Source organism: Chenopodium album, chromosome 11, assembly GCF_948465745.1.
Source record: "Chenopodium album chromosome 11, dcCheAlbu1.1, whole genome shotgun sequence".
In the NCBI taxonomy this organism is placed as follows: domain Eukaryota; kingdom Viridiplantae; phylum Streptophyta; class Magnoliopsida; order Caryophyllales; family Amaranthaceae; genus Chenopodium; species Chenopodium album.
The window spans coordinates 16,417,977-16,490,065 of record NC_137844.1 but is presented as its reverse complement, the minus strand read 5'-3'; the positions used below and the strand labels follow the sequence as shown (position 1 = coordinate 16,490,065).

General features: G+C 33.7%; 2 protein-coding genes and 1 non-coding gene across 3 annotated transcripts; all 3 read right to left on the bottom strand.

The window, feature by feature from the left end:
• Window positions 1-3,637: 3,637 nt before the first annotated feature.
• LOC145567452 (adenylate kinase 4) lies at window positions 3,638-9,390 on the bottom strand. The gene is made up of 6 exons (XM_081626727.1): window positions 9,173-9,390; window positions 7,575-7,720; window positions 7,335-7,454; window positions 7,050-7,217; window positions 6,648-6,737; window positions 3,638-3,966 (listed from the first exon to the last, which is right to left on the bottom strand). Exons 1-6 carry the CDS (start codon window positions 9,273-9,275, stop codon window positions 3,865-3,867), a joined length of 729 nt encoding a protein of 242 aa, XP_081482853.1. The 5' UTR covers window positions 9,276-9,390; the 3' UTR covers window positions 3,638-3,864.
• A 3,405-nt stretch (window positions 9,391-12,795) lies between these two features.
• Window positions 12,796-16,303, bottom strand: LOC145567451 (nucleolar protein 56-like). Its single transcript, XM_081626726.1, has 8 exons — window positions 15,965-16,303; window positions 15,030-15,235; window positions 14,738-14,895; window positions 14,457-14,644; window positions 14,105-14,357; window positions 13,754-13,902; window positions 13,506-13,637; window positions 12,796-13,343 (listed from the first exon to the last, which is right to left on the bottom strand). The coding sequence occupies exons 1-8, from the start codon at window positions 16,167-16,169 to the stop codon at window positions 12,994-12,996; spliced, it is 1,641 nt and encodes a 546-aa protein (XP_081482852.1). The 5' UTR covers window positions 16,170-16,303; the 3' UTR covers window positions 12,796-12,993.
• An 8,536-nt stretch (window positions 16,304-24,839) lies between these two features.
• LOC145569747 (small nucleolar RNA R71) lies at window positions 24,840-24,946 on the bottom strand. Its single transcript, XR_014096282.1, has one exon. It is a non-coding gene; the product is annotated as a small nucleolar RNA R71 (small nucleolar RNA).
• Window positions 24,947-72,089: the final 47,143 nt, after the last annotated feature.

Here is a 72,089-nt window from a genome sequence, read left to right as displayed (position 1 = left end):
CAGGTATCGGCGTATAAAGAGTGATTTAGGATCGCAGAACGTCTTAAATCATTCTCCGCCGCTATCGACTACTTTGACTATCATTTTCGAAACTGACGTTTCTACAAACTCAGTCAAAGTGGGGGCTTCTGTAAACACCTAAAAATGTCTCCCCGAAACCAAACTCGATGATGAACAACCTTTCACCGTCGTTATTGGTCGGGTTGAGTATTTAATGTTTGGAGTGCTTAAATCCATATTCAATCCCAATACATTTCATAAACCAACCCAATTCCTAGCCCATTTTGCTAAACTATAACCTACTTTCCTTGTCCCTAATAATATATGTCAATTCACACTTCCTATGCGTGCCAAGCATATTCACCACACGCTTAACGTAGGCACGCTTCGAACGACACCTACAACACTTACATATAATTCCTAAGAAATCAAGAATTTCAACGCAAGTACATATCTTAAAACTAAATATGTCGTAGATTTGATTAACAATCGCTTTAATAAAAAAATGTCATCTGAAATAATGCAATCTCTAAGTTCGCACTGATTCGGCTTGAAATCCACTGATGCGTAATCGTTTAAGTGGAAATACTCGTATGGTCCCCCCTTTTTTTTTTTACCTTGTTCTTTGTAAAGTAAACTAAAATTTAATTGCCAATTTTTTCTTCATTTTGATTTTACAATGGATTTGTCAGTTTATTATGGATTATTATTGTGTTATTCCTCATATATATATATATATATATATATATATATATATATATATATATATATATATATATATATATATATATATATATATTTAACTTCGTAGTCTTTTTATATTAGAAAATTTTATTTTAATAATCCAACATTGGGGAAGAAGAATTTTACTGGAAGAATTTTTCATTTTCCCTTTCCTCTATAACTTCCGGCCAACACTAGAGCAGCCACCCCCCTCAAACCACCACTAGCGATCCCCACCCTCAACACACCACCAACACGATCCACTACTAGTCCATAACCCACAATCGGCCACCCCTCCGCTGCCCTCGCCCCTTCCCCGCACCCCCTGCTCCGTCCTCGCCCTTTCTCCCCCATTCCCTCATCGTCAAATCTCCACCTGCCCCACGACCCTCATTTATCAAAAGTCGAAATTAATGGTCAGTAATTTCGAAAAATCCAATAAATCTCCGTCATAATCCATCCACCTCCGTCGAAAAACCCCCACTGACCCTACCCACCTTTGTCGAAACTTAGAAAACCCCCATCCATCCTCCCTCAAAAAGAACATAGAAATATTCAAGGTGGGTTAGTGTTTAGGAGTTCGTGATGAATAAAGTGGTGGCTGAAGGGATGAGCGTTTTGGGGTGAGTTACAAAGTGGTGGAAAGGATGAGGGTTTCGGTTTTTTTTTTTTTTTTTTGGAATTGCCATAATTTGATGGACTTAGTTTTAATTGGAAAATAATAAAGGAAGGGACTCGGTTTTTTGGCAAATAATAAATGAAGGGACTCCGTTTTTCTTTCAGATGAGTTAAAGATGGGTTAACATGCTGGATAGTTAACTAGAGGTCCCAAAAGGTGAAAAAAGAAATTATGAGATCCCAAAAGGTGAAAAATTAAAAAGATAGACCTTATTGTTATATTTAACTCTTTTTAATATCAATATTTTTTTTTAGTTGGTAAGGAGAGAGCACACTTTGAAAGTGAGGAAAAGGGAAAGGGTAAGGGAATCTCCATCTTAAAGTGCTTTTAGTGCGTGAGGGATAGTTGGTGAGATGCAAACTTTTCGTTCATAATTATCAATATATATAAATTAAATATAAATGATAAAAAGTTATATAGGGTATTTAATGACTATAATTATACATTATATACCAACAAGACTTGGCTTAAGTGGTAAGCAGCTTGATGTCGCTAAAGGGAGGTATTGAGTTCGAGCCTCACTGAATGTCCAAAACTCTTGTTGGGAGACTTATCCGGATATAGTCGAAGCTAAACTCCGGTAAATCGGGTGGGGCAAACTTAAAAAATAAAATAAAATTAGTAAAAACTATACATTACATTTTTTAAAATAAAAATTCAAGAGAAGACAAAGCCAAAAGGACATATTGTACATTGAGACAATTCAAATGACCACACCCATATTGTAATGTATGTGAATAATGAAACATTTTAATTGGGACATTAATAATATTTGATTTTTGAAATGGATGGAGTATTCAACTTTTTTTTGTCAATTTATAATCATTTCGCATGATTTTGTTAATGTTTAATTAATGTTGAATGTTTAATCATTACGCATATCAAATTAATTATATTAGAAAAAATCTCAACGTAACTACATGTTTTGGACACCTTGATTTGATAAGCCCTTTGTTTCACAATTCATAAAATGACCCTAATTATGATTATCCTCATGTATAGCATTAACGGCTCCTTACGAGTCCCTCTCGTCATCAAATCTCTAGCTCCTCATCACTTTACAACTTCTATGAGATCCCTTCAGCGTTTAGTTCGTCGGAGCATAACCCATGCTCGTTGGAGAAACTCTATGAATAACATCTTAGGGAGAACCCAGTATCCCTTGATCACCCTCTCTCATTGTCCCTCCTATTTCTATTACCCTGCTTCTCCCTCCTATTGACATGCAGCGACATTGCTAACAACCACCACCAGTAGCACCACCTGCTGCAGCCAATCCTTACCACTTGACAACTCTTCCCACTCTTCCCTTCGCCATTGTTGCTCCAACCAACCCCCACCACCATTGAACAACAACCTCCCTTGGCTGCCAAATACCACACCACCCCACCCATTGCCCATAAGTCCATAACCCAAACACCACCCCACACATTGCCCAAAACCTGAATAACCTCCCTTTACCTTGTACTTTTCAAATCCAATGCTAAAATCATTCAATTTAAAAGTGAATCCCTTTCCTCTTTAAGGGAGGCAATATTATTGCTTCTTCCGACCATAGGTTTTCTCAAGCAATCTGCTCAACATCACTGTTATCTTCTTACAAATAATCTAAATGATCCGATAAATGGAAAGTAGACTTCATTCATCCCATATCCTCTAACTGAACCATACTGAGTAAAACATAAACATTTGGAACTCTAACAAAGACCAGCAAACTGCTTGCTATCAGCATATATAGGCATATAGCACTATAATACTTAGAATTCTAACACAACAGAGTACTGGGAGACAGATTTTAGATGGCTGATATAAATGGCAATTTAAAGCTTACAATTTGTCCACTTTGTAGGCTGATATGCTTCAGGAAGCTGGTAAGATAGGTTCACCAGCAACCAGAGGGGCTGAAACAGCCGTCAATAAGCTACTTTCCCTCAAGGGGCTTAGATCACAAGAAAAGATTGGGGATGGGGATCTCAAGAGCTTTCTGGGCTGGAATTGATTTCCATGGGTGGTTTTATATTCAATTAGCAGTTAATGCTCTTCTTGTCTATCTTCCATGTGAACAAGACAAGTATTTCAGAGCCATTTATTTATATTCAAGTTTTGCAATCAGATCACAAATTGAGTGCACAACAAAGACTCAAAACTCTCTCCCTTCACAGGAGAGGATCCATTAATTTGAGTTAACCCATTATTAATCCTCAGCTGAAAATGATAAATCTGACAGCTGTTCAGTGTTCACAAAATTCATTAGCAAATAATCTCTATAATAAGCATTATTTTCCGCAATAGAAAAACTTGACCTCATAGCAAACAGAAAAAGGCGGTGCTTTCAGCATCAAAATGTATGCAAGGTACTGACGGGGAATAGAGTAGCCCAAACCCCATAAATGTGAGATAGAGTACACGTCAAAATCTCAGAGGTAAAAAATTTCTAATCTGATATAGTGGAGTTCAGTTCATTATGATGACAATGCCTGCTGCACTGCTTCACTAACTTCCTTTGGTGGTTTCTCAGCATGTATGTTTGTCACAACATTTTTCCGGGAATAGTAATCAATAACCTGCAATGAAGTACAATTTAAATCAAAAACAAGTGAAGTAACCTTCTAATTAGACAAGCACAAATCCACCCACAAACAAATATTGGGAATCTTCAATACACAACCAACTATAATCACAACTTCACAAGGTTTATAGTTTTATACTAGCAGCCTGAAACAGTATGCCAGTAGTGAAGTTGAGTAGCAAGGAGCTATACAGCAATGTAATGGTGAAATGACAGGACAAGTAATTTACTCAAACATCTATCTATCCATAGCATTTCGGACTGATTCACTTTTTAATTCTACGTAAAGTGCAGAAAACTGTCTACGAATCTGTAAGAATCCTTTTAAACTAGTAACCTTTTTTTTTTTTGAAACCTTTTAACTAGCAACAATTGTATCAGCGGGGTTAGCAGCCTTATTCTTGTGGAGAGAAGTACAAGAGGGAATTTATTAGACAGTGGTAAATTAAGACTCATTTATCTAAAGTTTCAGCTCATGCACCCACATGGATTGATAACACATGCATGCCATGCAGAAGATAGAAGAAAGAACAAAAACTGATACTTCTGCACGCATTAAGCTACATCTTTTAATGATATTGATCTAGTTCAATTAAATTAGAAAGTAGACTTCGACAACTTTCCAACAATATATTCAGAATTTTGGATATAAAGTTATGGCCAAAAAAACTCACTGAGGATCCTAATATCTATGTGAAAAAAAGACACATACATGTTCTTTTCCATATTCCAATAAATAAGACTATAGGGGGTGAAACAATCCTGTCATTAAGAACTCTTCACTTTCTTCAAATAATGGTTTGAGTTCTCTTAAAAAACTCAAAGGTGCCTCCTATTAGCATTGATCCTGTTCTGTTTGGGCCCAAAAAAATTATCTTTCCACACTCAAACAAAGCCAAAGACCATTTTTATAACCCATAACTTTTATCTTCAATCGGACATTTGGAAAGCTATGGAAATCTACTTTCCAATACAATGGAATTTACATCAATATCATATATATATTTAAAGATACGCTTAAAGAGTAGAGGGCATCAATGATCAATCCTTGCACAATTTTAGTACATAATTTAAATATCATTCATCTTAAAACATACTTCCTCCTTTTACATATCAATCACCTTAAAATATACGTCTTCTATCAACACTAGCAACATTTTGACTATTTCACTATTTATGAATAACTTTGACTTGTTGGATTATTCTTAATGTATATCTTCATAATACCAATTTTATATTATTTTAACTAGTACAATTTAGATATAAATGGTCAACATAATTAGCAAAGGTAAAATCAAACAGTTGCAAGTAAAAAGAAAAAGAGGAAGTAATTAGGCTTATTACCTGTCTTTGGATAGCTAGATCCAAGGGATTACAATTAGACAAGCACAATGTTGTTTAAATATTTGAGAGGAATTCCTAGTATTCTACAAAAAACACTATTCCCACTGGTTTTTTTAATTGTCCTTGAAATGGAGGTTTGTTAATTATATCAATGTAAACTTTTAAGGCAGAGCAAATGTTAACAAATACACACTTGTCTAGCTATCACATCTGCACCCTCTCATGTTATCACATTATATTAATAAGATACAAAAACTTAAAGCCGAAGGATTTATTATTATACAAGCTGTATTTAGAAAAGATTTTATGAAATGATTCCTAACAAAAAAGATTATTGGATCTATTGAAAAAAATAGTAAAGTCAATAAAAAGCCATGAATCACATCAACTCAAAGTTTTGGAAAGGATCTATTATTAGTGAACTTGTGGTTGGCTGCAACAATGAAACATCCAAGCCTAACATGCAGCCCCTTACTACTTACGAAGTTTACGTGTATGCCCAATGCATGTAGTTGTGTTTAGCTACCAGTAATGAAACAGCAAAGCCCACCATGCACCCCCTAGCTGCTTTAAAAATCAAGAAATGGCATGTAATACAACTCCTTATTGTCGCTCATATATACCATTGACCAAAAAGATTTACTCCAGGCCCTGGAAATATCTCCTTTAAAACATGGTCATTAGTAATCTTGCACCCAACTCTCACCTTGTAGCTCCTACCTTTCAAATTCTCTTAGCTCCACTTCCTCTTATAATTTTCTATATTCTTCACCACTCCTTTATCAGCACAACAAGGCAAGGTTTATGCAGTTCATACAATAATCATGCCATAAACATTGCTATTTTTCATTGAAAGGAAGTTTATTCTCTCTCTTCTTTCACCCTCTTCATTCTTGCTAATTCTATTGTTGTCCTTTGTTTTTGGTCTAGTTGTCAAAAGTATTATAGGTAACTAATACATCATTAGTCAGTTAGGTTCAGTTTGTTTCACAATATTAATAATCTACACTGCTATACAAGTTCTCTCTTCGAAATGCTTATAGCAATATCAATATGGGATCTAGATGCTTTGGTCCAACTGTTGCACAAATTTGATACGAAATATTGATTTATTTTTCAAGTAAAATAAACTACATAAACATGAAAAAGGCCTCTAACACCTCATCTGAAGATCAGAAGATGTAGCCGCATACAGAAATATCGGTAAAACCTCAGATTCATCCACCAGAAAACATGTATATGAGCCTTCTAGGCTCCCACTTTATATCTTATTAATTAAATATTAGCTTTGGGGTTGTGGGAAGGGGATTGATAAAAGGAAGATAGGCTTACTGGTTCAGTTTGTCGGTGGAAAGACTCTAGCCTAGACTTCAGAACTGCAGCAGTGTCATCTTTGCGCTGGATCAGAGGTTCCCCAGTAACCTACAGCAAACACAAAGAAAATGTCATACAAAGAACAGTAATTCTTAGTGGAACTGCGGAAAATTATAACACACAGATATCATTCACAGAATATGCTACGCTTGAGCTAGTTCACAAAATCAGGAGACAAACATTCAGATAGCAAGTTTAGATTCTTAAAAGATAATGTAAATAAGATAATTTCATATAGTATGCACAAGGAGGAATAATCTGTTGTGCATCATCAAACATCAAAAGTCCAAAACCATTAAGCATAGGCGATGCATGTGATCATCAATCAAAAAGTGAATAAAATTTAATCCAACGTCTCACATCATCCACTCCTTGTACTTTTGGAGGAGCAAATTTGGTGTGGTAGGTACGACCACTTGACGGATGGATCCAACGTCCAGTGATTCTTTCCTCCAAAATGGTATCATCAATAGCAAAGTTCAACACTTTGTCAATCTTAGTTCCTCGCTTTTCAAGCATCTCATCAAGCTGCATCAGTAGAGAAAGGAGAATAATTAAATTTCCCTTTTGTTGAGCAAATCAAGTCAATGACAAGAACGGAAAGATTTGATTCAAGCCACTACACTAAAGAAAAATTGGGCCTACCTTTTCTGCTTGGACCACTGTCCTTGGAAATCCATCAAGAATAAATCCTTTTTGACATGAAGGCTTCTTTATTGCTTCATCAATGATCCCAACAACCAAATCATCAGAAACGAGTTCACCCTGCGCATTGTAAACCGTGATATAAGTTTCTTTATATGGTTTCTCCCAATCAGCAGCACATATAAGTTACATGACAAAGCATGAAAACAGCAACACAACAAACATCGTCTAATATACTACCTTGTCCATGGCTTCTTTGGCCTTAACCCCAAGAGGAGTTTTGGCGGCCACTGCAGCTCTCAGCATGTCGCCAGTAGCCAGATGACACAAGCAGTATTCATCCTTAATGATTGGTGACTGAGTACCCTTACCCGATCCAGGGGGTCCTGAAAAAAGTACAACATGATTCTAGAAAAGAATGTTTCAAACTCCAGCCATTAAAAAAAACAGCTATTTTTTAAAAAAATTATAATAATGATATTCTCCATATTGTAACAGACTAGGAAAGATGGGAACTTTCGCGAATTTTTGGGCTCAGTCAAACCAGCTCAAATCAAAAACTAGATGGTTTCCACACACTGAGAAGCACAGCTAAGTGGGCAGCCCATACAGATGTGTGAAGCCACTAACACCAGTCAGCAGAGAATTGTAGCGCGGAATTTCTTTAGCAAGGAATTCTATGAGGAGAGACCAACCAGTGGCAAGTCACTTTCATATACCAAAATTCAGCAACGCAAAATCAAAAGCATCAAGAAAAAACACTATCAAAGTGCAGTGAACGGCAATGTATTTGTTGTTCTTATCTTCTTTATTAGGAAAAAAAATCAAACATAACATGAAAGCAGGACTGAAGGGGGCAGTTCTTCCATTTGTTCTATTCATCAAACATAATCAGCTTGTTTAGTATATACTATAATCACTTTCATCTTCTACCATTTTATTTATATTTATAATTACTTTTTAAACTTTCCTGGCGGAAACAGGGAATGCCTTAGAGTGTGATCAAGAACATGGACATTGTACAGAAAATTTAGAAGTTTTGTTTAAATTTAACATCAAATATGATGACAAACAAACCCAATGAAGTTCTCAATTGACATTACGTCCCATGCTTTCCAAACCAAACATAAACCTAAGGGAAACAGAAATGTCCCATTCCTGCAAAACTCACCCCTTTACCTAACCGAACGAACTTGATGCAATCTAGGTGCAATTATAACAACACACAATAACTTTAATCCTCGTATAATGGAGAAAATTCTTAGAAACCAAGGACTCTGATCCCTTTTAGATTGAATTAGAGGAAATTCACATCCAAGAGATGAATCTAAATTGAAAGAAAATATCATAAAAGAAAACAAAAGGCGACCGCCTAAATTCCAGAGGGATAAATACGAGTCGTAATGTTGAATAATCCAATGCATCTACTTATAGCAAGCAACATTTGATATACATTGTCTCAAACCCAAATTCATCCCCCTAAGAAACAAATCTATTTGCTAAATTACATGTCTAATAATAACTGAGTAATTTTGGTGACCAAATTGCAAAAACAAATTGAACTCCAAAGCCCTAAAATACCACACTAATTAAAAATCCAGTGTAAACTTTAATCATACAAAGAAAGCTCCAAAATTTGACCAAATCTCACCCAAAAAAAATGTAATTAAACAATATCCAAATCACCAAACAGGCGAAATTCAACTCAAAATCAAAATTACACCCATAACATAAAAACCCAGAAACAGATCTTTAAACAATGAATTAAAAACCAAGTAAAAATGTAATAGATAGAAGAAATTAGATCTGGGAATATAGAAACAGGAAAAAAGGAGTACCAACGAGAATGAGGCGTTTGTCAGGCTTAGAAGAGCATTTCATACGGCGAAGAAGCTCAGACATGAGATCAAGAGAAGGGACATCTTCCAAATTAGCCGCCATTTTTGAGCGTGTAATTTTTCTTCAAAAACTCAACAAACAAGAAGAAGAAGAAGAAGAAGAAGAAGAAGGTGAGGAAGAGAAGAAGTTGTCTGGTGGAGAAGAAGTTGGAATAAGGGGGTTTGGTAAAAATACAAGTGCAAAAAATGGAGGAGAGAGAAAATGAGGTGAGTTTAGTGATTTTTCGGACCTACCAAAGGTTTTTGAGATTGCGGCCTCTTTGGGGTTTTTCACGTCAAATTACGATTCTACCCTTTGTAATTTTTATTTTTTTATTTTTTTTTTTTTTTTTGGTATTGTATATTTGTATCCGGTTAATCTTTTGGACTAATCCGAATTCGGGACTCTGTTTTAGATGGTTAAACTAGATTAGCTCCGTGCAATGCACGTTTAAAATAAAAAAAATAAATTATAGACTCTTTAGCACATGTTGAAAGAAAACAACTACTTTCTCTATAATCATTTCTAATTAAATATGAAAATACAATTTCCAAAAATCCATTTTTTTCATATTTTTTTTTTAGATTTCGTTAAACTATATTATTAAATATTTTTAACAACTACATGTAAATAATAAAATAGCGTAATATGCGTAGAAACCTTAAATTTTAAAATTCAATTTGAATTTAATTTTCAAAACAATGTTAAATGGGGTAGCTCAAAAGGGGGGGGAACAATATGACATAATCCTTGCATTTTGGCAGGAAAAAATTAAATAAGAGAATGACACGTAAGCAATGATGACGTCAGCGGTTGTTACTTTAGTAATATTTACTTGATTAATCCCGTGCGATGCACGGTTTTATAATAAAAATTGAATTATAGACTATTAACACATATTGAAAGAAAATAACTACTTCCTCCGTTTTTCTAATTAATTTTTGATTAAATATGAATATACAATTCCCAAAAGTGCATAATTTTCATATATAATTAGGAAATTTCAATTAAATTATACTATTTTATATTATTAACTATTGTTAACAAATCATAAATAACTAGCTTTTGGACCCGTTCTACGCACGGGTTATGCTTAAGTTATATATTTATTTGAAACTTTACAAATTATCTTTGTCACCAAAAAAAAACCCTTTACAAATTATTTGAATGAATTTATTTTATCGTCTTTTGACATATAATAATATTTTATGAATTAGTGGTAATAGACTAATAGTTGTAGAAAAAATGGCTTAAAATCGTAAAATCATATCTCTATCGCATGATATATTAATCAACAATTTGTATAAAAAATTACTTTGTAAATACCAAACACTTATTATAATTTTACAATTTTTACATCAAATGTGAAGGCATGATATTCTTCTTTAGTCTTTACCAATATATGTCTCTTATATTGCGCTTAATATCTTCAAAATTAAAGCTCCATGACACGCAAACAATGTCATCCTATGGAATTTCCATAGTATTCTTGCCACCTCAATATTTCTTTTTTCAATCATCATCCTCATTGTTGTAGAAATTTCACATAGAATTTTGAGAGATGTTTCTCTAATTTTTTAGTTTTTGAAACTTAATGAGTGTGAAAAAATCTTTGTTGAAAATTTGTATTTATATAAGAAGAGGGGGAAGATAAGGGGTCAAATTAAAGAAATGAATTATGAATGTGAATAAATTGAATTGATAGATGGAATAATGAGAAGAGGAGAAGGTTTAGGAAATTTAATTTGTTATTGAATTAAAATAAAGATTACAAAATATAAAAGTTATTGAGAAATAAAGGGGGAGATGAAGAGAGAATTTCTTTGAAAACATAAGGAGGGAGAATGAATAACGAAAGGTGAGAAAGAATGATGACATGTGTCAATTTTGGTTTGTGTTTTTAAATACTAAGTATAGATATAGATATAGATTAAATAACATAATATCTGTAGAAAACCCAAAATTTAAAAATTCAAATGGAATTTAATTTTCAAAGCAAAATAGGGTAGCTTGTAAAGGAAACATATGACCTCATCCATGCATTTTGGAGGGAAAAAATAAAATAAGAAAAGTCACACGTAGGTAGTGATGACATCAGCGGTTGTTATTTTAGTGTATATATATACGATTTATATATTCTAGTCTCCTCTTAATTGTTGTTGTGCGAGATCGAACACGTAGTTCTTCCTACCAAATACAGCTCTAATCACCATTACACCAACGACCAATGGATCCTTTTCTTTAATTTTAAGCAACCCTCCAACTTTGATCTTATCTTACTATATTGTATTATTTACCTTTGTGGAAATCTCATGTGTTTTGTTTAGTTTGACCAATTCACATGAGATTCAACGATATAAATAATACTACTAATTCACATGAGATACATCTTGGTTGGTTAGGTATACTTTTAAATGAAAATGGGTTTGACTCGATTTGATTCATTTATATTGGTTTTCAATTTTTTTTTTCAAAGCTAGATCATGTTGAATGAAGGGGCGTAAGTGAATTGGAAAATTTTCAAAGTTCTGTTCATTCCTATAAAAAAAAATTGATGAATTAGAATAGTTGAAAAGGTTCCAATTAGATAAAACCCTGACGTTTCCCCTCTCTTTTAAATCTTAGCCTTCATTATAAATTTTTGAAAGGAAAGATGGAAAGTCACAATCTAGTTTTTTTTTTTTTTTTTTATTTTTTTTTTTTTAGTAATGGTTCTTACATTTGAGAGGAATTTGCCTCCCTCGGAAGAAAAACGACAGATCCACTAATAAAGTTGTATGAGACAACGAATTGAGAATGTACCAAATTATTATATCTATGTATTTGAGTTCTTAGGGTCCGTTCACTTCAACGTAATTTCAGTTCAGTTCAGTTCCTAATTTCCTTCTTTCATAAAATATTCATTTCAGCTCAACTCAGTTCAGTTCAGCTTCAATCAGTTCTGTTCAGTAAATGTGAACATACCCTTAGTCATACCCGGTATAACTTTAATCAATGAAAACTAATGCCCTTTTTCTTCAATCAAAAAAAAAAAAAAAAAAAAAAAAAAAAAAAAATCTAGTGTCCTTTGGGACTTCTTTTTTAAAATAGTTTAAAATTTCTTAAATTAGATCTAGTGTTGAGTTTTGAGAAGGAACATACACAATTTTTAAGGAGTCATACAAATCAAGGTGCTTCAAAAGTCAAAACCACACTAGATCTAAGAGAATAGGTCCAATTTTGGAGTTGAAAATTAAATTTTTGGTTCTTTGGTCAAGTCCAGTCCTAAACCTTATAAAACCCATTTCGAACTAGTAGAGCAACTTCTAGTTTAGAATTATGCATAAAAACCTACAAAATCTCTTCCTCTGCTCTAAATTATGCATAAACCATATTTGTAGGGTGTTGAGTCTATATTAATATACATTTTCTAATATTGATTTCCTTTTTATAGAATTTAATAATATTAAAGATATTAATTTTCAGGCTTGGAGTGGAGGTAGTATATTCCTTTTTTCCACCTTTTAGTTGCTTGTTACTTCAGTAACACATTACGTAATATCAAACATCGCATTTAACAATAACCCCCATAGACCCAAAAAAGTAACTGACAATAACCCGTTACGATTATCAAAACTTGTAATAATAATAATCTCATCAGTTCCTACCTTACGATTAAAACAGACAGGGACTAACTACATCCTTAAATGGATCAACCATACATAGATATACGCAATTTCACGCCACAGCCGAATCAGAATCTGCTAAACCCAGGAAACAAAACATAACTTTTATATCCTGTTCATTCTTTTGACTTCTTCTTTTTCTTCTTGCTCTCGCTTACAGCTGATACATCCTCACCATCATCTTTACTCTTTTTCTTCTTCTTGATAGTTCCGTCTTCCTTTTCATCTGCAACAGCTTGTTCTTGTTCTAATTTGCGCTTTTCTTTCTTCTTTTTCTTCTCAGACTTGCCCTCCCCATGATCTTCTTCAATGTCTTGCTCCTCCTGTTGCTCTCCTTTCTTCTTTTCTTTCTTTTTCTTCTTCTCCGACTTTGTTTCTTCCGCAACATCGTCATCCTTAGATTTCTTTTTCTTACTCTTTTTTACAGCAGAGTCAGGTTGATTATCTAAGTCCATATCGTCATCATCTGTGCACATAAACATAACATTGACAGGTAAGTAGCCTTGAAATAAGATCACTCTAAAGTGAATCAAGTCCTCAACTGTGATATATAGATTAGAGGACAATATCCTCTAACCTCAGGAATCTCAAAATTCAGTATCATACAAGAAAACCGTCCAATACTCACCATCCTTTTGGGTTTCAATTGCTGCTTTCATGACATCAATATTTTTCCGAGGTGCAACACCCTTGTCATAAAAGTCAAGTCGCTCCTCTACTTGTTCACGTAGCTTTTCACCAAAAACAGTAGAGCCCTTCTCTGTATCAATACAAACATATTTCAAATTGAAGATTAAATTTGCACCCTCAATGGCTTCCTCTGAATGAAAATCAAACTTGCAAGCGAGCAGATAATAAGTTGTAACCAAAACTAACCTGAGAAACAGTCAATACGAGAGGCAATGGAACACTTGTTTGCAAGATAACGTGCCATCCGGCCCTTGTTCCGAGAAGATGCCCGGCCAATGAAAGAAGAATGGAATATCAGACCATACTTGGGTGTGTTTCCTCGTGTTTTCAGGGCCCTAAACAAAACACAATCAATGAGACACATTTCTGATGCACAATAATTCTTATTACTAGGCAAACAACACGAATATCACACACCCTGTCAAACCTCATATTTTCCCAAAGGAATATCATATCAAACCAGTGTAAAACCAACCAACAAACCTTGTAGCTTCCTACAAAAAATATGCAAAGATATCACCAAGGATGAGAAATTACCTGAAGAGTGCTTTCTCAGCACCAAGAATTTGCAGGGTGGAAGAAGGGCACTTTGCCAGATTTGTGAGACTACCAGCATGGGAGATCAATCTAGCTCCGACCATCTCACCAATCAAAGAAGTCAAGTTTGGTGCTATGTCGTTCATTTTTGTGACCAAGTAATCATAAAGCTTCCTCCTATACTCAGAAAGATCCATTACTCTTTGAGCAAATTGCTGGACATTAATCAAGTCAATGGGAGATAATTCTTGTCCTGCAGGAAAACTAGTGTTATTAGGATGATTTTTCTGCATCTTCTCATTTTCAAATGCACAAGTGAAATAAACTTTGACAGACAATTGAGTGTATTTACCCATAGATGCTTTAGCGGCTTCAATAATCTCCTTTGCTTTATCTTCGTCACCAACAACTTCAGTCAGCTCAGACAGCTTCTCCTCAGACAACTCTGACTTGTTCTCAATATATTTGGCCAATTTAGCATAAAGATAGTTGTCATTGACTATCTTAACTAGTTCGGGGAAATGCCATGAATACCATTCCCTGAATTAGAGAGGGCAAATAGGTTTTAAAAAAGCCTTGAAATTATTTAAAAGAAAAAAGAGCACAACGCAGTGTAGGTAGCATGTGGCTAACCTGACTCTCATTGAGAATGAGTTTACATCTTTGTCAAGGGTGTCAAGAAGAAAGATAGCTTGTATAACCATGTTGTCGACACGGTTCACATTGAACTTGACCTTTGCCCTGCTGTAGCTGTGTCCTAAACCCAATTGAGATTTCACTAAATCCCCAGGCTACAAAAAATGGCAAGTGAAAAAAATATAAGACAACTACATCCATAACCAGCTAATAAAAACAAGTTTATCAAAAACTAGGTGCAAATGTACAAGACAGCCCCAAAAGAAATTTGCAAAGGAAAAATTCACACCTTAAGATTCTTGATGTAATGTTCAAAGTGTAGACGAACACCACGAAGAAGCTCCAACATAAACTCATTACTTCTGCACGAAATGTTAGTCCCTTCAGAAATACTGGCTCCAAGTTTAGAGTCTGCTACTCCAACAATAAATTCCTTGGCCTTGGAATTTTGAAAACTTAGCTCCAAGAAATTTCTCAGTTCATCAGTCATAATACCTGATTAAGCACAATGTATGAATTATATTACCATCAGTCTCCTAAAACAATAAAGCTAACACGCCGATTACAGCGCAAACAAGGTAATTGATGAAAAATAAGCGGAAGATTCAGCCATTAACCATAATTACAGGATCACATCTTCCTAAGCATCAAAATCCAAAAGACAAACTGACAATTACAGTTATATGACAATTTTTACCATTAAAAATTCAAGCCTTCTATGATTGACAATAAAGCACAAAACCCATCTCTCAACAGCTAAGCAGGACACGAAATCATATGTAATATGGGTTAGTAAACAAAAAATTATGACAAATTAAGCTATAAAATTTAAACCGCAGCAGCTTATCACTTTCTTTTCTTATCGGTGGTAAAATTTTGTCGATTAATGTGTCGTTGACCTAGTCTAATATCTTCCTAAGCTGGTGCCAAAGTGGTGTTGCAAGATTTTGGATTCCTCATTCCACTTCTGGCATGTAAATGGACACTTTCATATTACATTTTACACCAAATTCATGGGAAATTTTCACAAAATAGCAGTCGGGCGCTGTTAAACCCATACAATACTTCACCTTAAAATCATAACACATTATAAACATTAAACCAATACAAACAACAAAAACCCAGAAACAAATTCGACAACAAATCCCCAGAAACAAATTCTACAACAAAAACTATCAAAACAAAGTAAAAATTACAGACAGAAAGAAATGAAAGAAAACCCACCTTCAGAAACAGCATTGCATTGATTAAGAGCATCAAGAGCAGACTCAAAGGGCTGAAAAGCAGTAAGCTTGACAACTTGACCAAAGCGATTAAGGTCAGAAACAGAGTTACGAACAGCTTCGGTATTCTGCCCAATTTCATCTAAACCTTCAGCGTTAAACAACCCATACCCAGATGAGGATTCAAATAGCAAATACGTCTTCATTGCTACTTTCTCTCTCCTCTGCTCTTTCACTTTCTCTCTCTTCGCCTCCTATGTTGAAGAAGGAAGAAGAAATAGAGAATGGAGGTGGGGTGTTTTTTTAGGGTTTAGGGTTTTCGCTTGATGACTGAAGTGGGGTATTTTGTGGAATTATGTGTAATTTTATTTAATTTTTTAAATGGAAAATTTGCCAATTACATTTATTTGAGATTCGTATTATGCAAATTGCAGTTATTTAAAAAAAAATTGCAAATTACAACCCAAAGTTCTTATAAATTGTAAATTGCAGCCCATATCAACTTTTTCATTGGTTTATGTGTCGAAAAATATCCGATTAAGGTTTTAGGGGTCATTTCAGCCATTAAAGATCCGAATTGAGCTCGGAATTAGCAAAAAATAAGGTAAGTGTCTCGTTTTACGTAACAAAAATGTATCGATTTGTGGACAACTATTTTTTGCTGTAAAAACGAGGCAATTACGTTATTATTTTGCTAATTCTAAGCTCAATTCGGAATCTTATTAAGGGCTAAAATGACCCCTAAAACCTTAACCGAATATTTTTTTACACGTAAACCGATGAAAAAGTTGAATCGGGCTGCAATTTACAATTTATAAGAACTTTTGGGCTGTAATTTGCAAAATACTAACTTTAAATGGCTGTAATTTGCAAATTTTCCTTTTTAAATTAATAAGTTTATTTTATGAAAAATGAAAATAAACAATCTCACCCGCTCAGTCTTCCCAAAATAATCCCACCTTTTAATTATTCTTAAATAATCATACCTTTTAATTTTTAATATAAATTTTCTTTTAACGATCCTTGATCGATTTGGTAACTGACTTTCTTAGGTTCGTTGCCTCATGTCAACTATAAACAGGTCTATTTCATTTTTAAATTATTAATAAAAAAAAAAGAAAAAATCACAAAAAAGAAAAAAAAAACACCCCCAACTAGCAGCCCCGCCTACCTGAATGGCTGAACGACCACTTCCACCCAGACCCTTGCACCAACAGGCTTAACGACCACCCTTGAACCCCCATCCTCGTCTTCCCCTTCCCCAGGGTGGTGCATAAATGGTGTTGCTTCAGGGATGGGGTTTTTGGGGTGGGGTTTCTGTGGTGGGGTTTTCGAGGATGGGGTGGGGATTACGGCGTGGTTGGGGGTGTCTGTGGGTGGCTGCAAAATTATAGGCAAGGAGGTTTATTTTTCTTTATTTTTGCAATGTAGATCCTAACACTAAAAAAAGCCCTATTATTAGTTCGTTAGTAAGATTTGTTCGGGACCGCTCAAATTAGCCTACAACAAATCATTTGACCGTCTCTTTGAAAAGATTGTATATTTCGGCGATATGTGCAAGAAATGTACCACGGAGCAAGATCTATTCAACGATTGTAGCTTTGATGAAGGAAACTTTATAAGATTCAATTTTATGTATTTGTTAATTTAGATTTTATTTATAGATGTCGTATGACTCTTATTAACGAATTGATTTGTATGTAAAAAAATGTTTTAAGTTAGTTCATATATATTGTTGCTAGAAATTGCATTGTGAGGGAATAGGTATTAATGCATGTTGGTGATTATTGTTATTGATTATAGGATAGTACAAGATAGCGATTTTGTGATCATATTTGAGCTACGTACACGGATAGGGAATATTTCAGTTCATACGTATAGTATCATGTTAGGAATGATTTATTTGGTATCCGTATCAAGTATGTAGTTTCATATACTAGGGCCCTGTTTTTTAGAGCTGCTCTGCTTTGCTGAGTCATGTTTGCTCTGTTCTGCTCTGCTCTACTCTGCTTAAAAATAATACTTAATGTTGAGTTATTATAATAATAATAATAAATAATTAATATTTAATAATAATGAATAATTAATATTTATAATAATAAATAATATTGAATTATTATAATACTAATTAATATTAATAATAATAATAAATATTTAATATTTAATAATTATAATAATAATAATAAATAATTAATATTTAATAAGTATAATAATAATAATTAATATCGAATAATAATAAATATTTAATAATAACAATAATAAATAATTAATATATAATAATTATAATAATGATAATATTAACAATAATTAATATTAAATAATAATAATAATGATAATAGTAATAATAATAATGATAATAATAATAGTAATAATAATAAAAATAATTATTATAATTATTATTATTATTAATTGATTTTTTATAATAAAAGTTAATATTTAAAGATAATAACTAATATTTAAAGATAATAATTATTAATTTTTAATAATAATAATAATAATAACAATAATAATCATTATAATAATAATTAATATTTAATAATAATACTTAATAATTATAATAATAATGTGATAATAATAATAGTGATAATAATAATAATAGTAGTTTTTTTTTTTAAAGGAAAGATACAAGTAGTTAGGCTAGTCTCTCTCAAGACTGTAATCCAACCTATCTGATGCAATAAAAAAAGAAAATTTACTATCTAAAAAAGGATCAATATCCTGGTGCATTTGCATAAAATGACCTAAAGAAGCAACATAAGCTGCTGCTCTATTGCCCTCTCTATAAATGTGCCTGGACTCGACGGAAGAGTTTAGACGAAGGAGCTCCCTAATATTTTCCAATAGTAAATTAATCTTCCACGGACATTGAGCTTTACCTTGCAAAATATTAATTATAAGTAAGTTATCCCCTTCAATAAAAATATGGGAAAAACTGTGGGACCGTGCAAGTAGAAGGCCATTACGAAGGGCAGTAGCCTCAGCAATAAGAGGCGTACTTGTGCCAATATTATAAGACCGACAACAAATATGATTACCCAAGTGGTCTCTGATAACTACACCTGCAGCACCTGAGGCACCACGTACAAAGCCGTCAAAATTTATCTTAACAACACCATGATGAGGAGGAGACCAGGAAATCCGAATGGTCCGAGAATTAACATAAGAAGCAGAAGGAGCTAATTGATTATCCATAGAATCTAAACAAAAGCGCAACTTCCATTCATGAAAGATTCTTTGGGCACGGGATAAGATGGCCATAGAAGAGAAATTCATGTTCTGAAAGACAATTGAGTTTCTAGTTTTCCAAATACTCCACATAGAAGTAATAATCTTAATCACATAAAAAGAAAAATTCCCATGTAAAATTCTGAAAAGATGATAAAAATTATTATGAAGAGGAACATGACCTAGCCAATTAGTAGTTGATGAGCGTCGTTTATGGCGCTCAAAAGAATAAGATTTAGGTTCATTTTCTTTCATCATTTTCATATAATTCTCTTAGTTTTATTTGTTTTTCCATTTTTTATAATTCACTTTGGTTCTCGATTGGTTTTTACGAGTTTTTCATATTTTTAGTTGATAATTCATAGTTTTAGTTTTACTTTGTTATGCTTTCTCTCTTTGTTTTATTTGTGTTTTGTAGGTGAATAATCAAGTCAATTTTCTCATTTTGGGACTGCCTTGTTCGCGGGCATCATCTCGAGTGCGCTGATGATGGGGATGCTCGGGAGCGCGGAGTTTGATCAAGCAAGCGAAGGAGCCAAGGCCTCGTGCACCACACAGGGGTGCGCGAGCGCGGCACAGTGGTGCATGCGCGGCAGACCCAGCTGTGCGCGCGCGCGGCTGGTCTGTGCGTGCGCACGGCCCGTGCGGCCCCCTTCATTCGATTTTCTTATTTATAGCTATTGACTTTCTTTTTTAGGACGACTTAACTTTGTACTAGAGAGAGAATTTTTCCAGAAATAGTAGAGAGAGAAAGTAGAAAGAGAAGCTTAAGATTTACTTGTTTGTACTTGAATTTGATCTTAGATTTCAATTTGATCTTGAAATTCCTTCTTCAATTCAATGAATGTTTGTAAGATTTCTTTCCTTTGATTTACTTTTAATGCAATTCCTTTTAGTTTCTTGAATTTTGATTGAGATTACATTCCTTGCTCTAGAATTTGTTGATTGATTGATTTTCTTTTGATTAAGCTTTAAATGAATATGAATTTGATTGAATTTGTTTTGTTTCTTAATTTCACCATGTTTAGTGAGTAGATTAGTTGCTAGGGAGAAGGGGAAGCATGCTTGATTGATGATTTTTGCTAGTTGATGATGCTAAATTGATTTGAGTGTTGCAATTAAATTGGTTGACATAGATGTGCATGTGATTAATTAGACTAGGAGTGATCAACCTATAAGATTAATCTAGATTGAATTGCAAATTTCAATGACATGAACCCTTGATTTGAGAATTGCTTTAATTGATTGAATTTGATTGTGATTTTCCTAGTTAGCCATTCATAGTGAACCCTAGCTTGGCTTATAGGAGATAGCTCTTGAATTCCTTTGGTTACAACTATTGTTTGTCCTTTGTAATGTTTGAATTGATTGAGTGGTCCTTCAATTAGCATAATCATTGGGTTTGCATGTGGAACCTATATCCCTAGTGTTTAGCATATTGAATTCTTCGATTTGTTAGCTTTTTGACATTTTAGTTACCAACCACTACCATTTATATTCTTCGATTTAGCTTGACATAGGCTATAGCATCGTTCCTACTCAAGCCTTTGGGTTCGACCCTTGACTTACCATATACTTGTATTAGGGTTGGTCGAGTGTTTACAAATTAAGTTTGGCTCTAGGGAGAGGTAGATAACGACCTACATTTTCCTCGTGTCAGTAGTAGGGCTAGCAGTCCAAAAACGTTTCGTAAACAAACATGAAAGGAATAAATGATCTTGTGTGTCAACATGGAAATTGCATAAAGGACATGTACTGGGAATGTTGATATGTCTATTTTATACAGTATTTTACCCCCGTCCCTTGGTCATAATTGGTAGTGTTTTTGGCTCTTTAGAGCCACTTTTATTACTAATTTGTGTTTTCTAGTGTTTTTGTAATTTTTGTTGAGTTTTGTAGGGAATTGCACATTTGGAGCATCTTCCCAGGATTTTATGGAGTGACTACGAGCATTGGAGGAGCACGACCAGTTTTTGTGGCCCAGGGCCGGTTAGAGTAATCAAAACGGTGATTAAGGGCTCGACATATGAGATACCGAGCATTAGACACCGAGTATTCAAGCCCCAAAGTGGAAATCCGAAATGGGCTAAGAAGTGAAGCCCAATCGAAGTCCAAGCAAAGCCGGGCCCGATCGGGCAACCTTTGGCTCGATTGAGCTGCTGCCCAGAATCAGAGGACGAGGAAAAAGGCGGGCCCGATCGAGCGGCCCTTAGCCCGATCGGGCGCGTGTTTTCGGAGGGAGATTAGGAGTCGTTTTACTTTGTTTTAACTTAGGATTTTCTAGCTTAGTATAAGTACGCTTTTGTTAAGCGAGTTGAGGACGACTTCTGACTCTCTCTCTCTCTCTCTCTCTCTCTCTAACTTTTCTCTCTCTCCCCCTTAATTAAACTCTTAGTATTATTTTCTCTTTACAACTTTACACTTTGTTCTTGATTCAACTCATTATTTCCGTTAACTTTGGTAACGATTTCTTCTCTATTAATTTCAGTAATTTTATTTCTTTGATTCATCATGTCTTCTTTAATTGCTTTGTTTAGTTTAGATTTAATTATGTGTGAGTAGTTTTCTTTCTAGGGTTTGTGGGGATCCATAAATAATATGAAGGGGTAATTTATTGTGTTGATTGTCAATGCTTAATTAATTTCCTATTGATTGATTTAATGCTATGCAACTAAATTTGCGCAGATCTTTTATGTATGAGTTTACAAATATTGATTCGAGATTCGAGAGATGAGAATTGATATTTAGGCTTAGTTTCAATAGGCAGGTTGATTTATAAATGGTTAAGTCGAGATTCGAGAGATGAGATTTAATACCGGTAGATTAATTATGTGATTATAATACGTAGCGAAAGCCCTTTATAATCTGATTAATTGATGCATTGATGATTGATTATTATGTTTTACCCTGGAATATAGCTTATCGATGAACCTATATCCTAGGCTTTTATTAATTGATTTCTCCTTACTTTTATCTCCTTTCGTTTAATTTCATCATATCTATAATTTAGTTACTCTCTAATCTAGATTATATTAATTAATTAGGAATAGAAAGACTCGTTTTCCTATGGATTTGACCCTACTTCCCTATCTATTTTAGTTAGTGGTTTTAGGAATTACTTTTGATTAGGTGATACGACTTTAGCCTATCAAAATTTGGCGCCGTTGCCGGGGAAACGGTCTTATTTTTATTTCTAATTGTTTTTGTAGTCTAGATTATATTCCTTCGTCCCAGAGAAAGTGAGTTCTTTGGGACATTTCTCATATTTGTCGTCTAGTTCTTTGTTTATGCCCAGGTGTTCCAGATCAGGTTATATTCCATTCGATCCTGAGATCGAGCGCTCTTTTCATAGACAAAAGAATCTTTACAGGCAAATCCTGGCGGGTTCTGAGGATAACGATAATCACAGAGACCCTCCAACTGATTCTAGTTATTCAGAAGTTCCTTCAGATTCAGAATCAGAGACTACAACACCTAAGAAGCTCAGCGATTATTCGCAGCCGTCGCTGACCGATTTTCCACACCTTACTCCCACTCCGGCTCTTGATGGAGTCCAATTCGAGATTAAACCCCAATTTATCACGATGATAGAAAGGAAGCAATTCAGTGGAGCTAAGGGTGAAGACCCAAATCTTCATATTGCAGACTATTGTCAATATTGTAATACCATCAGGCAAGCTGGGGTCACACAGGACCAAATCAGGGAGATTCTTTTTCCTTTTTCTTTATGTGGAAAAGCTAAATTATGGTATAATGGATTGAATAGAACTACACTTGGTATAACTAATTAGGAGACTCTTGTTTTGAATTTCTATAATAAATATTACCCTGCAGTAGGGAATATTTTAAGCCATTAACCCCAAGCTTAAACCCCACTGTGATCATACACTTAAGCATGGTGGCGTCCAAAGGCAAGGAAGCTAGAGCAAAAGAGTCGCCTACAAGTTTTAGGAACTTGTAAACCGTTCACAAGGTGAAAATTACACCCCTTAACGATCCATGAGACTGTCAACTCCAAAAGGTCTTGAACCAAATAGGGTTCGGGGATGAAGGTACAAATCCAACCTAAAAGAGATTGAACCTGCCCTAAATAGGCCTCTACTTCATTCTTCTCGTATTCATGTGCGCTTTCTGACTAACATGCAAACAACAGATTAACCCTAAACCTATTTAGCTATGTTGGTTGAATTTAATGCACAAGAAAAAACTATTATTGGCGATCACTTGAATTATAATCATATTAACTTTAAACAATATTATTAATTATCTTATTAAGCGTGATTACAAGTACAAATTCCCTTTAAACATGCATAAAAGGCGTGATCAAGCAATAACAATAATATATATCAAGCAACATGATAATCATAAATCATAATTAATCATGATAATAATCATAATAACGCTAAAGCATAATAATAGCAAGATCCTAGGCATGATACTAACAAGATTAATAACAAATCCTAGCATGTCACTAAACAATAAAGATCAAAGCTTTAAACCTAACATGGTACTAACATGATATTAGAAAAGAGCAAAAGGCACCCTAAACATGATACTAGAAAGCAATAAAGACATCCTAACATGATACTAGGAATTAAACAAATTTAAACATGCTTTCCACAAGAATAGAGCAATAAGATTACATACTTTGATGCCTCATGCCTCTTTCTAACAACAAAATACACTCGTTAGTAACTTCAAGGAAAAGTATAAAATCAAACAATCAAATTAAATAATTGAAATCAAGATTAGGGACCAAACCCTCAGAAATTATAACCTTTCACTTCTAGGGCGAAGGCAACTTCGAACTCGGCTAGGTGTGTCTAGATCTCGTAAATGCGGAATTTTGTGAGAGGGAAGGTTTAGAAAAAGAATAGAGAGATATGAGCATAGAGAGAATAGATAAGAATTGTTGAGAATTGTGGATGATTAAAAACGGAGGTTCAGGACCCTATTTATAAGAAAACAGTCCGGAAATAAGTAGAATTTGATAAAGAATAAAACTCCACGTTGACGCCGCAAAACCAACTTTGTCGCTAGGCGACAGCCTGGATTCCTACGCGCTTTCAAACACGGAGTCCATATACGAATCAAAATCGATTTATAAAGTCCGTATGAAAACCGAAATCGTATTTTTCATAAAATAATATTTTATTCCAAATAAAACTTATCAAAATCTAATTATTAATTCTAATCTTATTAGGATTAAAGAGAACCTTCTAGAGAATTCTAGAAGACTATAATTAATTCTAATAACTTTAGGAATAATAATTAACATTGGGCCCCCCTAGATCATTGGGCCGCATGTAAAGATCAACCGGGCCCGGTTTAGTATTTTGGCCACAACTTCCTCATTACTCATCAGAATTGGGCTTATAATATATCGTTGGAAAGCTCTTTACAAGCCCCATCCAACTACACTATTATTGAACCCTTGTCGTGAACCAAACTAAACTGAATTGGCTGTTTTCATAAAATAGAGTTGTTTTTTGAAAACAGAAAGAAAGAATTTTTAAATAAAAACCAACCGCAACACCTGACCTTTCACACTTTCACCTTATTCGATAATCATTCGACGCAAAAGGTATTCATCACTGGGTTTGGTTTTGGGGAGACACAAATGGGTGTCTACACTTGCAGAGAGGACATCTTTGCTAAGAAGCGTAATTCAGAACTTTGCCCAAGAGCCAGATGAAACTTTATATGAGGCTTGGGAAAGATTCAAGGATCTGCAGAGAGAGTGTCCCCACCATAATTTAGCACAGTGGCAGTTGATCCAAGCCTTTTATAATGGGATTGGAAATTCATCTAGAACAATTTTAGATTCTACAACTAGTGGGAGGTTTATGAATCTTAATGTTGATGATGCAGGTCAAGTTATCGAGGATATGACAATTCACAATTCCCAATATGGGAATCCTAGAGGTTTTGCTAACAAAGGGAAACATAATGTTGACTCTGTATCCTTTTTGTAAGCTCAATTAACCTCTATTTGTCAGAAATTAGATAATCTTAGCACTACAAATATAGCTAATTTTTCTGCTATTAATAATAATTCTAATGATGCTTTCTGTGAAAATTGTGGAATTGTAGGTCATTGGGAACAAGATTGCAGGAGTTCCATGGAGCAAGTTAATGCCTTTCAAGCTTATAGGCAGAATGACCCATACTCCAACACCTACAATCCTAGTTTCCGGAACCATCCATATCTTTCCTACCGGAGCACCAATGTTCAAAACCCGCCACCTCCACAACAATCACAGGCACCACAACAACCACAACAGAAATATTACCATCCCAATGCTAGCCAGAAAAACCAACCACAATAACCCTCCTCATCTTCTGACCCTGCTTTGACAGAAATTAGAGCGATGCTAGCTATTATGCAAAAGCACATGGAGAGTAGAGATGCACAAATTGATTCAATCATAGCCCATAATAAAATCGTAGATAATCAAATTGCGCAGATTTCCTTTACTCTACAAGCCCGTCAACAGGGAGCCCTACCATCGCAGCCAACCAGACCTACAGATCAAGCTTTTGCAATTACTCTGAGAAGTGGTTCACACTATGATGAACCTCCTATGCCTAGAGATGATGAACCTGTTTCAATGAAAAATGCTAATCTTGATTTTGTTAAGCCAAACAATATTTCTAATAGCCCTACAGGGCTCAAGGGTAGTACTAATATTTCTGATAATACATTGCAGGGTACAACTCCAGGGAAGGTAGCAGCTCCAGATAAGAGCAGTAATGCTCCAAAGCCAGTTATCAAACTTCCATTCCCCAATCGACATTTATAAACAAATTTGGATAAGCAGTTTGGTAAGTTTCTGGAGATGGTTAAAGGTTTGCAGGTAACGGTTCCTTTTACAGAACTAATTACACAAATTCCTGCATATGCTAAATTCATGAAGGAAATATTGACTAGAAAAAGGTCTATTAGTGAGGTAGAGACAGTCGCTTTTACTGCAGAATGTAGTGCCGTACTACAAAATAAATCTGCACCTAAACTGAAAGATCCGGGTAGTTTTTTCATCCCTTGTCATATTGGCAATCTAATGATTGATAATGCATTATGTGATTTGGGTGCTAGCGTTAGTGTCATGCCATCGTCTGTGTGTTCCGAGCTAAATATGGGTAAATTAAAAGCTACTAATATTACTCTACAAATGGCCGACCGTTCTTTTAAATACCCCCTAGGTGTTTTAGAGGATGTTCCCGTCAAAGTAGGTAAATTTTATATACCTGTTGATTTTGTTGTTCTTGGTATGGCTGAGGATTTGCAAACTCCAATTATTTTGGGTAGACCATTCCTTAATACTGCAGGAGCAATTATAGATGTGAAATGTGGTAAACTGACACTATCAGTAGGGGATGATAAAATTATTTTCAATTTGAATAATGCCCCTAAAATCCCCATGACAGAGGAGAAATGTTTTAGTATTGATGTGGTTGATAATTATTCTAATAAGTCCCAAGCTCTTGTTAAAGATCCCTTGGAGGCGGTATCTTGTGTTGCATCTTCTACAAGAAAAACTTGCATATGGAAAGAGGAAGTGGATGCAATAGAAAGAGCCCTATACTGTGAAGGGCTTGGTTTTGAAGATGAGGAAGTGGAGACAAGTAAACAAGCTGTGGAAACTGAGCCTATAATGAGAGTTCCACCTGATTAAGTAACAATAGCTCAGTCAAGTGAGGTACCAAGGCAAATTAAGGCCAAAGAGGTGCCCATTGCAAGTAGTCGTAAGGAACCCCCAGTTCAATCCACGGGAGATTCGCCCGACCGGGCGAAGTCGAGCCCGATCGGGCGCGAGAAGAAGGAATATTGTGGCCTTAATTTCGCCCGATCGGGCGCGAGAAGAGGTCCGTATACGACAAATTTTGCCCGACCGGGCGCGTAAAAAGCTTCATCGAGGATACAAAATCGCCCGACCGGGAGAGGAACCGCCCGATCGGGCGCGAGGTTAGCAAGTTTCTGTCCCTATATTCGCTCGATCGGGCGAAAGGCCGCTCGACCGGGCGCGCCTCCCCCTTCCCCCGTTCTATTTTTCTTATTTCTTTCTCCTTTTTATCTCTCTTTTCTTTTTATCTTTTCTTTACCTTTTCTCTCTCTAAAAGCCAGATTTCGTTTAGCCGCACCGGGCTAATCCCTGAGTCAATTAGGACATTGTCTGATTTTGGCTTGGGGGAGTTTTGGATTGAGGTATGGTTTCTTTCTTTTTTTTATTGCTTTCTAGTATAGTTTTACTACTTTGAAAAAAAAGATGAAAAAATAAAAAAAAATTGAAAAATAAAAAAAAATCCAAAAATCCAAAAATACGTTCCAATGAATTGTAAATCATGCTTCCCTGTGCCCCATACTTGAAAATTGTTTTGATTCTTGGTATATGATGATGAGCATTGTGGATAGGTTAACCATGATTTGAAGTTTGATTTCTCCGATGCCTTAACATGCGTCAATTTTGCCCAACTACTTGTGAATATAGTGCTTGACTAGTTGACTTAGTTAGGAATTGTGTATTAGTTCCTGGTATGTAAATGAATTTGAGTATTGATTTTTAACTTTGAGTAGTGTTTGTATGACTCAATATTATGCACATTGAGGAGGACGAAGACATTTGTTCTTTTAGGTGACTTTCAGATGATTGTAGATACATTTGTTCCCTTCTTGCTACCCATGTTGTTGCTTGTGCCCCTTTTTATGGTTTATTTAGCCATATTACAAGCCTATTTAAGCCGCATTGGTTACTAGTCCCAAGCTTGGCTTGGGGGAGCTAATAGTTAGTGAGGTGAGGGAGTTGTAGTGTGCACATAATTTGCACAATATGGGTGGATATGTGGAGTTATTTGTTCTTATTTGTTGATTGGAAAAAAATAGAAAAATTGTTGTTCAAGGTTGAAAAAATTCCAAAGTGTACTTCAAAAGAAAAAAAAAAGAAGAGCAAAAGAAAAAAATGTTTAATGTTCAAATGTTCTAATTGAAGGTTGATCAAAAGAAGAAAAAATAAGATGATGAGTTTCAATGAAAAATTCAAGTGTGGAAGTTAAAGTTTGTTATTCACTCAATTTTACATTGTTATACTTTTGTGAGTGAAATTGTAAGTGTTGAGATTTGTTTGATATGATTGGAGTTGTTTGGTGAATTTTTGGTGGAGTTGAGTTATGTTGGAGATGATTGGTCATTATTTATTTTTGAACTTGATTTTATTAGGATTTTGGCTCCCTTAAGCATGGCTTTACTCTCACATTTTCCCAAATATTTCCTACCCTTTACCCTAGCCTTACATTACAAGCTTTAAAGACCTTCCGACCTTTGTGGATAAAGTTATGTGAATGTGAAATTATTTGTTTATCAATGCAAAGAATGACTTGACATATTCCGAGTCGACTATTTAGGTTGAGTGTATGTTTTCTTAAACACACGAGAGTGTGAGTTGGGAGGGCATTGTTCACATTAAAGGGGTTAGGATGGAGAGCGATCGAGTACATCTTTTACTCACCACATAAATGAGAGTTGAGTGTGTGAGCACTAGTCATGAATTTTATATGCTCTTGTGGTTTGCTCTATTTGACAATTGTTGGGGTGGATGAGTGATTGGATGGATGAAATTGGTTGATATTGATGCGTGCTTGTTGGATTTGCCTTGAATTAGTTGTTCTTGATTTTGACTATTTGGGGTAAGGCATGTATTTATTTATTCATTGATGAGCTATTTGCTTAGGGACAAGCAAAGGTTTGGCTTGGGGGAGTTTGATATGTCTATTTTATATAGTACCCCCGTCCCTTGGTCATAATTGGTAGTGTTTTTGGCTCTTTAAAGCCACTTTTATTACTAATTTGTGTTTTCTAGTGTTTTCGTAGTTTTGGTTGAGTTTTGTAGGGAATTTCACATTTGGAGCATCTTCCCGGGATTTTATAGAGTGACTACGAGCATTGGAGGAGCACGACCAGTTTTCGTGGCCCAGGGCCGGTTAGAGTCATCAAAACGGTGATTAAGGGCTCGACATATGAGGTACCGAGCATTAGACACCGAGTATTCAAGCCCCAAAGTGGAAATCCGAAATGGGCTAAGAAGTGAAGCCCAATCGAAGTCCAAGCAAAGCCGGGCCCGATCGGGCAACCTTTGGCTCGATTGAGCTGCTGCCCAGAATCAGAGGGCGAGGAAAAAGGCGGGCCCGATCGAGCGGCCCTTAGCCCGATCGGGCGCGTGTTTTCGGAGGGAGATTAGGCGTCGTTTTACTTTGTTTTAACTTAGGATTTTCTAGCTTAGTATAAGTACGCTTTTGTTAAGCGAGTTGAGGACGACTTCTGACTCTCTCTCTCTATCTCTCTCTCTCTAACTTTTCTCTCTCTCCCCCTTAATTAAACTCTTAGTATTATTTTCTCTTTACAACTTTACACTTTGTTCTTGATTCAACTCATTATTTCCGTTAACTTTGGTAACGATTTCTTCTCTATTAATTTCAGTAATTTTATTTCTTTGATTCATCATGTCATCTTTAATTGCTTTGTTTAGTTTAGATTTAATTATGTGTGAGTAGTTTTCTTTCTAGGGTTTGTGGGGATCCATAAATAATATGAAGGGGTAATTTATTGTGTTGATTGTCAATGCTTAATTAATTTCCTATTGATTGATTTAATGCTATGCAACTAGATTTGCGCAGATCTTTTATGTATGAGTTTACAAATATTGATTCGAGATTCGAGAGATGAGAATTGATATTTAGGCTTAGTTTCAATAGGCAGGTTGATTTATAAATGGTTAAGTCGAGATTCGAGAGATGAGATTTAATACCGGTAGATTAATTATGTGATTATAATACGTAGCGAAAGCCCTTTATGATCTGATTAATTGATGCATTGATGATTGGTTATTATGTTTTACCCTGGAATATAGCTTATTGATGAACCTATATCCTAGGCTTTTATTAATTGATTTCTCCTTACTTTTATCTCCTTTCGTTTAATTTCATCATATCTATGATTTAGTTACTCTCTAATCTAGATTATATTAATTAATTAGGAATAGAAAGACTCGTTTCCCTATGGATTCGACCCTACTTCCCTATCTATTTTAGTTAGTGGTTTTAGGAATTACTTTTGATTAGGTGATACGACTTTAGCCTGTCAAATGTCTAACTGACGATGAGCAAGATTAGCTCTAGTAGGAAGAGCGTTATGAAGAAGTTGCAAAACAAAAATTTTCAATTTTGGAGAGATATCTAATTTCCAAATCCAAGCAAATTCCCACTTAGTGTGGGAAGATATGTTATGGGCTAACCAAGTAGCAGATTTTACAGTAAAATCGCCAGTGTTAGTGATGTATCCAATTTATATAGTATTTTACCCCCGTCATTTGGTCATAATTGGTAGTGTTTTTGGCTCTTTAGAGCCACTTTTATTACTAATATGTGTTTTCTAGTGTTTTTGTAGTTTTGGTTGAGTTTTATAGGGAATTGCACTCTTGGAGCATTTTCCTGGGATTTTATGGAGCGACTACGAGCATTAGAGGAGCACGACCATCTTTCATAGCCCAAGATCGGTTAGAGTCATCGAACCGTTGATTAAGGGCTCGACTTATGAGAAGATGAGGCATTGGACCGAATGATTAAAGCCCCAAGGAGGATATTTGGTTTGGGCCGAGGTACAAGCCTAAACAAGGAGTCCAAGTAGCCCGAAGGGTCTCCGCCCGATGGCGCGCCCGATCGGGCGGTGCCGCGCCCGATCGGGCTCGAGAAGAGAAACATTCATTGGGAGTAAAAAGGCGGGCCCGATCGGGCGGTGCCTCGCCCGATCGGGCGCGTGTTGGCATTAGTAGATTTTTAATCATCGTTTAAGTTTGTTTAGTTTAGGATTCTTGCTTAATATAAATTCTTTTCCGTTAAGGAAGTTTAGTATCTTTTTTTTTAGACTTTTTTTTTTTTTTTTTTCCTTCTCCTTTAGACTTTCTCTCTCTCTCCTCTTAAACTCTAATATTATTTTCTCTCTCTGCAACTCTTTGTTTAATTTCATCTCTTGTTTCCTTCAACTTTGGTAACGATTTCTTCTCCTTTAATCTCAGCTATTTATTTTATTTCTTCCATCATGACTTGTTTAATTGCTTTGTTTAGTTTATGTTCGATTATGTCTGAGTAGTTTTCTTTCTAGGGTTTATGGGGATCCATAAATAATATGAAGGGGTAATTTATTGTTGTTGATTGTCAAAGCTTGATTAATTTCCTATTGATTGATTTAATGCTCTGTGACTAGATTAGACCCGATCTTTTGTGCATGAGTTTGACAATATTGATTCGAGATTCGAGAGATGAGAATTGATGTTTAGGTCTAGTTTCAATAGGCAGGTTAATTTATAAATGGTTAAGTCGAGATTCGACAGATGAGATTTAATACCGGCAAATTAACTCTGTGATTATAATACGTAGCAAAAGCCCTTTATAATCTGATTGATCAATGCTTGATGATTGCTTATTATGATTTGCCCTGGAATATTGTTTATTAGTGAACCTATGCCCTAGGTCTTTTAATATTTGATTTTTCCCCTACTTTATTTCTTCGACCTTACTCTTCGTAGTATAGAATTTATTCCCAAAAATATTGGTTACTTAGATAATTTAGATTATAATAATTAATTAGGAGTAGAAAGACTTGTTTCCCTGTGGAGTTCGACCCTACTTCCCTATCTACTTTAGTTAGAGGATTTAGGTATTTACTTTTGATTAGGGGATACGACTTTACCCTGTCAAATTTTGGCGCCGTTGCCGGGGAGACGGTTTAATTTTTATTTCTAATTATTATTACAGTCTAGATTATTTTGTTTTATTTTTTTTAATTTTTTTTATGAGTTGAAAATATCCATGTTTACACCACTACAAGAATTATATGATTTTTATGCAGCACCTAACTACTGTAGTTGTCAACGTCTTTGTCATGAAAATCCTGAATGCCCTTATAGTGAGTTTTTTGTGCGTGCTCCGGATGATTTTAGAGTCTTTCCATATACATATGATCATATTCGGAAACGATTAGTTGCTAATGAAAGATATTGGAAGGCTCTTGATGAAAAAGTCTATGGACACTATAATAATACGAATGTTATTGAGGATGAAGAACCATCGGTTATAGAATTTGTGGTTGAAAAATCATTGGTTGACGAATCGGTGATTGAAAAATCATTAGTTGTAGAAACGGTGGTTGAAAATTCCTTTGTTGATGATGAGGTTAGTCGTGAGGGTAAAGTTTTCAAGTCATTGTTGGATGATAACGACAATGACTACCTCCATGTTCATTTTATTAATTCTAAATTTTTAACGGAGGAAGTAGAAGGTTGTGGTGTATTTTCATCTCTCTCTTTTGATTTTTCCTTCTACCTTGAGTTTTCTTTATATGCTCCTAACCTTTTCTTTGTAGGGATTAATGTGCTTGCAATTAAGCCCTATATAGTGCTTAATGAAAGTTTGCAGGAGCGTTTGATAAGTTACTCAAGGCGTTGAATTCTTCCGATTGAGAGAAGGAGTATGGTCGAGCGGGACCTTGATAAACTAGCGCTTTGCGGGAGGCAACCCGTACTTTATTTTGCTTTTTAGTTTAGTTTTTTTTCTTATTTTTTTTTTGTGTGTGTGTTTTATATATTTTATTTATATTTATATTTATTTATTTTTTTTTTCTTTTAGAGAGGTAAGGAGAGTGTAACTTATGCTTGTGGGAGTTTGTTTTTGTGCAGATTTTGAGCTAGAGAAGGCTTCATTCACGCTGGAACTGCACTCGTATTCGATCGGGGAGAGCTCGCCCGATCGGGCGCGGGTACGCGACAGCAGAATTCGTCAACTTCGACAGGCCATAACTTTTGCGTTTCTTATCGGATTTTGGCGTGTGACCTATCATTGGAGATCTCTTCAAGTCTACTTTCCAATGAAATTTGAATCACTGCATTATCACTTACATATCAAAAGTTATGATCGAAAGAGTACACCTGACTCAAATTTGGACTTTTTCCCACCAACACTTTGTTTCTTTCTTGCCCAAATTTGTTCCAAGAGATGCATTGCAACCCTCGAGGCTTTGGTGAAATTACTGTGGTGATGTTGAGGAGTAGTCACCTTGACTACTAGCTTCCCTCTAAGACAATGAGGACATTGTCTGATTTAGCTTGGGGGGAGGTTCTCGTGTTCGTATGGTATATCTTTCACTCTCTTTTATTTTATTTATTTATTTCCTTTTTGTGTGCTTAATATAGTTTTTATTTCTTTCTTTCTTAGGTTAGATTTATTCCTTTCAAAAAATTGAAAAAAATCAAAAAAATCCAAAATTACGTTCCAATGAATTGTAAATCATGCTTCCCTGTGTCCCATATTTGGAAAATATTGTTTTGCTTCTTGGTATATGATAATAAGCTTTGTGAATTCGTTGATCATGATTTGAAGTTTAATTCTTTGGATTCCTAAACATGCGTCAATTTTGCCAACTATTTGTGAATATAGTGCTTGACTAGTTGATTTGGTTAGGAATGTGTGATAGTTCCATAGTTCCTGGTATGTCAATGAATTTGAGTATTGGTTTGCAACTATTAGTAATGTCTATATAGCTCAATATTATGCACATTGAGGAAGACGAAGGCATTTGTTCTCTTAGGAAGCCTTCAGACGATATTAGATACATTTGTTCCCTTCTTGTTACCTATGTTGTTGCTTGTGCCCTTTTATTGTTTATTTAGCCACATTACAAGCCTATATGAGCCCCATTGGTTACTAGTCCCAAGCTTGGCTTGGGGGAGCTATTAGTTGGAGAGGTGAGAGAGTTGTGGTGTGCACATTATTTGCACAATGTGGAAATAAAAGAGTGATTGTTCTTTGATTTTATGATTGGAAAATATTGATATGTTGTGTTACAAAGTTGAAATTTCCAATATGAGTTAAAAAGAAAAAAAAAAAAAAGAGCAAAAGGAAAAATTTTTAATGTTCAAATGTTCTATTTGAAGGTTGTTCAAGAAGAAAAAAAAAGGAAAAAAAAATTCAAGTTTGAAAAGAAAGAAAAAAAAAAAAAAGAATGAGTCCAAAGTTTGTATTTCACTTAAGTTCTACATTATCATATTTTTATGAGTGAAATTGTAAGTGTTGTGATTGTTTATATTGTTTGGAGTTGTATTTGGTGGATTCTTGTTGGAGTTAGTTATGTTGTTGGAGATGTATGATCATCATTTATTTTGATCACGGGTTTATTAGGATTTGGCTCCTTTAATGCATAGCTTTTCTCTCACATATTCCCAAATTTATCCTACCCTTTACCCTAGCCTTACATTGCAAGCTTTAAAGACCTTCCGACCTTTGTGCATAGAGTTGTGTGAATGTGAAAGTGTTGTTTATCAATGCAAGTTATGATTTGACATACTTCGAGTCGACTAGTAGGTTGAGCGTTCATTGTTTTAAACACACGAGAGTGTGAGATGGGTAGGCATTGTTCACAAATAAATGGGTTGATTGGAGAGCGATCGAGTACATCTTTTAATCGCCATATAAATGAGAGTTGAGTGCGTGAGCACTAGTCTTGAATTCTATATGCTCATGTGGTTTGCTTTACTTGACAATTGTTGGGGATGAATGATAATTAGATGTATGAGATTGATTGACATTGAAGCATGTTCATTAGATTTATCTTGAATCGTTTGTGCTTGATTTTGTTTATTGGGATGAGGCATGTTTTATATGTTCATTGATGAGATCTTTGCTTAAGGACAAGCAAAGGTTTGGCTTGGGGGAGTTTGATGTGTCCAATTTATATAGTATTTTACCCCCATCCTTTGGTCATAATTGGTAGTGTTTTTGGCTCTTTAGAGCCACTTTTATTACTAATATGTGTTTTCTAGTGTTTTTGTAGTTTTGGTTGAGTTTTATAGGGAATTGCACTCTTGGAGCATTTTCCCGAGATTTTATGGAGCGACTACGAGCATTGGAGGAGCACGACCATCTTTCATAGCCCAAGATCGGTTAGAGTCATCGAACCGGTGATTAAGGGCTCGACTTATGAGAAGATGAGGCATTGGACCGAATGATTAAAGCCCCAAGGAGGATATTTGGTTTGGGCCGAGGTACAAGCCTAAACAAGGAGTCCAAGTAGCCCGAAGGGTCTCCGCCCGATGGCGCGCCCGATCGGGCGCGAGAAGAGAAACATTCATTGGGAGTAAAAAGGCTGGCCCGATCGGGCGGTGCCTCGCTCGATCGGGCGCGTGTTGGTATTAGTAGATTTTTAATCGTCGTTTAAGTTTGTTTACTTTAGGATTCTTGCTTAATATAAATTCTTTTCCGTTAAGGAAGTTTAGTATCTTTTTTTTTAGACTCTTTTTTTTTACCTTCTCCTTTAAACTTTCTCTCTCTCTCCTCTTAAACTCTAGTATTATTTTCTCTCTCTGCAACTCTTTGTTTAATTCCATCTCTTGTTTCCTTCAACTTTGATAACGATTTGTTCTCCTTTAATCTTAGCTATTTATTTTATTTCTTCCATCATGACTTGTTTAATTGCTTTGTTTATTTTATGTTCGATTATGTTTGAGTAGTTTTCTTTCTAGGGTTTATGGGGATCCATAAATAATATGAAGGGGTAATTTATTGTTGTTGATTGTCAAAGCTTGATTAATTTCCTATTGATTGATTTAATGCTCTGTGACTAGATTAGGCCTGTTCTTTTATGCATGAGTTTGACAATATTGATTCGAGATTCGAGAGATGAGAATTGATGTTTAGGTCTAGTTTCAATAGGCAGGTTAATTTATAAATGGTTAAGTCGAGATTCGACAGATGAGATTTAATACCGGTAAATTAACTCTGTGATTATAATACGTAGCGAAAGCCCTTTATAATCTGATTGATCAATGCTTGATGATTGCTTATTATGATTTGCCCTGGAATATTGTTTATTAGTGAACCTATGCCCTAGGTCTTTTAATATTTGATTTTTCCCCTACTTTATTTCTTTCGACCTTACTCTTCGTAGTATAGAATTTATTCCCAAAAATATTGATTACTTAGATAATTTAGATTATAATAATTAATTAGGAGTAGAAAGACTTGTTTCCCTGTGGAGTTCGACCCTACTTCCCTATCTACTTTAGTTAGAGGACTTAGGATTTACTTTTGATTAGGGGATACGACTTTACCTTGTCAGATAGACAAACCCCAGAAAGGTTCGTCTTGGATAGACGAGGAAGGAATAGGGATACCTTGAATAATTTGGACTAAATTAATAGGAACAAGAAGAGACAGGGCCGTAAGATCCCACTCATTAGAGTCTGTAATAAAATGATCCATAGTGATATCTAGATTATGGATATCTGAAATATCTAAATTTAACGTAGAAATAATATTTACAGAAGAGCACCAATTATCCAACCAGAAAAGAACACTAGCGCCATTACCAATTTTCCAACGAAGTCCTTTAAGAAGAAGAGGGCGGATTTGGAGTATCTTTCTCCAAATCCAAGAGTCCTTCGGCTGAGGCTTATACTAAAAAAAGGTTTGTATACTGAGATACTTTGCGGTCACCGAATGCACCTAGACGTTATTTGGGTTTGAGATAATTTTCCATCCTAACTTGGCTAAAAAAGCCGAATTCACAGCTCTAGTCTTATGCAAGCCTAAACCACCATAACTTTTGGGTTGACAAATTTTATCCCAAGAAATCATGGGGATTCCATTTTTTGTGGAGACTGTTTCCAAAAAAAATTTCTATTAATCTGATCCAATGAGGTAGTAATACTTTTAGGAAGGCGGGCTGTGGACATTGAAAAGGAAGGTAAAGCTTCCAAATTACTCTATATGAGAACAGTCTTCCCAGCTATGGAAATTGTATTAGAAGACCAGTTGTTCAATTTCTATTCTGCTTTAGTTACTAAATGCTGGAAATTTTGTAAAAGATCGGGTTGTAAATGAAACACCCAGATGTCTACCCAAAAAAGACTTCGGAGTCATATTAAAATAACTAGCCAAATTTCTTTTTTTTTGAGGAAGGGACTAATTTAGAAAACAATAGAGGACTTTTGAAAATTTATCAGTTGACCAGACATGGCCGAAAATTCACTAAGTATGTTTCGGATGTGAGAACAAGACGCTGGAGTAGCACAACAAAATAATAAACTGTCGTCTGCAAATAAGAGGCAAGGGATAATAGGAGCAGATGAGGCAATTTCAAAATCTATACCAGATTTACAATCTAAAGAATCTGAAAGAAGCTTTTTTGAGAGCACTTCCATACATATAACAAATAAGACTGGTGATAAAGGATCTCCTTGACGTAATCCTCTGGAAGGGATAATCATATTTGAAGTACTGTTATTGACTATTGGAGAATAGGAGACAGTGGTAACACATCCCTTTATCCAACGGATCCAAGTATCGTTAAAACCAAAAGCCGATAGAGTTGCCCAAAGGAAATCCCATTCAACTCTATCATAAGCCTTTTCCATATCTAATTTTAGTTCCAACCAACCTGTTTTTTTTTTGACTTGTTAAAAATATTCAGTATCTCCTAAACTAATAAGATATTATCTTGAATAGCGGTATCCCGGGCAAAAGCATTTTGGTAAGGACCTATGATTTTCCTTAAAAAAAGGCTTTAAACAATTAACCAGAATTTTTGAAATTCCTTTGTATAATGTCGTACATAAACTAATTGGTCAATATTGACTAGCATTAGTCGGATTATCAATTTTCGAAATAAGACAAATGAGCGTGTGATTACGTTGGCGTAGCATAATACCATTATAGAAGAACCCCCGTACAGCTTTGCAAACATCAGTTCCTATGATAGGCCAGTAGTGTTGAAAAAATTTAGGTCCAAATCCATCAGAACCAGGAGCTTTATAAGGGCACATATCAAAGAAAGCATCTTTGATTTCATTGTAATACCCCGTATTTTTATACGTTTTTCCTAATTAATTAATTATTATTTTCTAAAAAGGGTATTTTAATAATTCAACTTACTATTTAAATCTTGGAGCCAAAATGATATTTGAATTTTGGCGCCAAAAGTATTTTAAAAACAAATTATTATTTTGGATGAGATTTATTATCCATTTATTTATTTTAAAAACCGGATTATTTATATATTTCGGATATTTTAATTAAGGTAAAAGCTATATTTTATTATTATTTTAATAAGTCCGAAAATCCCATCTATTTGGCTCATAAATTTCGGATTTTCCTATGTGAAAATCTGATTTTATTAGTTGAATTATTTGGTGAATATTTGGTATTTTATTATTTAATTATTTATTACAATAAATATTATTTACACAATTATTTTAAATCCTTAAAACTAGCAAAACAATTTCCTAAAATAATAAATAGGAGGGCCGAAAATATGAGCTTAGGAAAGCTCAAAAATTTCGGCCATCCCATGTAGATTTTGGGAAAAATATTTTTGGTAAATTGTATTTTTAATTATCTCCTTAAAATCTCCTATTTTTCTTAATTCTAATTCTCCATCTTTTTAATATCCAATCATCATATTTTCTTGCCATTCATTCTTCTTATTATTCCCCAAGTAATTCCAATTTCCTTAATATTTTTCATGACACACATACCTTCCATATTCAATTATACACAATCTCTTTAATATCAAAACTTTCCTTAAATCTTTACTCACTTCTCCAAGTAATCCCTTAAACCCTAATTGCCATAATTCTTCCCACATTCTCTTGCTATAATTATTACATGAGCTAGCCTATAAATACCCCTCCATACCTCTCACATTCTTCACACCAATTCTCTTCTTTTCTTCTCTTCTTTTTACACAAATCATCCCGTTTATCTTTGAAGCCAATTTTCGGGCACTTCTGGTCAGTTTTCGGGGTATTGCTGTTTCACAGAAGATTGTTCCTCTCGAAAAATCCTTGAATTTAGGCTCAAGAATCACCCAATTCGGAGTTATATCGAAGGAGTTATAGCCTCTGCAAGTTCTGCCTATTCTTTCCAACGAAAATCCAATTCTTTTCTTTTCCTTGGTTTCTTATCTTTTCTTCTTCTCTTCTCTTATTCAATTATTATTATTATTATTATGGGGGATTAATAAAAATTATTATGAGTAGTTTTAATTATATAAAATCAGATTTTTATGATGTTTATATTGTTTTAATTTAGAAGGTTCATGTACATATAGTTGGGGGGTTTTTAATTTCATTGTTTTGATTATTTGTTAACCTTATATTAATTAAGGTTATATTTATTTGTAAGGTGTTTTTGATCAAGCTACTTGAGAGTTCTTTTGAAGTGTTTTGGCTAAGCGAGGATCATGGTACGTTAGGTGGCTAGATACCTTGAAAGTGATCGATTTGAATGAACATGTTTGAATGATTTATATTGCTTGAATTAAATTGACTTGAATTATGGTTTATGAAATAAAAGTATGTTTAAAAGATTGGTTTTAATAATTAAATTGGAGTATTGATTTTTATAACATGTTTGATTAATTAATTTATTATTCATGTTTAAAAAGGATTGATTTTGAAAGCATGTTGGATTTATAAAAAAAAATAAGGGAGTTTGAATTATTATTATTAAAGGTTGGAATTATTGGATTTAAAGAGGATTTATTTAATCATTGAATTAAATTTATTATTTATGCTTTATAAGCATGTTAGTAATCCTACTATGCGGATTTGGTATATTGATAAGGCCTTGAACTTTGTATGATCGGGTCTTTCCTCAAGAATAGCCTTGTAACATAAGGAGACTAGCTTGGAGGGTATGTACACGTGGGAGAGGAATTGGTTAAATTGGTTTTAAAATAATTGGAATTGGTTTTATTGATTATTGAGATTTGAATATTGAGAATTGGTTTTGAATCATGAGTTTGGAATTATTGGATTAATTATTGGAATTGATTTCAAAAGCATGTTTGCAAATAAATTGAGTTTAATTATCTTGCACTTACCGTACTTAGCATATTTTGCTAACCCATACTTCTAATTTGTTTTGGTTCGCCCTGTTTACCGTAATGGTAAGTAGTGTTGCTTATTTTCAGGTTGAAATCCATAATTGGTGCATTGGAGTCCCGGGATTGGTTTCACTAAGTTAGGAATCTTGGTCTTTGTATCTATATTTTGAGTACTCATGACATTGGTTTCTATTTATAGTTATTATTAATAAAGAAGAGTTTTGAAGTTTCCGCTGCAAAGTATTGTTTTGTTAGTAGTGGAGTAGCCTTGCGTAATCACACGGCGGTAATACGCCTAAGTCTATCTCTACGGTATAATTATACGTATTATACTAGTATTTCTGTAGAGGGAGATTTGGGGGTGTTACATTCATCATCAGAAAAAGGGCTGGTTAAGTCATCATTATCTGAGAGAGAGAGATAACAGGGTGAACCCATGGTATAGATATAGGGCTTGAGTAATTATAGATATAGGTATAGCTCGGCTCAGCTCTGCTGTGCTCTACTTTAATCTACTCTGCTCTACTATTCTAAAATCTGCTCCACTCACTCCTGCTCTGCTCTGCCCAGAAGCTCAAAAGAACAGGGCCTAGGATTGGTTTGTATGTTTGGAATTGGTTGAATTGTGAATGGAGATATTGTATGATGATTTAATTATGTTATTCCAAGCATGTTGGTAGAGTATGAATATGTTATGAGCCTTGATACTCGTTGAGCACGGACCATGATTTTATTTTAATGCATGAAAATGAGTATGTTTAATTAAACTATAGTTAATTTCTTTGAAATATTAAGAAAGAATTTTGGCATGGTTCATATAATTTTTATTGGTGCTTTTATGCATGTGGAATTGAGTTAAATTAAAGAGGGTGCTTATGCACAATTAATGAGCTAATTTATTTAGCATCTTAGGACACGACGTAGAGGATTTTAGGTGCGTTATGTAAGGTCGATTGCCTTTTCTTACCCGTTCTTAGATTTTTCTTACCCAAAGAGTATGGGTTGAGTTGGGTCATTTCGGGTCAGTTAACATTAAGGCCGAGTTGGGTCATTTTGGGTTTCAGTTTTGATTTGGGTCAGGTATCTATTCGAGTTCGAGTCAGGTCAATTTTGGGTCGGGTCATTTTTTCGAGTCAAGTATGTTCAGGTCATGTTCGAATCGGGTCAAAATCAGGTTAGGTTAGGTCATGCTCGGGTTGTTTCATTTTTGAATCAAACTCAAATCAATAATTTTATATTTTGTTATTGTTATGAGATTGGCTACAGTTGAAGATGAACAATTTGAGTTGTTTTTGACACCAGACACATATAGTTCAATTATAAAGTAATTTTAGTTCAAGACATTGTAGAAAATATTTCAAGCATCCAACTTTGAGCCCCACTGTGATCATGCACTTAAGCATGATGGCATCCAAAAGGAAGGTAGCTAGAGTAAAAGAGTCGCTAATAAGTTTTAGGAACTTGTAAACCATTTACGAGAAGGTTACACCCCATTCACGATCACAGAGATTGCTAACTCCATAGTGGTCCTGAACCATGACTGGATATTCGGGGATGATGGTACGAATCCAACCTAAAATAGATTGAACCCGCCCTAAATAGACCTTTACTTTGTTCTTCTCATATTTATGTGTGCTTTCTGATCAACATAAAATAAATAAATTAATCCTAAACCTGTTTAGTGTATATCGGTTGATTATTAATGCACAAATAAATCTATTATTTGTGATCACTTGAATTAAAATCATATTAGCCTAAATAAAATTATTAATTATCTTATTAAGCGTAATTTCAATACAAATTCCCTTTAAACCTGCAAGAGAGGGCGTGATTAAGTAATAACAATAATATCAAGCAACATAATTATATTGACACAACAATCATCATCATCATAACAATCTCATCATAGCATAATATTATTAGCAAGATCTTAGACATGATACTAACATGATTAATAACAAATCCTAGAATATCACTAAACAATAAAAATCAAAGCTATAATCCTAACATGATACTAGAAATCAATAAAGGCATCCTAACATGATGCTAGAAAGCAATAAAGGCTTCCTAACATGATACTAGGAATTAAAATAATAATCTAAGCATGATTTTTATATCAAAAGAATAGAAAAAAGTAATCTAACTCCTTACTTTGATGCCTCGTACAATACACACGTTAGTAACTTTAAGAAAGATATTAAACAATAAATCTAATCAAAGAATTGAAATATGGATTTGGGACCAAACCTTCGAACTATCAACCTTTCACGTCGAGATCTAAGGCAACTTCGAGCTTGGCTAGGTGTGTCTAAGTCTCGTGAAGGACGTATGGTGTATGTTTGTGAAAAGGTGTAGAAAAGGCTTAGAAAATCAAGAGAGAGGGAGAGAAAAAAAAAAGCTTTAGCTTAGAGAAAGAAGAGATGATGATTGTGGGTGAATTGAAAATGGGGAAAATCGCCTTTATTTATAGAGGAAAATGGCCGAAAAAGATCAGAAACGAGTCGGAATCCGACTCGGAGTAAAACAGGTTCTATCGCGGTGCGATAGAACGCGATAGCGTTATCGCACAACGATAAGCTTATCGCGGCGCAATAGATTCCGTACGATAAAAATTCGTACGGAATCCGACTTCCAATCAAATTGGGTTAGCCGAAGTCCGTACTTATCTTTATTTAATTAGTTTCAAATCCTTTTTAAAACACTTGTTTTATCCGATGTAGAATTCTTAATCAATTATCTTTTTAAAATAAATAATAATTATAATTATCAATCCTAATACCTTTAGAACTCAAAATAATAGATAATTCTAGAAAATTAAAACAAATCCTAATGACTTTAGTATAATTAATGGACCCTCTACGTGATCATTGGGTCCGCATGTAAAACTCGATTTAGGCCCAATTTAGTATTTTGTTAACTCAGAATTGGGCTTATAATATAGCATTGAAAAGCTCTTTTTGAACCCCATCTAACTACACAATTATTTGACCCATATTACGGACCAAACTAAATTGGGTTGGACGTTTTTTATAAATAAGACACGAAATGAATGATTTTCAAAATAAGAAATGAAATATTTTTATTAAAACATTTTAGAAAAAGTGAAATTCATGAGACTCTTCAACATTTCACCTTACTCGATAATCAATGATGTGAAAAGTACGCATCACTGAGTTGGTTTTTGGGAAGACACAATCAGGTGTCTACAGACATACATTTCGAATATTGAGTTTGTTAGGGTCAATTTCGAGTATCGGCTTTGTTTGAGTCAACTTCGGGTCGAGTTAATTCGGGTGTTGGGTCAGGACTTGGTCAACTCCATTTTCGGGTCGGGTATGGGTCGGGTTGGGTCATTTTCGGTTTGATGAATTTGGGTCAGCTTCGTATCATTTGGGTCGGGCCATCAGGTCTGGGTCAAGATTTCCAGGTCTAGGTATGTAGTTTGTTATCTAAAAATAAGGAAAGGTCAGAGAATTCTATTGGCAACTTCGACAATTAAGCCCATATTGGAATCACCGTAACATTAGCCTCTGAATCTATGAAGGCAATGAAGCCCGGGGACCAAGGTTGGCCTGAAATTAATCAATGTTGAGTAATTAATACCACAAATGATTTTATTGGTGATAAGGGAAGGAGTGTAATTGATGATAGAAGAAGGGCGACAATCGGCGGTTGAGTTGATATTAAAATTCATCAATGTTGAGTTGAGTTGAATGTCTAAAGTTGCTAAACATTAAATATCTTTAAGCTCTCCTGTGTGCTGACGTGCTGTGCACCTTGAGGGCGTCCCTAACTTTAAGCCGTAATAATAAAAAAACCGTTGCACCTAGTACCCAAACAAGGGAGGTACGAAGCTGGGGTTGAATGCCTGAAGTCTTTGAACATTTAAAATCTTTAAGCTCTCCTCTGTGCTGACATGCTGTGCACCCTGAGGGCGTCCCTAACTTCAAGCCTTAACAATAAAAAAAATGTTGCACCTAGTACCCAAACAAGGGAGATAAGAAGCTGGGGTTGAATGTCTGAAGTATCTGGCCATTAAATATATTTAAGCACTCCTATGTGCTGTGCACCTTGAGGGCGTCCCTAACTTCAAGCCGTAACAATAAAAAACCGTTGCACCTAGTACCCAAACAAGGGAGAAAAGAAGCCGGGGTTGATGTCTGAAGTCTCTGAACATTAAAAATCTTTAAGCTCTCCCATGTGTTGTGCACTAATCTTCTTCATTCTGTTAGTAAACTGCCTTTCAGTGTAACTAGTAATTTCTTTTTTTTTTTATTTTTAAATTTTTAATATTTTTATTATTTTTATTTTATTTTTTTTTACAAAGAGTTCTATAAATGAAAACCATGATTACAACCTAAACTAAGTAAAGAAAACAGGATTAAACGATAGAACATTGGGGTCGGACCATACAACTTCTTATGATTAGGAAACAAAGTATACTCGGTGGGACATGATGCTATTCTTTTAGAGCCACTTAACCCGCAAAAACAAATGTAATACCCTGGAAATCCCCTTCCTTTAAAATACTCTCTTACTCTAAATAAAAATCATTTTTAGGAAATATCCAAAGTATTACCACCACCAACTACTACAAAAACTAGAATAAGAAATGCAAGATACAAAACGGTTAACTTAGATAGGCGATCTCGAGAATTATATAGAACACCTATCTAAGTCAACCGTTCTATTTGATTTATTTTATTATTTTTATTAAATTGTAATTTTATTATATAGAACACATTTTTTAGTTAACCATTCTATTTGATATATCCAAATTTTACACTTATAATATAAATCGCCCCTCTTAGTTAACTGTTCTATATGTTTAACATTATTTTTTGAAAAATAAAAAGAAAAAACTAACATATCCAAGCCCAAAATTTTAACCCTAACTCCACGACCGTCATTCACTCATTCTCCTTCATAACTTCCCCTCTTCATTCCCCTTCTCTCATTTCTTGCCTCCTATGAAACGCTTACTTCTTTCCCTTCACCTTCATCCCTCAATGTTCTAAAAACTCTGAGATGATGTCCGATTAACCTTCTCTCCGCCGTCTTCTTCCTCTAGTTTAAAGTAAGTCCTCGGAACACAACCTATCAGCGCCATTAATCATATACTAGCTACGACTAAAGAATACAATTCACTCCTTCAAAATATTCGCTACCTGATAAAATTTTGCGGTGGTGGATGTCGTCTTCTTCCTCTTAGAGTACGAATGAAATCAAATAACGCTCCCGCTGAATCTTTGTTTTGCTCTGTTTATGGTCACAAGTTGTTGCGGGTTGATTGGTGTTTAACATTATAGAGGTAGCTTGTTTGATTCTCAATTATAAATTTCAGATCTATAATTGTTATCGATTGATTTTATGTTACGATTTGGATTAAATTTTGATTTTTCATCTTTAATTTGTGGGTGTTTGGTGCGACGTCACTATTTGCGTGCACTATTGGTGGAGGTGTTGCGATGGTTGAGCGAGGTTGGTGGAGGCGCTGCGGTGGTTGAGGTTGGTGGAAGCGCTGCTGGTGGGTCGGGTAGGTGGGAGCGCCGCTGGTGGTTCAGGTTGGTGGAAGCACCGCTATTGAATTAGATTATTAAGGTGGTTTCGAATGTCAAGGGCAATTCAAGTTGGTGCTCTTCTGAAGTTGTTAGCACATTGATTATTATTAAGTTAGGTAGGTTAGAGAATTGTATCAAAATTCAAAATGTATCAAAAAGCCCGTGCGATGCACGGTTTGTTAGTATTTTTTTAAAAAATATTTTTCATATTTATATGATTAAAATTGTTATTCTATTAGTTTTAAAATATTAGATAAAATTTCTAATCTCAAAAGATAATATTTTGTATTTAATTAATTTAAACTTTAAAATCACATTCGCCAATTTGGCTTACGTGGCATTTGAATTATTTAATTGTAAAAGAAATTAATAATCTCTTATTTAATTGGTTACAACTTAAATTTATAACCCTACATGGCGCGCTAAGAAAATTAAATCATACGCGGCTCTCTAAAAACTCTGGAAAAACTCCCCTTTATATATATATATATATATATATATATATATATATATATATATATATATATATATTAGATTTGAGATGTAATTAATTGATTATAAAGGATAATAATTTTTTTTTTTTTAATTTGGCATCAGACTCTGACTTTTACAATTTCTATTTGAGATGTAAATTAGTATATACGAAACTTCCGTGATGCAAAATTAGTATTTTTTTTTAAAAATAAAAATCATCAAAGAGAACGGTTATCTTTGCTAACCGTTCTCTTTTATTCATTTTTTATAAGCATATAAAACAGGAAATAGAACGGTTGTCTCTTGTATATAGAACGTCTCTTATACCCGTTCTCTTTTCCCTTGCATATAGAATGCCTTTTGTACCCGTTCTGTAAACTTTACACATCGCTTAGCAGAAGAACGCCTTTGAGGCGTTCTATAAGACCTATTTCAACCGTTTTCAATCCCATTTTTTGTAGTAGTGAACGTGATAACGGCTAAGGCTATATCAAAGTCACACAGCGGAAGACTAACTTTCAAAAACTCAAATAAAATAGAGTTTAATAAAACCAACTTACATTAAACCAATAAATTGGAACCACTAAAGGCCTTTTAAAAACCAAACTAAAATATCAAAACAATAATTAATATTAGTGTTAACGATTACATAAATAATTCAATATAATAATTAATAAACAAAGAAACATATAACCCTCTTCGCGCAATCCCATCATGCTTGTATGCTCCTTCTACCAATACATTTCTTTATTTCAACCTCAATACTCTCCATAGTAGGGTCAATCCAAAGAAAAGTCCAACACAAACAACAAAGTACGAATAAGAAAAAGCGTACATATGCACCAATAGGAATAAACACACTAACATAAATATTCTAGCAATAGACAATAATAAATAAATAAATGAATAAATAAATAACACATGTTTTCCATATAATACAAGTCAACTTACCTTTAACTCATGACTCTACTTTAATTTATTAATATATAGTTTTGGATAACGCATCGAACGAGTTTCCTTCCTTAAAAATAGCCCATTAAATATTCAGCTTCCAATTAGGGAGCTACTCCAATTGGCACCTAATATGTTATCTTGTGACGGAATTCCAGCGCATTAATAATAAAAGGAAGTACAACATCCTCTACTCCTATAGAAGCTATGGTTATATATAAAATCCCATAACTCCCCCCATATGTTCATACTCAAGGTGTATACGTTCCAAGAGTTTTAGTGTGTACCCTCTTACACTTTACGTGATTTACCAATTTAACTTGTGATAACTCCAACCAATTAATCAAGAAAAGACAACATATACTTCCATTTCATTCTTGAATTAATTAGTGAGCACATATAATTTATTTTAATTAAAGTTCCTTGTCTAATTTTGTGCACAAAATTGCAAGATTACTTCCTTGGTGCATAAAATGCACTAATAACTTCATTGACTCAATCTCAACTTATGTGAGTGAGCAATAAACTAACTTCCTTGACTCGACCTCAACTATGAGAGTGAGAGTAAGTAAATAAATAAACTAACTTTCTTGACTCAACACCAATGTTATATGAGTGAGAATAAAATCATGAGTAATGCTCAATAAATATAACTTTAACTCTTTTAAACATGTATAAACCCTGCTTAATAAATTTATGCCTTCTTGATAATGAATAATAAATAATATACATGATTCAATCTCTTCCAACTTGTATCAAGCTCATAATAATAATTTCAGTATATTCACGTGCTTACATATAAGACATGGATAATCAATCAATCATTCCAAGTATCACAACAACTTAACATGATAATAATCTCTTGCTTGATACCAAATTAACTTCCTAACATAGTACTACGCATAATTAATACATTCTATGCGCATACGTCGTACTTTAAATCGTCTTTCCAACTAGCCAAAATGCTAGAAATTATTCAATCTTAAAGTCTCCTACAATACCAAGTACATAACTCAATTAATCCCTTAATTAAACTTTTTAGCAACATTTAAGCACTTTAATACCTCTCTACTAAGCTGAAATTTTGGTTTAAAACCTTTAAAATTCTTTCTTTAAGTGAGTAATTAAAACGTTAAAGTAAAAACTCATTCATGGTGTTTTTATAAAAATTTCAGCATACTTTTTAAGGTTTAAACCCCTCAAATAAAATCTGAAAATTACATTAAAACCAATTAAAACATTCTCTACTTATGGGTAATCAACCCCTTTTTAATAAAACACAAATGTAGACATAAATAAAAATTCCAGCATTATTATATTAACAAAAACCCATTAAAACTCCATAAAGATACAATGTTTAACCTTTATTATCACTTATAATCAATGGGTGTATAAAACCCCCAAATCAATTGTAATTAAGTTAGAACTCTAAAAATCAACACTTTAGTAATCAAAACCTAACTTTTAATACTTTATAAATCTGAAATTTAAAATACTTTATAATCTAAAATTTAAACTCTTTAATAATCAAAATACAATTATAAAACATAATTCCTCCGTTTCTTTTTAGTAGACACGTTTCTTAAGTCACGTTTGCCAATGCAAAACTTCAACCATTCATATCTTTAATTACCGATAAGCAAAAATTATGAAAAGTTGATATTTTGAAAATATTTATCGTGACGAATCCAACAAGATCCTACATGACTAATTTTTCATTACGTATAAAGCACAAAACACGGTCAAAGCGGAGTATGTGAATAGTGCTAAAGTCAAAATGTGTAAACTAAAAAAAAATGAAGGTAGTACTAATTATATTTCAACAATTAAAATCAAAACCCAAAATACATACTACATTAAATAAATTAAAACAAGGAAGAGAAAGAAGGGGAGCACCGTGGTGGTGGCCTGCTGGCTGGGCGGCGGCAGGTGGCCGATGTGGTCACCGACGGTGATGTGGCTACACGGGTGGCGTGAGGTGAGGTGGTTGCACATGCACGTGTGAGTTGGGAATTTGTTTCCCTTGTTCCTCACATACAACAAGAAAGAAAAGAAAGAGTAAGGAAAAAAAAAAGAAAGAAAAAGAAATAGAAACTTACATTGAAAAATCTGATTATTTTGCTTCCTTGTGTGGAAAATTTTAGGGTTTTGGAGGATATTTATAGAGTAGAGAATATAGGGTAGGTTTGGGCTTAAAAATAAGTGGATTTGATTTATGGAATATTTGACTCACAAGGGTTCAAATAAATGAGTTGGGCTTGTTTGAAAGAAATGGGTAGGTCCAATAGGAGTATGTAAGGATTGTTTACATACGGTTATTTAAACGAGTCTAAATTGTTAATAAATTTTTAGCCCAAATTATATTTTACTTTTATGAAACTCAATAATTAAAATACTTTAAAATATTTAATTAAAATAATTGAACCCTTAAAATATATTTTATAAATTCTTAAATAAATTATAAATACATTAAAAATACGGAGTATTATTGGTAGGAGTGTTGACGTAGCTTCACATGATGACTTGTGACTTGCCATACCTATGGCTGGATCTTCTTGCATCAAATGTGGAGTTATTTCACACCTATTGCGCCCTTTCACAGGGAGGTGACTAAACTCCATTGGTATAGAAACTTCTTGAGTTTAACCACTATCCATCTTCTTTAAAGGATTGGCTACTCGGATGGTAATGAAATTCTTTTGGAAAGAACAATAGTATTGTAATATGTAACTACTTATTTTTTAATATTAGCATTATATACATGTTGCTAAAATTAAATGCATTAGGGGTCTAACTTATTTGGTTAGGGGTCTAACTTGTTAAAAAGGGTTTAAGTTTTTTGCTTATGATTAACGATGAGTTAAAGTGAGGTTAACTCACCGGAAATTCCACCCTAGACCCCAAATACTAAGTAAAAAAGACTTGAACCCCAAATACAATATTTTGCAAAAATTTAGACCCATTTGTTGTTGGGGTTTATAGGTACTACGCAGCGGAAATAATCATGAATCATATTCATAAAGCACCTAAACCAAGGATCATTTCATAACACATAAAGAACACATAATCATACCTTTGAAGCGTGATTCTACGTGCGATCGAGCAAGAACAAAAGGAGATAAAGAACCTCAAGCGTGATTCCTCTACTTGGTCCACGGGCACAAGTTAAGACCTCCACTAATGCTAGTTAGTTGCAATTGAAACCTTCAATTGACCTTCTACGGAGAAGAGCGACATACTAACCAAGAACCACCACACGCGCCACCAAGGGGTGGCCGGCCGTGAGTCCAAAGGGGTGGAGAAGGAGCCGTGAGTTAGAGAGAGGATTGGGGTTTTGGGATTGGTTGCCTTGATGTCAAAATTCACAGTGTGTGAATTATGACTGCTTACTGCAAACCCTAGGCATGACTCTTATTTATAGATCTCATCTCTAAATAAGAGCCCATGTCAAAAGCCCAAAACCTAATTCCAATCCAACTATGCTAGCCCAATCCAATTCATGATTAGTTAATTACTCATGAGGCCCATTAATGGGCCTCTTACTTGCTTAACACAATACCCTTGTGTGTGACCTCATAGGATCCATTCTAGAGGGCTTTGGACTATTTGACTAGTCCAAAGATCATCTCTCATAGTCTAGCAACAGAGGATGACGCCTCAAAAGAACGAACTTATTATCTCCATAATAGTGATCCTTGATATATCTAGTAATTGCACTTATCGAAGACATAACTCCTTCAATCTCCCACTTGTCTGAGACAAGTACGCAATATTCAAATTCCTTAAGTCAATGTGTGTCGATTTGATAATATGATTGCATCTTATGTCGTGATCATATTAATCTTCAAATCTTTTCTTGAAATCTGATTTAGAATTAAAAAACAAATGGTTACTATGTAACACATTTGAGCACGACCATGCATTTTCTGAATTCTCCCTCTTCAAGGGGCCAAGACACATTCCTAATTAAATAGGTAGACTCAATCCAGTCTTATGGCAACCAAAGCTCCCACTCAACTTTTGAAATAACCGGGAAACACCCTTTATAATATCCAGTTACGGGCAGACGTTTGAATGTACCACAGTTATAACATCCATTGAATGAGATCAATGTTCCACTCATGTCAAAGGAATCCACTAATATTTCCGGAAGCTCTATACTTGAACTTCAAAGTAGGTCTATAATTCGATCATGCATCATTCATGCATATCCATGTGATTGACCGAGCATCACTACGCTCCTATAGCCCATGAAACTGCGCTATCCAATCAATCTTAACATGCTAGTCCAATTTAAGAAATCATTTATGTCCAGTTTAATGATTCCGAACTAGGAACTTAAATAATATATGAATTTAGTTCACCTGTGGGGTTTCATTCAAAAGGTCATTAACCTAGTGAGCCCATCAATTCATAATTATTTTGGACATTTTATTTAATCTTGAAACCACGATTAAATAAGATTGAAACTTTGTTTCAATTGATAAACATAATTCTGCAAGCTAATGTATTTACTTTTGTAATATGCTTTCTCAAAACATACACAACTAAAATTACATAACTTGCTTCAATCCAAAAACCTTAGTATGACTCTCATACCTTGGTCATGGAAGGGGTTCAGTAAGTAGAGTTCATGAGACATTCTCATAAACATGAACTTTGCAATTTCTAAATCTTATAATCATTTTTATCTCCATACACTAAGAATTTTCCTTCGCCCTTTCGCAATGAATTTAGGAATTTCTAATTTATATTCCAACGTTACATTGGATTTCGATTGAAATCTATCATCACTTGTTCTTTAAAACACGTGAATCAAATAGACGAGTATAGTCCATGGCATGCATGATGCATCCTTTGCGAATTGCATAAGGATCATCACTCAAAGTCTTAATTTCATCAACCTTTCTCAAGGTATTGAATCATTAAGCAACGTGCCATGTCACATGGGATTGAAACTCTTTTCAATATAATGTTGAACCTCATAAGAATCTTATCAATATAAGCTTCTTAACCAAAACTCAAACATCCTTCGAGACCTATCTATATAGATCTTGAATCCCAAATGTACTCATCTTCTTCTTCAAGATTTTCATACAAAATGCATTACCCACCACTTGACTCTTCAAGCAATGAATAATTGCTCTTTATACTAGACCAAGAAGACTTCATAGCTCCCACTAAACATCTTGTACACACAAGACCTTTTCTTCATTTTACGAGAACATCAAACGATTTGAATAACTCATAAAATTAAGAACATTAACTCCCTGATGCTAACTTCAATCTAGTATGGATCTTTTATGCATCCCCATGATTATTGGATCTTCAAACTTTTGATTGTATCATATACAAATCTTATTTCATGAACAATTTCAAGAAAGCGTTTTGAAATCCATCTACCAAATCTCATAAGGTAGAAATCACTAAAATATCTTTAATAGATCTTTGCAACATGTAAAGGTTTCATCGTAATCATAGTCATACTATGAATTAGTTGAATCCTTTAACAAGTCTTTGCTTTAGTTAGAAAACATTTTTCTTTCTTGTCTGTTTTGCTTACATTGGGTTTCACCCAACTTAGGCAAATTATTCAAGTGTCATACGCTTGCTTACAGACTTAGAATCTATTTCAGATTTCATGGTTTTAAACCACTTGGAGTCATAACTTGTCAAATCATATTTATTACTTGCATAATCATAATGTTCCAAAATAAATATTTTAGAACTCTTAGTCAATATGAAATCATATTTCTCCGACTAAGTTTTACATATGCTAGTCATCCTTGTGGGTTTTATGCAACAATTGAAACTCATACAACAACTTTGTTTAGTTTTCAATGAGAAACGACAATAGAGGATGTGCACTTGGAATGTACTACCTTCGACACATGGTTATTAATCCCATTACACTTAATGAGACCACGCGTTGTCATTTGTAACATGAGGTAAATCATGCTCATATTGTTGCTGTTATTCGATAACTTCTCAAATTTCTTCGAGATTTTCGAAATCACTTTTCTTGAACTCTTTCAAGGCTCTCGAACTTTTCAAGATTCTTATACTCCCACTTGCCTTTTGAGGAGGCATATTTAACATAGGGTGAACCAATCATGGTTTGAACCACGTTTGTTTGTTGCTTTTCTCGAACTCTTATTTCGAGATTTATACTACTCCCACTTGACCTTTTGTAACAATTTCCATAAGGGCACCTACTTGAGCAACTAACATTTTGTGCTAAGTATGGTTGTGTAGTAGTACCCCGTGCTCTATATAGGAATCGAACGTGCATCAAACGGTTTAATACATGTTTTATTCCTTGCTTTGTAGAAAGACTTAATAAGAACTTTTCTTATCCATATCACATATGAAGCCTTTGCTACATTTGATTTGACGTATGTAGTTTGTTTAGTTTTGTAGCTTATCTTAAAAGTATATCCCTTGAATAATGGTTGGAAGATAGGTAATTTACATCCATTATCAAAATATATCTCATATAGGTTGATAGCTCCCTTCATAAACACTTCACAAGGTTTTCTTTCGGAGTTTGTTGTGAAACGATTTCACAACTCTTGGATGTTTATCAATGTCTTGGCTTAAATTCTCATTATTACGATCATATCGCAATATTTTGAATGTGTTGCCAAGTACATGTCTTGACTTAAATTTTCACAATTACAATCATATTGTAGTGTAATCATTATCTTGTCAAGTTGATACTAAACTTCATACCGAACATTTTGAACATTTCAAAATTTTCACCCTTATGCTTCAACTAAGCACAAATAGTGATCATATCACAAATGAAGTTTCATTGTCTGTCTCTAGCCTTTGAACCTTTGGTTTTCTTACATCGATATGTATTCGACCTCGAGTTCACATCATCATTTCTCTAAATGGTGACTTTGTCAAAATTTCAAATTAGAATGATAATTACATATATCAATGGATTCATAATTCAATGATATTGAAAGTCCATCCCTTTGGATCTTCCGCATGCAATTTTCATTTTCATTCGAATTAATTGAAATTTTAGAGACAATTTATATATATAGAAATGGTTTAATTATTTCTATCATATAGAATTTTAAACCTATTTAGCAATTCAAAATACATTATGACTCAAAGAAGCATAGAATAACATTTATTCCACGTTTTTGAATCTTCGATGCTTAGTCATTACTAACATTGAATGGTGTTTTGATAATGGCAAGAATGAATAACATTTATTTAATTCTAGCCAATTATTAGTGGTGAAATGTAGGTTCTACATGTAAAGTTGCAACTTTTGCGTCGAGACTCGTAGATTCTACTTGTGAAGTAGCAACATTTACTTCTAAACTTGTAGATTTATTCCTCCTTTAGCTAATTTCTTCCTTTAGTTCAACCAAATTGTGCAGTGAGTGATCTAAACAAGACATCATATGTCCAAGAAGTAGCAATATGCTAAATCAATTTCTATATATACTTCTTAAATTGGAACATTTCCATTCTTTTACCTTCCAACTATATGAGGTAGTTTCTAATCAATTGGAATTGGTCCATTTAATTTGAAACATTTGTTGTTCATAACAACTTTTAGCATGTAAGTAGTTCTAGGTTTGAGAAGTAGAAACTTGTTTGCAATTCTTGGTCTATAACTTCTTAATGCAATCCTCATATATTCCTAAACCTTTCCCATTTGAGCCACATAGAACATTTCTCTTAGGTTCAAAATGACACTTTGCTAAACTTGTTTAAGCACTTTTCATGATTTTGCTAAGTCTATTCAATCATTTTTCATATTTGAGTTTAATCAAATATTAAACCCTATATGAAATGAATGAAGAATAGCGTCATTTGATCAACTTTTGATCATAGAGATTTCCAATAACTTTCTTATATTCAATCATATTGAAGATAAGAGATTTTATTGGACTTTTACACTTGTCTTTTAGAGGGTTTGTACCTCTTCATCTCATTATATCCCTTGAAACACTTTTCAAAGTGAGAATGTGTTGGCATTTTACTCAAACATTTTGAATAAAACCAACCTTAGACATGTGACATGAATTTCTAAAACTTGCCTTTTAAAACAATCTTAGCAAAATTGGAATATAGGTTTATGGATTATCTTTTAAACTTTTGAGAACGTTTCTCAACTTTATTTTCAATCGAGGAGATTATATATAATAATAAAATTAGAACGACATGTTACTTATAAGTAAACGCAAAATTCAATTATGTTTATTAAATTTAAAGTACCAAAAGCGAATTAAATTGGTAACTTTAAAACACTCTATTCAATTTAAGTGATCCCAACTTGAATTAAGTGATTCCAAGATCCTTTATTCGTGCAATAATTGACCGGACTTTGGCCCTGCCATCAACCATTACATTTTCAAGGTGAGTAAACTCTTTACTGATTACAACTCTTGTAACTCTTGGTTGAATAATTAACCATCACATGTTTAATTAATACCCTTAGCTTCAAGGTTCTAAACTTTATCTTTAGGTAACCTTGTTGAGTATAACCAATTAAAAGTGTAGAATTTGTCCTACCCCCACTCCCCAATGAAAAATATGACGCCCAGCTTTGGCATGACCCATCATAAATGTCAAAGGTTTCATCGGGTTTTTAATTGGAAAAGCTTCCTCAATATTACTGGGACCTAGATTTATTATGTTGTGATTAAATAGTGAACTCTAGCGCATCATCACAAAACATCAATAAAATCTAACATGCATAAAATACTGAATGCATAAATAAGACATAGCATGGCCTCTAATCCTAAGAAAACTAATAAAGTAAATGCTCCCACTTGAATCTTCATGGATCTCATCCACCTTGCTCCTTTGGGCCTTCACTTCATGGGATTCTTGGATTAACTGCAACTTGTAATTCTACTCTATTCTATCTACTACTTAAATAAAATAAAATAAAATAAAATTACAAAATACTTTATCGGTTCGTAGACCGTACTAAGATTACAAAAATACATCACGATGAGCATATCGTATTTAGCAATCTACTGAGCCATACTAGTCATTATATAGAAATAAACAACATCATATATTATAAAATTGCCACATAATAAATCACTCATCATGCTTTCCTAAACTACAACATCGAATGTTCACAATTAAGGAAACATGGCACCAAAATATCTCATATTTTAATTAATGCAATTAGATAATATCATATATTATTCATGATCATCAATAAAATATCATATATTCTAAATTAGTCATGAGATAGAATCAAATCTTATTTTAATCTTAAAAGATAAATCATATTTATCCTCAAATATTATCCTAACAAAGTTAGAAAATTCTATCCTAATTACAAGCCAATCACAAAATTTTAAATCAATTATATCCAAAAATAATTATGGGATAATCACATTATTTAAATCAATTATTATCCTTTTGGAATATGATCAGAATATCCTAATCATTCTTATCCATAATTAACCACTTTAATTTAGGATAATTACCAATTTAACAACTTAAATATGGATAATATCAAATATAACAACTTTTGAATATTTGATTTTATCCTAAAATAAAAGATCTTATCCAAATAAAACCAATTTTATCTTTTAAAATAAAAGATCATATTTTCAAAATATTTTAACTTATCCAAAATAAAACCGATTTTATCCCAAAATAATTCATAATTATCTTGAAATAAATTTTCAAAAACAGATTTTTTTTTTGAAAAACCGTGCACCAGCCACCGTGGTGTGGCCAGCCTAAGTCGGCCACGGTGGCCGTACACCTTGCGGTGTACGCTGCCGAAGCAGCGGCAGCAGTGCCGCGCAACACTTTGCACGGTGCTGCTGTTGCTCTTTTGTTCTTGGACCCCTGCTGCCCCGCCCTTCCCCTCCCTCCGGACCACCTGCAGCGGCAGCCGCCGTGGCAGCGCCACCCAGCCGCGGTTGCTGCTGTAAAACCTTTTTTATTTTTTTATTTTCAGTTTTAATTAACAACTTTTGTTAAATAAAATTAGTATGGTCCATGATAAATTAAAACATAACTTTTATGCTAATTCATCCTATTAAAATTAAATTCACAATCTAATTTTAAAATCTAGGGTTCTTCATGAAAATAATCCCTAATTTAATTTAACTTTTAAATCAAATCATTGATCATGCAAAATTCATAATTTATACATGAAATCAACTAGATTAAAATCATGAAGCATGAAACAATCAAAATCGAACAAAATCAAGCACAAAAAAAAAAAAAAAAAAAAAAATCAGATTTTAGGGTTAATTAGGCTCGAAAATTTTCGAAAAATTAGGGTTAGGGTTTCAAAAAATTCGAATTTAATAGGGCGAAAAATCGGTCCTCTTTATGGCTATTTTGAGCATTATTAAATCACATTTAATCAATTCCAAGAGTTAAATCACATTTAATATAATAATTGACCCATAATTACATAATTCTCCCTCCTAATTGAATTAAAATTGTGGACTATCAAAGAATTATAGTCAATATGCGTAAATGCAAGAGGCTAACTGATACCACTGTTGGGGTTTATAGGTACTACGCAGCGGAAATAATCATGAATCATATTTATAAAGCACCTAAACCAAGGATCATTGCATAACACATAAAGAACACATAATCATACCTTTGAAGCGTGATTCCACGTGCGATCGAGCAAGCACAAAAGGAGATAAAGAACCTCAAGCGTGATTCCTCTACTTGGTCCACGGGCACAAGTTAAGACCTCCACTAATGCTAGTTAGTTGCAATTGAAACCTTCAATTGACCTTCTACGGAGAAGAGCGACATACTAACCAAGAACCACCACACGCGCCACCAAGGGGTGGCCGGCCGTGAGTCCAAAGGGGTGGAGAAGGAGCCGTGAGTTAGAAAGAGGATTGGGGTTTTGGGATTGGTTTCCTTGATGTCAAAATTCACAGTGTGTGAATTATGACTGCTTACTGCAAACCCTAGGCATGGCTCTTATTTATAGATCTCATCTCTAAATAAGAGCCCATGTCAAAAGCCCAAAACCTAATTCCGATCCAACTATGCTAGCCCAATCCAATTCATGATTAGTTAATTGCTCATGAGGCCCATTAATGGGCCTCTTACTTGCTTAACCCAATACCCTTGTGTGTGACCTCATAGGATCCATTCTAGAGGGCTTTGAACTATTTGACTAGTCCAAAGATCATCTCTCATAGTCTAGCAACAGAGGATGATGCCCCAAAAGAACGAACTTATTATCTCCATAATAGTGATCCTTGATATATCTAGTAATTGCACTTATCGAAGACATAACTCCTTCATTTGTTATCTTAACTCCAAAATTATTACAACTTTAATTTTTTTCTTACAAAAATAAAATAAAAGGAGGGCACCCACCAGGGCTACCACTAGTATAAAATACACTGCTCTGCCCATTTCATCTCTTGCTTGCATTTCTCAATTTTCACTCACTCACATTAGTTCACGTTTCATTTTCTCACTCGAACTCGCATTTCTTCATGGATTTAGATGATTTAGATGAAAGTGAGAAAAAAGGTAGAATAAATCAAGATGACATCGAGTTTAATTATTTATCTAGGTGTCTCAGAGAATTGATGGGAGATTCTATTTCTCTGTTGAGTAAAGAGTTTTCTTGGGTTTTGCCGGGTTTGTACAGATTGAGTTTGTGGGAGGGAGATGAATCTCTCGTTCCCTATGCATTGTAAGTTTGTAACAAGAAGGATGTAAATTTCTTTTTTCTATTTTTTTTTGAAAAAAAAAACTTCAATGACTAAGAATGAGTACAGTAAGATTTTGTTAAAATAAGGGATTTAATAAAATTTCTGGAATTAATGAGTTTTTTATTATTATTTATTTATTTATTTTTAAGGTTTTTCTACATTATAACCCTCTAACTTTCCATTTTCTACGATTTGCCCCCCTTTTTGAGAAATCCACATTATAACCCCAAAATATATATAGTATGTATACGGTAACCTTGCCGTTAACAAATTCCGTTAATGAGGCCCACTCACCACTTAATAATATTTTTTTATCGATTTGCGTGTTGAAAATGGTTCCGTTACAGGTTTTGGGGGGCTATTTTGGCCTTTAAAGGTCCAAATTGAGCTTAGATTTAGCAAAAAAAACATAAATGTCTCGTTTCGCATAATGAAAAAGTCTCGATTTGCGTGTTTACGTATTTAATACGCAAAACGAGACATTTGCGTCATTTTTTTTGCCAAATCTGAGCTCAATTTGGACTCTTAAGACCCAAAATAACCCTCAAAACCTTTAACGGAACAATTTTAACATGCAAATCGATAAAAAATAATTATTAAGTGGAGAGTGGGTCCCACTAACGAAATTTGTTAACGGCAGGATAACGACAAGGTTACCGTATAGAAAATAAATGTATTTTGGGGTTACAATGTTGATTTCTCAAAAAAGGGCACATCATAGAAAATGAAAAGTTAGAGGGTTATAATGTAGAAAAACCCTTTTTTGTTTTTATTTTATTTCTTTTTCAAGTTTGCAGATCTAGATAATGGGTTGAGCTTATTGATAAGACTTATTGTTTGTATGATGATTACTGTTGTTTTATATAATAGTCATTAATAACTTAGGGTTTATTAATGGGAAATTATGTAGTTGCGAAATTGTGGATTCACCTATTGCTAGATTATTTTTAGAAATTTCGGATGAAATGCGAACATTTAACATATATATATTGAGTAATTAAACTACATTATTTAAATTGCATGTCTTTGTATACCATATTGAACATTTTAGTTCATCCCCTTTTAAATAAAAATTATCGTCAAACGCAGCCTTGATCCCGTTGAAGTACCTATTATGTCCTTGAAGTATCCAATAACAATATTTTGACATTGCCCGAAAGCCGAAAAGCCTTCAATGATTTTTTGATTGATTTTCATCGTATGAAAAAAATGAAAATTTATTGTTTATTTTAAAGTATGGTATATGAAATCAAAAAAATATGACAATTGTGTTAATTTTGTTGTGTGTATTTTTTCTCATGTATACATGTGATAAAATTGTCTTAAATAGTTAAAAATAAATAAATTTTAATATACAAGTTGCCTACTCGTAGAAGATTACAATTTAAAGCCCCAAATATTTAAACCATATCGCAAGACCATACCTTCAAATGCAGGAAATAAATTAGTTTTATTTATCCAATATTCTTATGCATACCACAATGCTATGCAAACATAAATGTAGTATAAAACAAAAAATAATTACACATAAAATCATATACAAAATAACAAGTAAAACAAAAACATATAGTAATTAACAAATAACATGAATTCATTTACAATTTTATTAAAAACATATAATCTATCAATCTATTTATATACTGTACTAAAACAGGGTACACTAGTCCCACGGCTGACACATATCCCTTTTTTTTTGGTTAAAATTTGTCTCGGAGTATATTTGTCAAATATCTTATTAATATATTGCATATTATAGAATAATCCTTATGACTTTAAATTCTCAAATATTTTAGTTAAATATTTGATTTGAGCTATATAATATTTTATAGAATTGCCACTAAAAATAGAAGTTTATGTTATTACAATACTTCAAATAATTTTGTTCATATTATATTCTTACTCGTATAAAGTTTTAGTAAAGATTTCTTCTTTACTAAACAATAAATTGTCCTTCCTACTTAGACATAACATATAGCCGATGATATTGGGTATGGATCTTTTTACAATAATAAGTATCATAAACTTGTCTGATTAGTTCTTAATTACATAAAAAATTATAATTCTTATATCAAAAAGTTACTAAGAACAAGATAGATACAATACATTAGAAAATTAAGGATTGATTTTGCTTGAAAAATTAAATAATTGAATGTGATTACTTTATTGATTAGTGAATCAGTAAAAATAGATTAAGTCCTAAGTCCTAGAATAATCAATAAAGTAGTAATGTCATGTTGAGTAGATTTTTTTTTTTTTGGTGGGACCATGTTGGGTAGATTATTGGCTTTATTGCTCATGCTATATCTTAAATTTCTCATGCTATATTATATACCGTCAAAAAGATAATTGCTCATGCTATATCCAAAATAGACTTAGTATAGTACCCATGCAATAATCTACTCAATTTATAGATATTTGATTTTATAAAGAATATCACGTAAAAGAAAATATGTTTTCTTAAAATAATATACAGTAAAGAAATTACATATATATCTTTTAAGTATAGTATAAATTTTCTTAAAAATATAATTAAAAAAAAATTTGTATGACGTTTAATATAATGAATGTTTACGACTGTTATATATACGCACATAATTTACAATACATTATACATAGTATTTGTGTTTAACATTTATATTATCAATGACATTATCTATGATATATATATATATATATATATATATATATTATCACATATTATAGAATGTTTCTCATAACTATAAAATATTATATATATGTTACACATGAATATTATAAACATGTATAAAATCTTTGTCAAATAAATATAATTTTTTTTCCCGGAAATAAAATATAATATTTTTAACAAAAAAATCATAAAGTGAAATTGTCAAAAATTCATATTTTAGTAAAGTACTTAATTTTATGGAGTACTATATAATCTTTGTCAATAAATTATATTTTTAATAAAATTATATGACTATATGAATCTTTTGACTAACATTACCAAAATTGATTGCATTACTTTTTTTTTTCAAAAAGAATTTGTATGGTGTAATATTTATAAATGATTTAATTTGTATATAATATTGATTTCTTTTTATTTAAGGTATAATGAGAAAAAAAATCTCAAAATTTAAACAAAATTATAATTTCCGTATTCTTATTATTTGACTACTCATAACTGGTAGTTTGTAAAGTTGACTAAGATACTTTAAGTATATTTGTGAGTTTATATATATATTATAATTTCCTTATGCTTCAAATTCAGCTCACAGTATTCGTGTAGTGGTAAGGCCACACATGCTCTTACATCGATTGTTTATGTCGTTGATGTAAATATTAGTTGTTAGATACTACTCCGTTTCTGAAAGTTCGACTAATTTACTATTCATGTGGTCAAAATAAAATAAATCTGAACACAGTTTATTATTTATACAATAGAAATAAATTTGCATGTGAGATCTTATTAGATTCACCTTATTTTAAAATTTCCAATTATCGACTTTTTATTATTTTTATTCATACGTAGACAAAGATATTTACGATCAAATATGTTCATTGGAGACCGCACAAATGCAAAGTGAGTCGAACTTTTAGGAACGGAGGGAGTATGTAAAATTGCATTAAACAATTATTGATTACAAAATCAATAGATATATTACTATTAAAATTAAAAATTACATAGTTATATTGTAGTTTTTTTTTGTTTTTATTACATTTTTATTATTAAATAAATTTTTTATTGTTTAGATAGCCACAAGGACATGTGATGATCCCTTGGAAATAAAAAGGAAACTTTAACTAATGGAGCTGTTTTTTTAATGGGTACCTAATAACTATAATTTTATGTAAATGTTATTTTTTTTTTCTTTTTTGGTACAAAAATTTGAAAGGTTTTGAAAAATATATGAAGTTCAATTTAAAAGTCATTGATCAAATAAGGACTAAGGAGGTGATAAGGCATGTATTATAAGTGGATGTAAATACCTTGGAAATAAAGTGAAGAGGAAAAGATTGTACAAGTATATCAGAGGTGACGGGCGGGTGATCGAGTATTAACTAGGTATGGATACTTTGGTGAATGAGTACAAAAACTATTATACTAAATGTTCAAGTTTAACACAAATTTTCATATGTGACTGGTCACAAGGGTGTGGCCGAGGTTATTCGGTTGGCCAGGGGTTACTTGGTAAGTCAGGTGTAACTTGGCTAAGGCTTGTGGGTTACTCGATGAGTTAGGCGTAACTTGATCAGGGGTTACTCGGTCAGTTAAGCATAACTTGGTTAGGGGCTACTCAGTCGATCAAGAGTTACTCGGTCATGGGTTACTCAGCTCGATTGGTCAGGGGGTACTTGAGCGGTTGGGGTTAGAGATTACTTGAGTGGTTCGGCCATAAGTACTTTGGCCATACATCCTTTAAGGCAAAATTTTATTTGTGGCTGGCTACACTGTGTGGCCAGGGTTACGTGAGTTACTAGGTCAGGGGTTACTCGAGTTACTTGGTCGGGGGTTACTTGAGGGGTTCGGTCAGAGGTTACTCGATTAGGGATTACTTGGTCATGGGTTACTTGAGGAGTTACTCGGCCAGAGGTTACTTGAAGGGTTACTCGAGAGGTTACTCGGTTGGGCCAGGGGCTACTTGAGGGGTTACTTGGTTAGGCCAGGGGTTACTTGATAGGTTACTTAGTTAGGGTTAATCGATCAGGGATTAGTTGACGGGTTTGATAAGGGGTTAGTTGAGGGGTTACTCGAGGGGTTACTTGGCCAAGATTAACTCAATTAACCCCGGCTACATGGTGTGGCTAACCACACAGAAAAATCCCCAATCATTTAATTTTATCCTTTTGAGAGGTTCGTATCTTGAATTTATGATTAATGTACTAATTTGCAGAAATTAATTGTTATTCTTATGTTCAATTAATTTAAGATTTTACGCGAGATAAAAATGAATATTATTAGTAAACCGTGCATTGCACTGGTGTTATACTAGTACTATTCTACAACTCTTTAAAAAGTCCCGGATGCATTTACTGTAGTTCCAATTTTGCTTCAAATTTACTGTTCCTTAGGAACAGGGAAATACCGACCCTGCCCTTTGCCCCCTTGCTGAAGCACCAACTTTTCAGGGGTAGAGTTATCATTTTATTCTTTTTCGTTGCTTGGTGTACATCTATTTGCTGATGCTTGTCACATCGACGATGTTGGTTTTTTTTGGTTTTTTATAAAAGTGAAATTCTCTTTATCTTTCTTCATGGCTGTAAGCCATCATCTCTTTGGTTTTTTCCATTTTATTTACTCCCATTTTAATTTGCTGTGTGCGTTTTTTTTCTTATAGTTGGTTGCTCAATGGGGAATTTTCGTGGAGCTTGGGTTGCTGCTGCTCTATATTTGGTTGTTGTGGGTTATAAGGTGTGCTGGTTCTATTTTTTTGTTGCTGTAAAGTGTGTGATGCTCAGTGTAGATTTGATTTATACTTGATTGTGTTAAATTGTTGTTTAAATTGGGTTTGTCGTCTGATGTCTTATGTAATTAGGTAATGTTGTGGTTTGTTGAGCTAACTACATAACTAATGGTGCTAATTGGAACACTGATTCTTGTTTGGAATTAATACTGTTCGGGTACAGTGTTCACACAATAGATGGCATGGTGTTCTTGTGCATATTGTACTCTCAAATTGATAAAATAATTACTAGGTGGCCTTAGCTTTAGTGCTTAAATTAAAAATTCTTAGAATAGAAGATATTTAGTTTTTGAGGCTGAAAATATTTCTATATTGTACTTATTTGTATTATTAAATTAAAATTAAAACATATAAGCGAAGTGATGCGCATGCATATTTCATATTTGGCTTGTATACATTTCTTTCTTTCTTCTCTATGCTGTGAGAGAAAAGGTTGGTACTATCAACCCTTAGATGAGGCTAATGTTTTTATGGTAATTTTGATAAGAAAACTGCAATGTAGTGGATGATATTCTATTAAACACCTAATTATATAGACAAATTTGCATATTGACTTATTGATTTCTGGATTCTTATAGTACTTGACTACTTGGACTGTAAATGAACTGGAACGTTTAACTTGTAACTGTTAGTTTAGTTGATGGTTTATATACTTGTGCCAATTTCGTTGAATTTCTGGGAAATTGGGTTAAATTTTTTTGCTTATGTTAGCTTTTTCTGTGTTTTCTTTTTCTTTTTTTCTCCCATTTTCTTGGCAAGATAAAAAAGAATTGTAGGAGATTGCATCTGGAGCTAGCTGTGGTGGTAAAACTTTTTATTACTGCTGCTGGTAAGTTTTTGTAGTGAATTTGAGCTGGAATTTTTCATGTGTGTATGGTTTCTTAACTGGCTTATTTTTTAGATCTTATAATTTGCCAAGTGTATTAGATTACTGTTTTAGAACTTATAATTTGCCAAGTGTATTAGATTACTGGGTGGTTGCTTTTCCTTTAATGTTATCTTTGCCGGTTACAGGTTATGGCCATTCAACCCAACAAAATTACCTTTCCATTTCAACCTCTTTTGGGTCAAGTGGTTGACTGTTTAAATTTCCCTGAACCAGTGTATGGTTACATAGATAAGAGATAGGAACAATGCTTTTGTTCGTGTTAAAACTGAATGTGGCAAATTTGAATTTGTATTCTTTGGTGGGGAGGCTAATACAATTCAGGAGTCATAAGAAAGGGCGGCTCAAAAAGCTGTGCAGAAAATGATCAGCCAGTATGGAGTGTGAATCAATGATTTTACATATGACAGAGCAAGGATGTATCAGTTGTGTAGTAAACTTTATAAACATAAGGTTGTTGAGTCATGCCGTGAGAAAGGACTAGAAGTGCCTACAATACAAGGTAGTTTGGGAAAAGGATCATCTGAGGATGTTGTCCATGTGACGATTAACTATGTTGAGTTTTTAGGTGCTGTTGTTACGAAAACAGGAGTAGATGTTAGTTCATTGGAGACTATTTGGGCTGAAGGTGTAGGTTTTGTGTCTTGGATAATAGTATCTTGCCCACACAATGGAACTGGTATGGAGTGCATTTATAGTGATCCTTGTCCTGAAATAGCTGTTGCAAAGCAAAAGGCCGCTAAAAGAGCTATCCATTACTTGGTGACTTAGTATAACCTAGAGATTATTGATGCTAATTATTGACTTGCTGTAGAAAAGGGTGCTGCTTAGTCTACTTTAAAGGCTAGGTTTTACCATTTCAAGGAACTATTAGCTGCTAGAGATGAACACTTTCCCGAAGGAGAATGTATGACTCCTACGTTTGAAAATTCTAAGATTCCTAGGCCTATTGTACCGCCCCCTGCTCCGATGAAGCGACACTCAAGTGCACCATTGGATGCTGCATCTTCTTCTGCTGTTAAAGTTACCGAGCCTTTGGTTTCTTGCTTACCTGAACAGACTATTTCAAAGCATGCTAAGTTTGCTTAGACTGTTTAGTGTCTTAGTTTATATTTTACAAGGCACGATCTTTGCCTGATTATGGGTTCGAATCTTTAGTATAAACTAAGTTTATTATTACCTAGACTTCTGTGTTTGCTTTTGGTGTTTAGGTTAAGTGTTTGCTCTGAGTATGTTGAAACAACTAGAAGAAAATCATATGTATGCTGTGATTTGAATATAATGCAATGTATCTTTTGAATGAATGGAAGCACCTTTTTGATTTGGTTATTTAAGAGCAAAACCTTTTACTATGTTTATAAAAATTTTGCATATGCAGTGGTTATTGTGCTTGAATTAGTGATTGAAGCAATGGCTACTCCATATAAAGCCCACTTAAATATGTGACACTAATTTAGTTAAGAAAAATTAACATAAGGGCTTTGTTCATGGTTGTTAGTCCACGGGTGAATAGAAGGCAAATGCTAATTTCGTAGCCTTTGTTGGCTTTACTTGTTATTTTAATTTGGCACCTTCCCAAGCTTAGCCGTGGTATTTGCATCTTGAATGGCTGTGGTGAACAATGGGTTTTTTGGCCGTTGGTTTTGTGCAAAATTAAGTGAATGGATTCACCGCAGACCTTGTTAGCGGTGTATACAACATTTTGAGATAGTTTGAACTGCAGTAGTGTGATATGGGTATGTTTGTGCAACTAAATGATATCTTTATTGTGCTGTTGTATATTATTGTCTTAATGACCTAGTTACTATATTATTGTCTAAAATATTGTTATGATAGTCGAGGCACCTTATAATTTTAAGAGGCCATCAAGTCAAGGTCGAAAGTCAAAGCGAGCAATTGGTGTGTCATTGTCACCGGATTTCATTAGGTAATAAATGCCTTTTTAATGACAGGTAAAATTTCTTGAAAAAAAAACACCTAATATTTATGCTTGATATAGTGAGGCAGAACAACCGAGACCTAAAAAAATTAGATCAAGACCTTCAACATATTCCATAGTTGGAAGTAAGGACTTTCTCTTGGTTTATACTTATAAGGTGAGTATATGTGTGGTGTTATTTAATAAGCTTGTTCATCTGTTTCTTTTGTTGTATTATAGAAAAAACCAAGGCTACAAAAGCAACATCGTCTGTGCAGAATTTAGAACAATTAAGAGAGACGGTAAAAAGTAAGGCTTTGTTGTAATTTATGTTCAAAGGATAAACGTATACATGCTGCCATATAATAGAATTTTTGTGTGGATTTATTAAGTAAGTTTTGTTCTTGTTTTATCTTTGTTATGTTACAGAAAAAAAAGGTTACTAAGGTAACACCATAATCTGCACAAGCATCAAAACAATTAAGAGATTCACCTAAAAGTAAGATGTTATTGTAATTTTCATTTATAAGGTCAGTGTATATATGCTGCTGTATGGTACAATCATTTTATAGAAAAAAACAAAGCTACAAAGGCAACATCATCATCTGCAGCTGAACCAACTTCGAAGTAATTCAGAGATGCAGCTAAAAGTAAGACCTTGTTGTGCTTTCAGTTCATAAGGTTAATGTATATATGCTGCTGTATGGTAGAATTTCCTCAGTATTCCTTTTATACTATTACGGAAACACCTACAGCTACTATAGGGAGACCATTGCCTGCGCATCCATTAACGTTATCTCCGCCTACCTACTGTAGCAAATGTGGAGCTAAAAAGTTTGCATGTGAAACCTTGCATTTCTGCTGTGGTGGTGGTGATGTTAAAATAGCTACAAATGAATATCCCCCTGAATTAGTAAGACTTTTTACTTCAAAGGATGAAGATGTTGTGCATTTTAGATAGTATGCTACATTGTACAATAATTTATTCGCATTTAGTTCAATTGGCGGTAAAACTGACAGAGAAACATACAAAGGCATATATGTCGTTGAATGCGGTTGGCATCAGGGTATGAAAAAAGTTTCTCATGGTGGAGATAGACAGTTGGCTACCGAACCTGATCCTATTCAGTTTTGTGCAGTACACACTCCGACGGACTTTCTTGATGCAGAAGCAACTCGTAAGTTTTTGTTACTTACTTTAGTTACATTGATTTTCTTAAATTGGATATGTTTAGTTCATTCATTACTTTTAATGTTTATAGGTGCTTCTGGAAGACATACCAGAGCTGATAAATATAAATCTGCGAGGGAATACTATGCTTACAAGATTCAAATCAGAATAAGAAACATGCTCCTAAGAGCAGGGCGTGCTTTCCTGCAATACATTGTGGATATGTATATCAAAATAGAAAATACAAGGTTAGACTTTTTCCGGAAAAATCAAGATATGATAAGACTTGATCTTTATAAGGGAATTCTTGATACAGTGAAAAGTAGGGAAACAAATACAGTAAATGTTGGTCATAAGTTCAGTTTGCCACCGTCTTTTCTAGGAGGTCCTCGTGATATAAAAAGAAGGTATCTGAATGCAATGGCTCTTGTGTAGAAGTATGGGAAGCCTGATTTGTTTGTTACTATGACATGCAACGCGAAATGGCCAGAGATTAAAGCTGAACTAGAGCCCAGTGAGACTGCTCAAGATCGACCAGATTTAGTTGCTCGTATATTCCGAGCAAATTTGATTGCTCTTTGTAGACACCTGATTGTGTCTCCCCAAAAACCAAACTCAGTGATGAGTACTTTTCACGTCATTGATTATCGAGCGAGGTGAAATGTTGAAGAGTCTCGTGAATTCTTCTGTTTTCTAAAATGTTTTTAATAAAATATTTCTTTCTGTTTTCGAAAATATTTCATTTTGTATCATATTTATGAAAAACAGTTCATTATAGTCTATAATTAGGGTCCAATAATTGTGTAGTTGGATGGGCCTTGAAAAGACCTTTCCAACGATATATTATAAGCTCAATTCCGATAAATAATAAGGAAGTTATGGCCAAAATACTAAACTGATCCTAAAATGAGTTTGGTGTGCGACCCAATGATCATGTGGAGGGTCCACTAATCTTAATTATATTCCTAAACCAATTAAGATTAATTAGAAGCTTCTATAATTTTCTTAAAGATCTTAATTATCCTTTTTGAAAAGATAAGATTAAAGAATCTGAAATTGAATAAAACTCCACTTTTTAAAAGTCCTAATTTTATTCAAAATGAAAGACGTTCAAAGATGATCAGATATTATTTTCGCGCCTCATAACTTTTATCTAAATCTTAGATGATTGGATAGCTCTTGAAATTATCTTTCCAATGATATATTATAATATAATATTAATTCTGAGCCATAACGAAAATGATATGAAAGAAATACGAAACTCTATCAAAAACTAACACCGTTCCACTATTTCGGCCATATCTTTTATTCTACAAAAGATTTTAATATGATTCTAATTGGGTTGGAAATTATAATTCAATAGCTTTCCAATGACATATTATATGCCATTTGGACTTTTGGATCAAAAGTTATGATAAAAACAAAATCCGCAAAAAACTGTTTTTATCGCGCCGCGATAATTCCATAGCGGCGCGATGGTCCTATTGCGTCGCGATGCTTTTTATCTTGTCGCGTCAAAAGCAATTTTATTCCGATTCGAATTCTAACTCTTTTCTAATCGTTTTCGGTCGTTTTTCTCTATAAATAGGGTCGTATTTTCCCGTTTTCAATCAACAACAATCTTCAACAATCAATCATCTATTCTCTCTCTCTTAAAGCTAAAGCTTATTCTTTCTCCCTTTTTCTAAGCCTAGCCTTTTCAAATACCATTTGTCTATCACGAGACTTAGACACACTTAGCCAAACTCGAAGTTGCCTTCGCCTTACACGTGAAAGGTTGATAATTTCTGAGGGTTTGGTCCCAAATCCCAATTTCAATTATTTAAACAAGTTAAGAGACACACGCTACGCGTGTAGAATATAAGAAATTTATTCAGAAATCAAAACAATTACCTATGCAAATTACCCATATACAGAAGTCGGTCAAACTGAACAAAAAAAAAAGGATAATGACATATGTAATACTTATTTCCGAGCACAATTTTATGAGCATTAATCATACTCATACAATATTTGATACAAAAAATGTAGTCTGTATGGTTCTTCACACATAAAATCCCATATTAGCAAAAACATTGGTAACATGCTTCAAAAAATAAAAAAAAAGGGCATACTACTACTCCATAAAATACAACAATACAATAGAAATTCAAATTCAATTTCTACCAAAGAAGAACTTCATTTATTAAACTTAAACAGAAGTACAAAACACAAAATTTACATGTTAAATTAAAAAACACAAAAATTACAAACATGTAAAGGCACATGACACAAAATTAGGGGTTATTGAATAGGTGGAAAAAGAATAGAGGATTCACAAAAATAAAATCAATTGATATTGGCTTTTGAAGAGCAAGTGTCAATTGTCAAACTACCCACAAATTCAGATTCTTTTTCATAAGAAAGAATTCAGAGGAATTCTTTATTATCCAACATATACAAGTTGAATTGGTGTATTAATTAATTTATTGCTCTCTCCATCTTCTCTCTTTCGTGAGTCTTGTGCATGTTTTTGAAATTACGTGTGATAGTTGATGATATGGAGATGATTGGCTAAATTTGCAGTTACCCCATTGTTTAGGATTCAGGAATAAACAGTTAAGGAGTTGTAGGGAATATTTCAAGCATCCCATACTTGAGCCCCACTGTGATCATACACTTAAGCATGGTGGTGTCCAAAGGGAAGGAAGCTAGAGCAAAAGAGTCGCCAACAATATTTAGGAACTTGTAAACCGTTCACAGGGTGAAGGTTACGCCCCTTAACGATCCAGGAGATCGTTAACTCCAATAGGTCTCGAAGCATGACTGGAAGTTCGGGGATGAAGGTACAAATCCAACCTAAAAGAGATTGAACCTGCCCTAAATAGGCCTCTACTTTATTCTTCTCGCATTCATGCGCGCTTTCTGACTAATATGCAATCAATAGGTTTACCCTAAACCTGCTTATCTATGTTGGTTGAATATTAATGCAAAAACAAAACTATTATTGGCGATCGCTTGAATTATAATCATATTAGCCTAAACAAGATTATTAATTATCTTATTAAGCGTGATTACAAGTACAAATTCCCTTTAAACATGCATAAAAAGGCGTGATCAAGCAATAACAATAAATATAATATCAAGCAACAATAAAAATAACAATCATCATCAATCATAATAATATTCTCAATAAAGCTTAATAGTAATAGCAAGATCCTAGGCATGATACTAACAAGATTAATAACAAATCCTAGCATGTCACTAGACATTAAAGATCAAAGCTTTATCCCTAGCATGATACTAGCATGATATTAGGAAAGAAATAGGAAGCATCATAATATCAGAAATTTTAGTTAATCTTAAACATGATATTAGGAAGCAATAAAACATCCTAACATGATACTAAGAATCAACAAAATAATCTAAGCATGATTTCTATATCTAAAGATCAATAAAAACAATTAAAGTACTTACTTCGATGCCTCGTATCTTTTTCTAATAACAAAATACACATGTTAGTAACTTCAAGGAAAAATATTAAAACAGTAAATCTAATCAAAGAATTGTAATAAGATTTGGGACCAAACCCTCAGGAATTATCAACCTTTAACGTCTAGGACGAAGGCAACCTCGAACTTGGCTAGGTGTGTCTAGAGCTAATGTATGAGGAATTTTGTAAAAGGGAAGGTTTAGAAAAAGAATAGAGAGAGAGAAAGCTTCTAGCTTTTAGAGAGAGAAAATAGAATTAGATAATTGTTGATTGTTGATGATTGAAAACAAGAAGATACGACCCCTATTTATAGAAAAAAAAATAGCACGGGATCAAAGAAAATCATATTCGGAATAAAATACCTCCTGTCGCAAGCGACAGAAGTCAGCGCTAGACGACAGGCTCGTCGCCAGG

Excerpts from the sequence above, each read along its gene's own strand:
- LOC145567452 (XM_081626727.1), bottom strand. The coding sequence starts at position 9,275 with ATGGCGGCTAATTTGGAAGATGTCCCTTCTCTTGATCTCATGTCTGAG. Across the intron at positions 7,721-9,172 it reads CAAACGCCTCATTCTCGTTG|GACCCCCTGGATCGGGTAAG; the intron begins GTACTCCTTTTT and ends TACTTTTTTCAG. Across the intron at positions 6,738-7,049 it reads AAGTACAAGGAGTGGATGAT|GTTACTGGGGAACCTCTGAT; the intron begins GTGAGACGTTGG and ends TGTTTGCTGTAG.
- LOC145567451 (XM_081626726.1), bottom strand. The coding sequence starts at position 16,169 with ATGAAGACGTATTTGCTATTTGAATCCTCATCTGGGTATGGGTTGTTT. Across the intron at positions 15,236-15,964 it reads ATGCAATGCTGTTTCTGAAG|GTATTATGACTGATGAACTG; the intron begins GTGGGTTTTCTT and ends GTGCTTAATCAG. Across the intron at positions 13,344-13,505 it reads AATTGAAACCCAAAAGGATG|ATGATGACGATATGGACTTA; the intron begins GTGAGTATTGGA and ends TTATGTGCACAG.